The sequence below is a fragment of the Vidua macroura genome, chromosome 12 (assembly GCF_024509145.1).
Source record: "Vidua macroura isolate BioBank_ID:100142 chromosome 12, ASM2450914v1, whole genome shotgun sequence".
NCBI classification, from domain to species: domain Eukaryota; kingdom Metazoa; phylum Chordata; class Aves; order Passeriformes; family Viduidae; genus Vidua; species Vidua macroura.
Genome location: NC_071582.1, coordinates 21,578,199 through 21,647,524, shown reverse-complemented (window position 1 = coordinate 21,647,524; position 69,326 = coordinate 21,578,199). Strand labels below are relative to the sequence as shown.

The window sequence follows — 69,326 nt, the reverse complement described above, 5'->3', positions numbered from 1 at the left end:
ATCCCTGGAGAGTGCCCAGGTATCCCTGGAGAGTGGCCAGGTATCCCTGGAGGTGAGAATTGCTTGGGGTTAGGCTGACCCACTAAGCCTTGAGAGCTTTAATGGAGCTGCTTCGCACCACGAAACCAAGAGCTGCAAATGCTGTGAGCGAAGTTTCTGGAACCTGTGCAGGGCTCAGGTACCCTGGCAGCACAGGGGGAGCTTCCTGGGCCCTGGTGCCACGGCAGCATTCCCTTGGCCAGCCAGGCTGGGGGCTCAGCTGCCTTTTCAGCTCTAGCTAACGTATTGGGAATGTTTGTTTTTCTTTCCTCATTTTTGTTTCAAAGTCACCCCGTGCTCCACTTCCTGGGATGTTCCGAACCCTCCCTGCACTGAGGGGCAGCAGAGCATCCCCTGGAGGATTTCTCCCTCACCCCTGCTTGCTGCCCCCTCCCCACCTTGCCCTCCCGGGTGGGCAGGGAGAGCTGCCCTGCCCCCCTGACCCTTCCCACAGGAATGTCCGGGCTGGAAGGGCAGGACCAAGCCCTGGCCAGTCCCACCCCCGGTGCCCTTTCCCGATGAGAAAGAAGAGGAGAAGGGCCTGTTGTTGTTGCTGCTGCTTGACTTTGTTCTCCTCCAGCTCCAGCCAGCAGGGCAAGGTCCAGCACCGAGATTCAGGCCGGCTGGGTGGGGAAAAGGCTGGGAAGGAGGGAAAAGAGCATCCCTTGTGTGGCAGCCTGGAGGATCACCCCTCGCTGCCAGGCAGCGGCAGCCTCCAGTGCTCGGCGCAGCAGAGGAGCTGCTGACGTTCCCAGCGGCTGCGTTTATTTGGATTTTGGAAATCGCTGTCAAATGAGTCACCTGGCAGAGCAGCACGAGCCCCCCGCGAGGAGAGCGGCGCTGCCAGGGAGCTGCTGCCAGCAGAGCACTCGTGCTTTGTGCCAGCCTCCTGTGCTGGGCCCTGCAGAGCCAGCTGGGCAGCGAGGCTGCTGCCAGCGCTGACCCTGCGTTGTGCCAGCCCTGACCCCTGCTTTGTGCCAGCCCTGACCCCTGCTTTGTGCCAGCACTGACCCCTGCGTTGTGCCAGCCCTGACCTCTGTGTTGTGCCAGCCCTGACCTCACCATAGTGCCAGCCCTGACCTCACCATAGTGCCAGCCCTGACCTCACCATAGTGCCAGCCCTGACCCCTGCGTTGTGCCAGTGCTGACCCCTGCTTTGTGCCAGCCCTGACCTCACCATAGTGCCAGCCCTGACCCCTGCTTTGTGCCAGCCCTGACCCCTGTGTTGTGCCAGTGCTGACCCCTGTGTTGTGCCAGTGCTGACCCCTGCGTTGTGCCAGTGCTGACCCCTGCTTTGTGCCAGCCCTGACCCCTGCTTTGTGCCAGTGCTGACCCCTGCATTGTGCCAGCACTGACCCCTGCTTTGTGCCAGTGCTGACCCCTGTGTTGTGCCAGCCCTGACCTCACCATAGTGCCAGCCCTGACCTCACCATAGTGCCAGCCCTGACCCCTGTGTTGTGCCAGCCCTGACCCCTGCGTTGTGCCAGCACTGACCCCTGCTTTGTGCCAGCCCTGACCCCTGTGTTGTGCCAGCCCTGACCTCACCATAGTGCCAGCCCTGACCTCTGCATTGTGCCAGCCCTGACCCCTGTGTTGTGCCAGCCCTGACCCCTGCGTTGTGCCAGCCCTGACCTCTGTGTTGTGCCAGCCCTGACCTCACCATAGTGCCAGCAATGACCCCTGCTTTGTGCCAGCCCTGACCCCTGCTTTGTGCCAGCCCTGACCCCTGTGTTGTGCCAGCCCTGACCCCTGCTTTGTGCCAGCCCTGACCCCTGCATTGTGCCAGCCCTGACCCCTGTGTTGTGCCAGCCCTGACCCCTGCGTTGTGCCAGCACTGACCCCTGCATTGTGCCAGGGCTGATGCCTCCATTGGTCCTCCCTGTCCATCTGGGTGTCCTTGTGTCCACCTGAGTGTCCCTGTGTCTATCTGAGTGTCCCTGTGTCCATCTGAGTACCCTGTGTCCATCTGTGTGTCCCTGTGTCCATCCAGATGCCCCTGTGCCCATCCAGGTGTCCCTGTGTCCATCCGGGTGTCCCTGTGTCCATCCGGATGCCCCTGTGCCCATCTGAGTGTCCCTGTGTCCCTCTGGGTGTCCCTGTGTCCATCTGTGTGCCCCTGTGTCCATCCAGATGCCCCTGTGCCCATCTGGGTGCCCCTGTGTCCATCCGGGTGTCCCTGTGTCCCTCTGGGTGTCCCTGTGTCCATCCAGGTGTCCCTGTGTCCATCCGGGTGTCCCTATGTCCATCTGGATGCCCCTGTGTCCATCTGATTACCTTGTTTCCATCTGAATACCCTATGTCCATCTGAGTGTTGCTGTGTCCATCTGGGTGTCCCTGTGTCCATCTGAGTGTCCCTGTGTCCATCTGGGTGTCCCTGTGTCCATCCGGATGCCCCTGTGCCCATCCAGGTGTCCCTGTGTCCATCTGGGTGTCCCTGTGTCCATCCAGGTGTCCCTGTGTCCATCCGGGTGTCCCTGTGTCCATCCAGATGTCCCTGTGTCCATCTGAGTGTTGCTGTGTCCATCCGGGTGTCCCTGTGTCCATCCGGGTGTCCCTGTGTCCATCCAGATGTCCCTGTGTCCATCCAGGTGTCCCTCTGAGCCCAGCCCAGCCTTTTCCTTGGCTCCCGCTGCCCTGGCAGGGGTTAAAGAGCCGGAGGGGGCGCAGGGCTCTGGAGCTGCAGACAATAAAACTTCCCTGAAATTTGGGAGCCCCTGGCACAGACCCATCCCTGTACTTAAGCAGAAAATCACCAGAGAAGTGCTATAATCTGACAGATTTTTCACAGGCTTAAATATTCATGAATTAGAAGAATTGGCAGAATTTTCTACATTATTAGCTTTCATCATGGCTCCAGGAGCAGTTGGTGCACTGGCTGCTCTTCAAAAGCTATTAATCGAGTCTGTCATCACAGCAGCCATTTTTTAATTAGCTGCTTTACGGAGCGATCTGGTGCAGGAGGGGGACCGCAACATTTAAATGGTATTAAAGTTTTAAAGGTGCCCCTTTCCATTTTTAATCCCGGTTCTGGAAGGCCACGATAGGGAACGGAACGATGGTTAACTCCCCGCTCTCCTCTGGGAGAAAAGCGACGCTTGGAAAACCGAGCCGCTTCCACCCGGAGGAGAAACTGCAGGGGGAAAAAAAGAAATGGTTCTGGAAGCCTGCAGCATTCCTGGCCGATGAAATCAAGGCGGGATTGGTGCTGCAGCACGGAGCCCTCGGGGCTGGGAGGGCAGGGGCAGCACGTGGCCGCGCTGGGGATTTGGGAACACTCCTGGAAATGTTCTCCCGCATCCCTGCGCGGCTCCAGCGTGTGCCGGGAGCGTCTCCTGGGCGGGCAGAGCCGGGGGAGCCCCAGCACAGGCGGGTGCCACCCCCAGCACCCGGAGCTGCCTGGGGATCCTGTGGGATGGGACCCGCAGCTTGGGCAGCTTGGAAAGAGCTCCAAAACCACGGGGGCCTGTGAACCCCAGGTGTGGGATGCTCCTGCATCTGTGGGGTTTGTTCCTGCATCTGTGGGGTTTGTTCCTGCATCTGTGGGGTTTGTTCCTGCATCCATTGGGTTGTTCCTGCATCCGTGGGGCTGTTCCTGCATCCATGGGGCTGTTCCTGCATCCGTGGGGCTGTTCCTGGATCCGTGGGGCTGTTCCTGGATCTGTGGGGCTGTTCCTGGATCCGTGGGGCTGTTCCTGCATCCGTGGGGCTGTTCCTGCGTCCGTGGGGCTGTTCCTGGATCCGTGGGGCTGTTCCTGGATCCGTGGGGCTGTTCCTGGATCTGTGGGGCTGTTCCTGCATCCGTAGGGCTGTTCCTGCATCCATTGGGTTGTTCCTGCATCCGTAGGGCTGTTCCTGTATCTGTGGGGGCTCAGATCCATGGGAGGCTCAGATCCATGGGAAGCTCAGATCCATGGGAAGCTCAGATCCATGGGAATTTCAGGTCCATGGGAGGGTTGGATCCATGGGATTTTGAGGCTCAGATCCATGGGAGGCTCAGATCCATGGGAATTTCAGGTCCATGGGAGGGTTGGATCCATGGGATTTTGAGGCTCGGATCCATGGGAATTTCAGATCCATGGGAGGATCAGATCCATGGGAGGATCAGATCCATGGGAATTTCAGGTCCATGGGAGGGTTGGATCCATGGGAGGATCAGATCCATGGGAGGCTCAGATCCATGGGAAGCTCAGATCCATGGGAATTTCAGGTCCATGGGAGGGCTGGATCCATGGGATTTTGAGGCTCAGATCCATGGGAGGATCAGATCCATGGGAGGCTCAGATCCATGGGAGGATCAGATCCATGGGAGGCTCAGATCCATGGGAATTTCAGGTCCATGGGAGGGTTGGATCCATGGGATTTTGAGGCTCAGATCCATGGGAATTTCAGGTCCATGGGAGGATCAGATCCATGGGAAGCTCAGATCCATGGGAATTTCAGGTCCATGGGAGGGCTGGATCCATGGGATTTTGAGGCTCAGATCCATGGGAGGATCAGATCCATGGGAGGATCAGATCCATGGGAATTTCAGGTCCATGGGAGGGTTGGATCCATGGGATTTTGAGGCTCGGATCCATGGGAATTTCAGGTCCATGGGAGGCTCAGATCCATGGGAAGCTCAGATCCATGGGAAGCTCAGATCCATGGGAATTTCAGGTCCATGGGAGGGTTGGATCCATGGGATTTTGAGGCTCAGATCCATGGGAGGCTCAGATCCATGGGAATTTCAGGTCCATGGGAGGATCAGATCCATGGGAAGCTCAGATCCATGGGAATTTCAGGTCCATGGGAGGGTTGGATCCATGGGATTTTGAGGCTCAGATCCATGGGAATTTCAGGTCCATGGGAGGGTTGGATCCATGGGATTTTGAGGCTCGGATCCATGGGATTACCCCGATGCCAAACATGCTGTCCGAGCTTTCCCCTAACCTCCATCAGCCCTGCCCTTGGCTCTGCTCCCCGAGCCAGAGGTGCCGCTGCTCTCCTGCCTGATTATTTGCATGGGAAACACAGCAAAATTCTGCCTTTGTGGTGCCTTGAAATGGGAATTTTTTGGCATCAATGTCGCCTCTCCAGCTCTGGCTGCTCCTCCTGCCAGCGCTGTAATTTGTGTATTGTGGGGCCGGTGTCCCGCTGACCGGGACGGGAATTGCTGTCTGGGGAAGATTTCCCTCAATTGTCATGTAAAACATGGAAAGCAAAGAAATTGGCAGCTAAAATCTCTAAAATGCCAGTGCTGCCTCTACAACCCTTGAGAAGTCGCTCTTTGTAATTCCCTCTGGGGAGCAGAGGATGGGGGGTTGGGGATTTTTGGTGATGTGGAACAGGGAAAGTCTCAACCTCGGGCTTCAGGTGGATTTTAATCCTCTGTGGGAAACCAGCCTTTTATTGAAGTGTAAATATTTGTGTTTTGGTAATAAACGCGACCCCCTGTGAGACTCAAACTCTGCCCAAAGATCCTCAAGAAAAGGGGGAACAAATTCTGCTCTACTCCACAGCTTCAGTGGAGGAGGGATGGGAAAACATTCCCAGGAAAAAAAACCTTTTGCTCGCGTTGAGTGATTTTTTTTCCTGGGTTTCCTTGCCTGCTTTGGGCTTGTGGGGTTTGTTTCTCCCGTCGTGAGCGGGCCGGGCTTGGAACACCCCGGGGTAGTGGGAGGTTCCCTGCCCATGGAAGGAGAGGAGCTGGGAGGTGCCTTCCCACCCAAACCATTCCATGACTCCGTGGTGCTGATGGGTTTGAAACCTGCTGTCTACAGAGACTTCCCCAGAGCTCAGAGCCCCCCTGGAGAACCCAGGCCGGGAGCAGGGTGGGATGTGGGATGTGGGGAGGGCAGGAATTGCTGCGTCACAGCCACTCGCCCTCACTCGCTCAAAAACCCCGCGGGTTTGTTGCTTTTTTGTACCTCTGCTCCATCATTTTTCATGTTTAGTCACTCCAGTGAGGCACACGCCCTCCTTGGCAATTAATTGTGGTTGCTCCCTGTGAGTTCTTGAACAAAACTCTCTTTATTAGGACTCCAAAAGCTTTGCAGAACTGCTGGGATCCTGCAGCACACGCTGGCCTTTAATTACATCCCCCAGACAGGAGAATTTATTAGCAGAATATCCTCAGTAAGTTCTTTAAAGTGTGCAGCACACGGCTCTGCTTTGCCATTTACGTTTGGGGGTAAAAATGAGGATTTACATTGAAATTCAAATGGAACCTGAGCAAAATGAGGAGGTTTGTGGAGGGCCCCCCCTGCAATCTCTCAGTCCTGCCCTGCATGGGGCTTAATGGGGCTGGGAAGGAGGAAAACGCTGCTGGGGGATGTGGAAGGGGTGGGGAATGGCAGGAGGGTGGGCTGGGACTGGGATTGGGATTGGGATTGGGATTGGGATTGGGATCAGGACTGGGATTGGGACTGGGATTGGGATTGGGATTGGGATTGGGATCAGGACTGGGATTGGGATTGGGACTGGGATTGGGATCAGGACTGGGATTGGGACTGGGATTGGGATTGGGATCAGGACTGGGATCGGGATTGGGATTGGGATTGGGATTGAGATCAGGACTGGGATTGGGATTGGGACTGGGATCGGGACTGGGATTGGGATTGGGATCGGGACTGGGATTGGGATTGGGATTGGGACTGGGATTGGGATTGGGATCAGGACTGGGATTGGGATTGGGATCGGGATTGGGATTGGGATCAGGACTGGGATTGGGATTGGGATCAGGATTGGGATTGGGATTGGGATTGGGATTGGGATTGGAACTGGGATTGGGATCGGGACTGGGATTGGGACAGGGATGGGAGCAGCTCTGCAGCCAGGCTGGGATTTCCACAGCGCTGTCCCTGTGCTCCAGAGCCCCTCGGAATGCGGGGCTGGGAGGGAACTCGCACACCCGCTGGAGAAAGCCCCAAAATCAGCTTTATTTCCCCGCTTGAACAACGCAGCCATATGGGCTTCTCCTCGTTAAAGGCCTTTTCTCCGTGAGGAAAGCGCGGCAGAACGAGCGTGGAAGCCGACATCATTAAAAGCTTTTCTTTTTCCCCAGCCGTGGCGCTCCGGCCTTTGAAGAGCTCGGGGATCCCGGAGGAACGCTCTGAGCTCGGCAATATTTTGATAGCTGCAATAACAAAATCAAAAGATGCTTTCATGAGGAGGGCACCTTGTATGCATCGTGGCCACCCCGCTCCCCTCCAACGGGGTCCAGAGCCCGTGAGCACAGGGGGAGCTGCCTTTGCTGCCAGGGTCTGTGTGGATAGTCTCAGTTCAGCCAGAGAAAAAAAAAAAAAGAGAGAGAATTCTCCCAGGTCTAGCCTGGGGAAGTTAAAAAAAGGACTGAAAACAATGATTATCTCTCTGTTCCTGTTGTTTATGGAGATGTTCTACCACCGTGTGCTACTCACAGCGCACCAATGCTGTGAAAGGTTTCCACTTCGAGACCAGTCATATTTCACCTCAGAGATCCTGGCTATAAAAGAGGAAGGCTACTTGTTGATAAAGCTCATTCTTTGCCTTCTGAAGATAGAATCCCTTCTTTCCCGTCCCTGCCTCAACAGCCACAGGGCTGCCAGGAACAGGAGTGATTCCCTGCTCCCTGTGCCCCCTGCCCCAGCCGTGGGGTGACCCAGCACGGGCTGGGGGTGACCGGGGGAGGGGGGACTGCAGCCCCAGCCGGGGCTCAGGGCTCTCCAGATGGCTGCACACAGCGATTCTGTGCTGCCTGAGAGGCGGCCGGGTCCTTTCTCATCCTGAGATCCTCATTAAGGAGCTTGAATGTCTCCCTGCTCAGCTGCGGGGCAGGAATCCGGGATCCTCCTCCCACGGAAATGCCCGGCGTGGTTTGTTCCCTGTGCCCCAGGCCGTGTCCATCCACCTGAGTCCTGGCACGCTGCCCTGCCTGGAACCAGGAAATTGGGGCAGTTCCTTAACCATTCAGCTGGAATCATTAAGCTTTCATCAGGCCAAATTAGGGGTTTGGATCCCGCTGCCTCGCACCGGGCGCTGATTGTGGGAATTCCTGAAGCAGAGCTGGCCCGGGGCTCTGGGGCTCTGTGGGCACAGGGCCACCACTGTCCCCTGCTCCGGGACCCTGTGGCTCTCTGGGGGCAGATCCCAGAATGGTTTGGGTGGGAAAGGACCTTAAATCCCAGCCAGTGCCACCCCTGCCATGGCAGGGACACTTCCCACTGCCCCAGGCTGCTCCCAGTCCCGTCCAGCCTGGCCTTGGGCACTGCCAGAGATCCAGGGGCAGCCCCAGCTGCTCTGGGAATTCCAGCCCAGCCAGGAATTCCTAATTCCCAGTATCCCATCCATCCCTGCCCTCTGGCAGTGGGAGCCATTCCCTGTGTCCTGTCCCTCCATCCCTTGTCCCCAGTCCCTCTCCAGCTCCCCTGGAGCCCCTTCAGGCTCTGAGCTCTCCCTGGATCCTTCCCTTCTCCAGGGGAACATTCCCAGCTCTCCCAGCCTGGCTCCAGAGGGGCTCCAGCCCTGGAGCAGCTCCGTGGGTTTCTCTGGACTCTCCCCAGCGGTTCCAGGCCCTGCTGGTGCTGCTTGCAGCACTTCAGGCCCCATCTTTGTGTGCTGATCCTCCCTGGCGGGGTTTGGGGTTGGCACCCCGGGAGTTCCCCGCCCGCATCCCCCAGCAACCGCCAGGTCGGGGACCCCCATGGGCAGAGGTGCCCGGCACAGGGAAACACCAGCAGCACTTTTGCCCCCACCCAGGCTCCCCAGGCAGGTCTGATGGACTCTCGTGGATCTCTTTGGCTCCAGGCTGGCTTGGTACCACCGGGATTGTGTTCCTTGCATCCCAAACCCGCCGCTCCCGTTATCCTTTCTCACCCCTCTCCCTGCCTCGACCACATGGCAGCCACACCACATAATGCAACCTCTGTGCCGAGATTATTGCTTTTTTTGTTTTGTTTTGTTTTGCCTTCCCCCCCCCCCCCCCTTCCCTTCCCTATTGTTGCTTTGCCAAGATTCTCTTCTCATTCCCAAAAAGAGCAGCAGCTCCTCCGGAGCGAGGCCGGGCTCCGGAGGCAGCGCGAGCAAATCAACTCGACAAGCGCCTTCACGGGAGTCAGGGCGGGGGCAGCTGGGCAGCAGCCAAACAAAAGCCCCTCCAAATGTCTGCTTGGATTTGAGCTGCTTTCCCTGGAATGCCTCCTCGCAGGCAGGAACAATGCAGCCGGCGCAGGAGGCTGCTCCGGGAAAGGGCAGCCCAGGGAAGGGAGGCTCTGGGAGAAGGTTTGAGCCCGGCACGGCCGGAGGAGCAGCACAAAAAGGCTCTGGGGCATCTCTGGGCTTTGCAGCCGGGATGGGAGCGGGGCCCGCTGGCCCCGTTCCCTGTGGACACGGGAATGGGGTCTGCAAGAGGGGCTGGGCTGTGGGCAGCACCTCCAGCTCCTGCTGCCCAGGGAGCTGCTCCAGAGGGCTGGGAACGCCACCAAAGGGGGAAGATGGAAAAGAAATGGGGTTGTTTAGTCTGGGAATGGGAAAACAGCAGGAGAGGGGGGAGTTTTTGGGGTCTGGGGTACGAGAAAGGGGCTGAAGTGGTTCCTGTTCCCCGGCACCAGGAGCTGCCGTGGCCAGGCCCCAGCCTGGGCACTGGGAAACTGCCCCATTCCAGTCCCTGGGATGCTGGAAAATGCCCAAACCCCTGAATTTCTGCCCCAAACTCCCCAGCTGTGGCAGCCACCACAGCACTGCCACTTTTTTGACGTCATTTCTGGGGTCATTTCTCCCAGAGGGCAAAACCCAGGCAGGATTTTTGCCCCGCTCCTGCTGCAGGTCAGCCTTTACCCTTTGGAGCGAGGGAGTGGCCCCGGGGCAGAGGCAGGGAGGGCACAGCCGGTGGTTTTGGGAAGGATTTCAGTCTCAGGTTTGCTTAGAACTGGTATTTATCAATTGTGGGCCAGCACTGGCTGTCCCCAAAGGTCCTGAGCTCGGCATCCTGCCCGGAGCTGTTCCCATGGGAGATGTTGGCCAGGAGAGCATCGAGGACGGAGCATCGTTCCCAAAACACCTTCACACCCAAACTCCCTTTTCATTCCCATTTCCTTTCCTTTCCAGCTGCTGGAAGATGGTTTTGTTTAGGGCCAGGAATTTCCGCTTTGCCTCTTTTTCCCTCCAAGCCCACCCCTACCTTCATTTCCCCCTCATTTCTGCATCTTGTTAATGCTCGACTCCTCAGCCGTACTGGCCACTTTAGCATAAGAAATGAAATTAATTCTCATGCTCAGGCTCCGAATGTAAATTCCTTTATTAATAATTGAAATGGATTTATTTATGCAGTTTGATATTTCTCAGGTTCAGGGAAGCAATTCATTTCTCTCGCGTTGATGATCCACAGACACCGTCATTAAGCTCCTTCCCCCCGCCCCATCCCCTTCTCCCATCTCATCCTGGTAAACAGATAAAAGCTGGGAGCCCGCTGGTCCTGCCAGGCTCCAGGGAAGATTTCCATGAGCTCATGGAAGTAAATAATTCATTGGACTTTATCTTCCATCGACTTCGGACAGTTCCTCCCCAGGAAAGGGATGGATTCTCCTCCCGGCTGCTTCCTGTGCCCACCATTTCCAGTCCCCAGATGTTTGCAGTCCCCAGGAGTTTCTGCCTGGAGCCTCTGAGAGAGCAGCAGCATCCCTGGGCCCCGCGGAGAGGCTGGAGCATCCTGTGGGAACAGGGATGTGTTCCTGCAGCCACAACACCCCAGGCCGGGAGAAGCCGGGGTGCGCGGGGATATTTTTAGCAAGAATCACATGGATTTCCTTGGAATGAGATGTCCCAGCCCCAGCCCACCTCGGCCAGCTCCTGGCACCTGGTTTTCATTGGCCTGAGGGCTCCTCCCAGCCCTCGGGGCAGGGATACCACAAGAATGCGGGAATGGTTGGAATTCCCAGCTCTTTCCTTGCGGTTTGGAGCCCTGGGAGAGGCGCTGAGCTTCGGGTCAGCGTGGGTTTGCTTTTCCCCGGGTCAGTGTGGGTTTGCTTTCCCCTGGATCAGTGTGGGTTTGGTTTTCCCCGGGTCAGCGTGGGTTTGCTTTTCCCCCAATCAGTGTGGGTTTGCTTTTCCCCCAATCAGCGTGGGTTTGCTTTTCCCCGGGTCAGTGTGGGTTTGCTTTTCCCTGGATCAGTGTGGGTCTGCTTTTCCCCAGATCAGCGTGGGTTTGCTTTTCCCCCAATCAGTGTAGGTTTGCTTTTCCCTGGATCAGTGTGGGTTTGCTTTTCCCTGGGTCAGTGCTTTTCCCCCCATCAGTGTGGGTTTGCTTTTCCCCCCATCAGTGTGGGTTTGCTTTTCCCCCCATCAGTGTGGGTTTGCTTTTCCCGGGATCAGCGTGGGTCTGCTTTTCCCTGGATCAGTGTGGGTTTGCTTTTCCCTGGATCAGCGTGGGTTTGCTTTTCCCCAGATCAGCGTGGGTTTGCTTTTCCCCCCATCAGTGTGGGTTTGCTTTTCCCCCAATCAGTGTGGGTTTGCTTTTCCCCCAATCAGTGTGGGTTTGCTTTTCCCTGGATCACCGTGGGTTTGCTTTTCCCTGGATCAGCGTGGGTTTGCTTTTCCCCAGATCAGCGTGGGTTTGCTTTTCCCCCCATCAGTGTGGGTTTGCTTTTCCCCCAATCAGTGTGGGTTTGCTTTTCCCTGGATCACCGTGGGTTTGCTTTTCCCTGGATCAGCGTGGGTTTGCTTTTCCCCAGATCAGTGTGGGTTTGGTTTTCCCCAGATCAGTGTGGGTTTGGTTTTCCCCAGGTCAGTGTGGGTTTGCTTTTCCCTGGATCAGTGTGGGTTTGCTTTTCCCTGGATCAGTGTGGGTTTCCTTTTCCCCAGATCAGCGTGGGTTTGCTTTCCCCTGGATCACCGTGGGTTTGCTTTTCCCCGGGTCAGCGTGGGTTTGCTTTTCCCTGGATCACCGTGGGTTTGCTTTCCCCTGGATCACCGTGGGTTTGCTTTTCCCCAGATCAGCGTGGGTTTGCTTTTCCCTGGATCACCGTGGGTTTGCTTTTCCCCCTGCAGGGATGAGGCCCCGCGCCATCCATCGGCTGCCCGCGGTGTCACACAACCAAAAGCGGCACTTTTGGCCCCAAACTGAGCCACAAGCCCGATGGCGTCGATGCGAGGAGGGAGGAGCTCGTGGGGTTCCCTCGCTGGAGCACGGGGGATGAGCTGGAGGCTTCCCTTTCACCCCAGCTGTGTCCGAGGCAGAAGGATCCGAGCTGTGCCGTGCGCGGCCCTTCCCCGGATCCCCTCCCGCTCGCTCTGGAGAAGCTTTAACATTTCTCTTTTATCTCACTCTTGTGAGCTTCAAAGAGGCTGGGGAGCCGAGTCCTACCTTCCTGCAGCTGGGGAATTATCCAGCCCCTGCTCTGGGCCTGCCAGGTGCTCTCTGCAGCGGGTTCCTTTGGGCTTGGGCAGCTCCTGCGTGGATGCACAACCAGGAGGCTCCGGGGCTTTTCGGCAGCCTGGCACCACGGAGGGCAGGAGGTTGGGCAAAACCTCTCCCCTCTCTGCCTGCACAGCCCGCTCCTGCAGGCAGGAATTCCACAGGGGAGGGATGGAGCGGCCAGGGGGAATGGCTTCCCACTGCCAGAGGGCAGGCATGGATGGGGAATTGGGAAGGAATTGTTTTGGGAAGGTGATGAGGCCCTGGCACAGGTGCCCAGAGCAGCTGTGGCTGCCCCTGGATCCCTGGCAGTGCCCAAGGCCAGGCCTGGATGAGGCTTGGAACACCTGGGACAGTGGGAGGTGTCCCTGCCCACGGCAGGCCTGGGACAAGATGAGCCTTAAGGTCCTTTCCAAGCCCAACCATTCCATGATTCCACGGAGATCTGCAGGATTTCTGCACGGCTGGAAAAGCAGGAACCTCTTCTGGGGCTGCTGCCCCTTCCTCAGGGAAGGAGCTGGCCCACATCAATCCCTCCAGCGCGTCCCAGTCCGTGTCACCCCCATCCTGTGTCACCCCCATCCTGTGTCACCCCCATCCTGTGTCACCCCCATCCTGTGTCACCCCCTCCGTGTCACCCCCCGTGTCACCCCCATCCTGTGTCACCCCCCGTGTCACCCCCTCCGTGTCACCCCCATCCTGTGTCACCCCCATCCTGTGTCACCCCCTCCGTGTCACCCCCATCCCGTGTAACCCCCATCCTGTGTCACCCCCATCCTGTGTCACCCCCCCGTGTCACCCCCCGTGTCACCCCCCGTGTCACCCCCTCCGTGTCACCCCCATCCTGTGTCACCCCCTCCGTGTCACCCCCATCCTGTGTCACCCCATCCTGTGTCACCCCCATCCTGTGTCACCCCCTCCGTGTCACCCCCATCCTGTGTCACCCCCATCCTGTGTCACCCCCTCCGTGTCACCCCCCCGTGTCACCCCCATCCTGTGTCACCCCCATCCTGTGTCACCCCCTCCATGTCACCCCCATCCTGTGTCACCCCCATCCTGTGTCACCCCCTCCGTGTCACCCCCATCCTGTGTCACCCCCTCCGTGTCACCCCCATCCTGTGTCACCCCCATCCTGTGTCACCCCCTCCGTGTCACCCCCCCGTGTCACCCCCATCCTGTGTCACCCCCCCGTGTCACCCCCATCCTGTGTCACCCCCATCCTGTGTCACCCCCCCGTGTCACCCCCATCCTGTGTCACCCCCCCGTGTCACCCCCATCCTGTGTCACCCCCATCCCGTGTCACCCCCATCCTGTGTCACCCCCTCCGTGTCACCCCCATCCTGTGTCACCCCCATCCTGTGTCACCCCCTCCGTGTCACCCCCATCCTGTGTCACCCCCTCCGTGTCACCCCCATCCTGTGTCACCCCTATCCTGTGTCACCCCCATCCTGTGTCACCCCCTCCGTGTCACCCCCCCGTGTCACCCCCCCGTGTCACCCCCCCGTGTCACCCCCATCCTGTGTCACCCCCATCCCGTGTCACCCCCCCCGTGTCACCCCCATCCTGTGTCACCCCCTCCGTGTCACCCCCATCCTGTGTCACCCCCTCCGTGTCACCCCCCGTGTCACCCCCATCCCGTGTCACCCCCATCCTGTGTCACCCCCTCCGTGTCACCCCCTCCGTGTCACCCCCCGTGTCACCCCCATCCTGTGTCACCCCCCGTGTCACCCCCCGTGTCACCCCCTCCGTGTCACCCCCATCCTGTGTCACCCCCATCCTGTGTCACCCCCATCCTGTGTCACCCCCCTCCGTGTCACCCCCCGTGTCACCCCCATCCTGTGTCACCCCCATCCCGTGTCACCCCCATCCTGTGTCACCCCCTCCGTGTCACCCCCCGTGTCACCCCCATCCTGTGTCACCCCCATCCTGTGTCACCCCCCCGTGTCACCCCCCGTGTCACCCCCATCCTGTGTCACCCCCCGTGTCACCCCCATCCTGTGTCACCCCCATCCTGTGTCACCCCCATCCCGTGTCACCCCCCCGTGTCACCCCCATCCTGTGTCACCCCCATCCTGTGTCACCCCCCCGTGTCACCCCCATCCTGTGTCACCCCCATCCTGTGTCACCCCCCCGTGTCACCCCCCGTGTCACCCCCCCGTGTCACCCCCATCCTGTGTCACCCCCCGTGTCACCCCCATCCTGTGTCACCCCCCGTGTCACCCCCATCCTGTGTCACCCCTATCCTGTGTCACCCCCATCCTGTGTCACCCCCTCCGTGTCACCCCCATCCTGTGTCACCCCCATCCTGTGTCACCCCCATCCTGTGTCACCCCCTCCGTGTCACCCCCTCCGTGTCACCCCCATCCTGTGTCACCCCCTCCGTGTCACCCCCCGTGTCACCCCCATCCTGTGTCACCCCCCCGTGTCACCCCCATCCCGTGTCACCCCCATCCTGTGTCACCCCCTCCGTGTCACCCCCATCCTGTGTCACCCCCTCCGTGTCACCCCCCGTGTCACCCCCATCCTGTGTCACCCCCTCCGTGTCACCCCCCGTGTCACCCCCATCCTGTGTCACCCCCATCCTGTGTCACCCCCTCCGTGTCACCCCCCGTGTCACCCCCATCCTGTGTCACCCCCATCCTGTGTCACCCCCTCCGTGTCACCCCCCGTGTCACCCCCATCCCGTGTTACCCCCCATCCTGTGTCACCCCTCTGTGTCACCCCCATCCTGTGTCACCCCCCTCCGTGTCACCCCCTCCGTGTCACCCCCCGTGTCACCCCCATCCCGTGTCACCCCCATCCCGTGTCACCCCCATCCTGTGTCACCCCCTCCGTGTCACCCCCCGTGTCACCCCCATCCTGTGTCACCCCCTCCGTGTCACCCCCCCGTGTCACCCCCTCCGTGTCACCCCCCGTGTCACCCCCATCCTGTGTCACCCCCTCCGTGTCACCCCCTCCGTGTCACCCCCTCCGTGTCACCCCCCGTGTCACCCCCCATCCTGTGTCACCCCCCTCCGTGTCACCCCCTCCGTGTCACCCCCCATCCTGTGTCACCCCCATCCTGTGTCACCCCCATCCCGTGTCACCCCCCGTGTCACCCCCTCCGTGTCACCCCCTCCGTGTCACCCCCATCCTGTGTCACCCCCCGTGTCACCCCCATCCCGTGTCACCCCCATCCTGTGTCACCCCCTCCGTGTCACCCCCATCCTGTGTCACCCCCTCCGTGTCACCCCCCGTGTCACCCCCATCCTGTGTCACCCCCCCGTGTCACCCCCATCCTGTGTCACCCCCATCCTGTGTCACCCCCCCGTGTCACCCCCCCCGTGTCACCAAACCCCCCCGAGCACCTCTCCAGGCCCAGCTCCTTCTGTGCACAATTCCAGCTACGTCTGGGCATCCATTGCCAAGTGCAGGATCCCACACAGCGGAGGCAATTGACCGAAAACATGGAAATTCAGGGGGAGAAATGCTTTAAAATGTGATTTTTTTTTTTTTTTTTTTGCAGCAGCAGAGAGACCTCCCTGTGAGGGGTTCCAGGAGACACTGGGATGGAAACCACGTCCTGATGGAGATGGAGTTCCCAGCCGGGCTCTGGGCTCTGCTCACACACTTCCATGTTTCCCTGCTCCATTTGCCTCTTGCTCGGATGCTTTCCTGGGCTTCCACAGGTTGATTTGCACTTTTTTTTTTTTTTTTCCAGGGAACAAGTATTTTGTGGGTTGTTCTGAGGTAAATGATTCTCCTGGGAGGCCCGCAGGTGTTGCTCTGGTTTGTCCCATTTTTGTGGGAAGGGCTGTGCTGGCCTGAGCCTCCCCGAGCTCCCGCTGGGATATTTTCATGTGGGAAAATGAAAGGTTGGTTTTTGTGCAATCACAGAATCCCAGAAAAGTCTGGGTCGGAAAGGACTGTGAGGATTATCCTGTTCCATCCCTCTGGGATGGACCCACAACGGCTTCCAGTGGTATTTCCTACTTTAAATGTGTGTTTGGAGGGAAATCCAGGCAGGGATCCCTGGCAGGGAGGGATGAGGGGACCTGGGGGTGCTGGGGACCCCCATCCACCCCGGGCTCGCCCTCCACGGAGTTTTTTTGGAAAACTCCTTCCCTAATTTGTTGGTTTTTCTCTGTGGCAGGTGGGGAAATGCAGGGCAGCCCTGCCTGCAGCCCGGCTTCCCGGGAAAGCGGCGACGGACATTGATTTATGATCAAAAGGGAAAAAAAGCAAAGCAGAATAAAAAGAATACTTAAGACTTAAAACCAGGGAAATCTCGTTTCTTCGCTGTGTAGGTGCTACCTGGGAATCTTTCATGTTAAACTTAAATGGAATTAAGAATGAGGGGGAAAATCACCCTGGGAGCTGCGTGATCCTTGTAGCCCTCGATTAAAATGAACCCTGGCATTGATCTGAACAATTTATTAACAGCCTGGCACGGGAGAGGAGCCGCTGCCACAAACAGCCCGGCCTCACCTCAGCCCTGGCTCTGAGAATCGATCCTGCCGGGCCCCCAGGAGCAATTAAGCAGCACCCCAGAAGCAATTAAGCAGCGCCCCCCGAGCCGGGCTCCGCCCGCTGGGCAGAGGGGACGCACGGCGGGCTTGAAAGGCAGAAAGCAAGAGCAGAGCCCTAAATCTTTTTGGCTGCCTGATTAATAATCCTGTCAGGCCTATCACAGGCACTAAACAGCAATGCTGGTCGCAGCTGAATTTTTTATACTTCCTATTAATCTTTAATGATAGCTTGGTCACCTAGTCTCTTTTATCTTGTCAGATAAATGTATGGTTAACAGGATAATGAGATTTCGGAGGCTCTGCTCCTGCTCCCAGCCGTGCAGCACGCGGGGTGACCCCTGCCCTGCCGGGGAGCCGCTGCAGGGCACGGTAATTGCTGCATGCGCTGGGAATGGGCTGGGAGCTGATGGATGCTTCCAGCTTTGATTTGGGGTCAGCAGGTCCCGCGGCTCTGGAAGGCAACTGGGGTTTGATGGCTCGCAGGATCTGATGGGGATGGAATTAGATTGAGCTATTGCTTTATTAATAAGTAATTGTTCCTAGCACGGCTTTGGGCTGGCACAGCTATTCTGCTGATCACTCGGGGCACGGCAGGGTTAATTTATTGATCAGTGATTGGAGTTCTGCCTGGCATTCCGGGCACGGCAGGGTTAATTTATCAATCAGTGATTGGGGCTCTGCCTGTGCCAGGGGAATGGCAGGGTTAATTTATTGATCAGTGATCAGGGTTCTGCCTGTGCCAGGGGCATGGCAGGGTTAATTTAACAATCAGTGATCGGGAGTTCTGCCTGTGCCAGGGGCAGCCTGCACTCCGGGCATGGCAGGGTTAATTTATCGATCAGTGATTGGGGCTCTGCCTGTGCCAGGGGAATGGCGGGGTTAATTTATTGATCAGTGATTGGGGTTCTGCCTGGCACTCCGGGCATGGCAGGGGTAATTTATTGATCGGTGATTGGAGGTTCTGCCTGGCATTCCGGGCACGGCAGGGTTAATTTATTGATCAGTGATCAGGGTTCTGCCTGGCACTCTGGGCATGGCAGGGTTAATTTATTGATCAGTGATTGGGGGCTCTGCCTGGCACTCCGGGCATGGCAGGGTTAATTTATCGATCAGTGATTGGGGTTCTGCCTGGCACTCCGGGCATGGCAGGGGTAATTTATTGATCAGTGATCGATTGGGGTTCTGCCTGGCACTCCGGGCACGGCAGGGGTAATTTATTGATCAGTGATCGATCGGGGTTCTGCCTGTGCCAGGGGCTGCCCAGAGCCCGGGCTGGCCGCTGCTCCTGGAGCCGGGATCGGCTCCTCCTTAACGCCCCAATTACCCCAGGGCTGGCACAGCTGGCACAGCCTGCGTGTGCCAGGGGGCAGCCAGTGCCTCTGGGAGCCCGAGGTGCCACAGGGGCTGCGGATGTGCCAGGATGTGCCAGGATGTGCCAGGATGTCTCGGGATGTACCAGGATGTGCCAGGATGCCTCAGGATGTGCCAGGATGCCTCAGGATGTGCCAGGATGTCTCGGGATGTGCTGGGATGTCTCAGGATATACCAGGATGTCTCAGGATGTGCCAGGATGTTCCAGGATGTGCCAGGATGTGCCAGGATGTGCCAGGATGTGCCGGGATGTGCCAGGATGCCTCAGGATGTTCCAGGATGTCTCGGGATGCCTCAGGATGTTCCAGGATGTGCCAGGATGTACCAGGATGTCTCAGGATGTGCCAGGATGTTCCAGGACGTCTCGGGATATGCCAGGATGTGCCAGGATGTTCCAGGATGTCTCGGGCTGTGCCAGGATGCCCTGGCACGGCAGCAGCGCTGGCAGCACCCGTGTTTGGGGTCAGCTCGGGGCCTTTGTTGCCCTCTGCTCCTGCTGCCTTTCCCCCCGCCCTGCCCGGGCCTCGCCCCCTCCGGACCCCCCCATCACCCCCGAGCAGGGAGGGACCCCGGGCACGGCCCGTGCCAGCGCTGTGCCCGCCCTGGCTGCCTCGGGCGGCTCCCTCTGCCCTCCGCCGTGCCCCGGGCTCTGCGCAGCCGGGCTGTGTTTTGGTGTTTTGGTGCCTTTTTGTTGCTCTGCTGCTCGGAGGAAGCTCCTTGCATTAATTATGTTGCCATGTCGAAAGCTCTGGCCTGTCATATATTTTTTTTTCTTCTTTTCTTTTCTTTTTTTTTTTTTTTTTTTTTTTAAGCTCTGTTTTTCATAAAGTGGTCCTAAAATGACACGGAAAGCAGCTGCTTAAGCAATTGTGCCAATTAATGGGTCTCTGAAATTAAAACGCCTACACAGTCTAGATGAGATTTCTCCAGGAGGGAATTCAGCAATTGTCTTCATGATAATCAGGCTTGACTTGTCTTAGCACACATTAATAAAAAAGCAAATGCATTCAAAGAGATGCCCTTTAGTGGAGAATATCCACAATATAGTAATGAGTCTCCAAAAAAAAAAAAAAAAAAAAAAAGAAAAAAAAAAAAGAAGAAGAAGGAGGGGGGAGAGAGGAGGGATGCTGAGCTGGCTCCAGCCTTTCCTGGAGGGAGGGAGACTTGGAATTCATGTCATGGACTCGCTGGATTCTCCTGCTGCAGCTGCAGGATGCAAATCTCCTCTCCGTGCCCGAGCAGAGCCCGGGCTCAGCGGCGGCTCCAGAATTCCCGTCGGGAGCGGCAGCACCGGCGGCTGTGGGGACCCCCCCGGGCCACCAGGGACGGTGCCAGGGGCTGGGCTGGGGCTGCCGGGGGTGGCCCCGTGCCCGCGGGCATCCCCCCGCTCCTGTCCTCGCCCTGCCGCAGGGACGGGGCAGGAATTGCCGCTGGAATTCCCGCTCCAGAGGGACAGAGGGCCAGGGGGACAGAGGGACAGAGGGCCAGGGGGACAGAGGGACAGAGGGCCAGGGGGACAGAGGGACAGAGGGCCAGGGGGACAGAGGGACAGAGGGCCAGGGGGGTGGCAGCAGGGCTGTGGATGCCTCGGGAGCCACCCGAGCTCCCCGGCGGGCAGCGAGGGCAGGGCTGGAGCCCCGATCCTGCCGGGATCCTCCCGGTGCGTGGGGCGCTTCGGGAATTCACGGCGGCCCCGGGGGCACGGCCGGGCTCCGCGGCCCCCGAGGGCTTCTCCAGCCGGGGCAATCCCGGGAGTGGTGCCGCGATTCCCCGAGCCCGCCCCCCGGGATGCTCAGCTCCCCCCCAGCCATGGCAGCTGAGGCTGTTTCTGCTCGGAGCTTCAGCAGAGGGACCTGAATTCGCCCTGGGAAATGAGGAATTCCCCCCCCCGCCGCTTTTGGAAACAGGGATGTGCATCAGTGTCAAGCGGCCCCATCTCCTCAGCAGAGGTTTGGGAGCAGCAGTCGAACCACTCAGGGTGGTTTTGTCCAGGAGCACCATCCCAACGCCCAGGAAAACACAGAAATCCACTCTGGGACACCCCATTCCCAGCAGGGACACCCCAGGTGCTGCAGCCTGGCCCATCCCTGTTCCCAGCGGGGCCCAGGCTCAGCTATCCCTGCATTTGGCACCCCCTTCCCTTCCCTTCCCTTCCCTTCCCTTCCCTTCCCTTCCCTTCCCTTCCCTTCCCTTCCCTTCCCTTCCCTTCCCTTCCCTTCCCTTCCCTTCCCTTCCCTTCCCTTCCCTTCCCTTCCCTTCCCTTCCCTTCCCTTCCCTTCCCTTCCCTTCCCTTCCCTTCCCTTCCCTTCCCTTCCCTTCCCTTCCCTTCCCTTCCCTTCCCTTCCCTTCCCTTCCCTTCCCTTCCCTTCCCTTCCCTTCCCTTCCCTCCCCCCCTAATTAAGCCCAGCTCTGTCTGTGTTTGCTGGCGGCTGCAGCCTCCTGACAGTTTGTCTGGAAAAGTCTTTTCTCTTTTCTCCCCCTTGTTATTTTCATTTCAAAAATTTAGGAGCCTTTAAAAACAAAAGTATTTAGAGCAAACACGATCTTCCCCTATGCAAAATTGATGAAAGAAAAAGACTTACAGCTCGAAACCCCGGCACTGCTGCTGCTGCTGGAGCAACCAACGCCTTGGGTTCATGGAATTATGGGATGGGCCGGCTTGGGGGGACCTTGGAGATCCTGCAGCTCCCGTAAAATTAATTAAAGAGGGACCAGCAGCAGTGGCTGTGGGATGGAGCCTCTCCAGGTCCCTCTGGCCGTGTTCCCGGGGCCATCCCCATCCTCTCCATCCTCAACCCAACTCCCACGGGACCCCTCGGGCCCCCCAGGCCGGGCAGGAGCTGCCAGCCCGGCCCGGGAGCACAGGGAATCCTGCAAACCATTCCTTATTTTTCCTTTAGTCCTCGGTGGCGTTTGGGATTTTCAGCTCCATCCTGGTTTGAGCAAATATTTTGATTGCACCCAAGTGCGAACATAACAAACACTGTTTAGACAAAAGCAGCACAGCCCTCGATTAGTTTTAGACAATTTGTCCTAATATTGTTTTGGATCACGCATTTATTCCCCCATAAAGATTTGATTGCTTTGCTTGTTTCATTAATCTTTATTTGTTTAATCATCTGCTAAATCTGTTTAATCACTGGTTTAAGTGGAAAGATTACATGAAGATATTTACTGCTCGGTGCCAGAGCTGCCCTGACATCTAATCCAGCTCTGCTCCCTCCCGGGATTGCCCCGGCTCCTGCTTTTTCTGCACCCGCCGGGCTTTTCCCGACTTCTCCATCATTTCCCGGCGCTGGGGGAGAAAACCCAAGGAGGGAAGCCCGGGCCTGCCTCTGCTGCAGCACAAACCCTTCCTGGCTGCCGGGGCTGCTGCGATGGATGCGGCCAGCCCGGGAGGGGAGAGTCCCGGCCCCGACTGTCCCTGTCCCCCCCAGCGGCTCGGGTGACAGAGGGACCCAAATCCGCCTGGATTTTCGGTCCTTTTCCCCCGTTTTTGGTCCTTTCCCCCTGTTTTTTGGTCCTTTCCCCCTGTTTTTGGTCCTTTCCCCCCCGTTTTTGGTCCTTTCCCCCCCGTTTTTTTTGTCCTTTCCCCCTGTATTTGGTCCTTTCCCCCCGTTTTTGGTCCTTTCCCCCTGTTTTTGGTCCTTTCCCCCCGTTTTTTGGTCATTTCCCGCCGTTTTTGGTCGTTTCCCCCCCATTTTTGGTCATTCCCCCCTGTTTTTGGTGCTTTCCCCCCTGGTTTTGGTCCTTTCCCCCTGTTTTTGGTCCTTTCCCCCTGTTTTTTGGTCCTTTCCCCCTGTTTTTTGATCCTTTCCCCCCGTTTTTGTTCCTTTCCCCCCCGTTTTTTGGTCCTTTCCCCCTGTTTTTGGTCATTTCCCCCCGTTTTTTGGTCCTTTCCCCCTGTTTTGGTCCTTTCCCCCTGTTTTTGGTTCTTTCCCCCCGTTTTTGGTCCTTTGCCCCCGTTTTTTGATCCTTTCCCCCTGTATTTGGTCCTTTCCCCCCGTTTTTTGGTCCTTTCCCCCCGTTTTTTGGTCCTTTCCCCCTGTTTTTTTTGTCCTTTCCCCCCGTTTTTGGTCCTTTCCCCCCGTTTTTGGTCCTTTGCCCCCGTTTTTTGATCCTTTCCCCCTGTATTTGGTCCTTTCCCCTGGTTTTGGTCCTTTCCCTCTGGTTTTGGTCCTTTCCCCCCGTTTTTGGTCCTTTTCCCCCGTTTTTGGTCCTTTCCCTCTGTTTTTTGGTCCTTTCCCCCCGTTTTCTGGTCATTTCCCCTGGTTTCGGTCCTTTCCCCCTGATTTTGGTCATTTCCCCCCGTTTTTTGGTCCTTTCCCCCTGTTTTTTGGTCCTTTTCCCCCGTTTTTGGTCCTTTCCCTCTGTTTTTTGGTCCTTCCCCCCCCTTTTCTGGTCATTTCCCCTGGTTTCGGTCCTTTCCCCCTGATTTTGGACCTTTCCCCCTGTTTTGGTCCTTTCCCCCTGTTTTTGGTCCTTCCCCCCTGTTTTTGGTCCTTTCCCCCCGTTTTTGGTCCTTTCCCCCTGTTTTTGGTCCTTTCCCCCCGTTTTTGGTCCTTTCCCCCTGATTTTGGTCCTTTCCCCCCCGTTTTCTGGTTCTTTCCCCCTGGTTTTGGTCCTTTCCCCCCCGTTTTATTGGTCCTTTCCCCCTGTTTTTGGTCCTTTTCCCCCGTTTTTTTGGTTCTTTCCCTCTGATTTTGGTCCTTTCCCCCCGTTTTCTGGTTCTTTCTCCCTGATTTTGGTCCTTTCCCCCCGTTTTTTGGTCCTTTCCCCCCCGTTTTCTGGTTCTTTCCCCCCTGGTTTTGGTCCTTTCCCCCCGTTTTTTGGCCCCTCGCCCTGGGGGCGTGATGCAGACCCCCGGGCAGGGCTTGCCGCCCACCCAGCCAGCCGGGCCGGCTCCGATTGTGCCGAAAATCCGGCGATTTGTGTCGAGCACCGGGCGGGCTCTGGCGGATCCTCGCCGGCAGATCTTGTCCTCATTACTGAATAATTCATCGCCGCATTAATGGCTTCAGATCCCAGCGCGCTCCCGCTCTCTCCTCCTCTCCTGCCTCACTCTGCCCACTTGGGAAAACTTTATTATGCCTCGCTCTGACGACAGAGTACACAGATAAAAGATAATTGCTTGGCTTGACTCCCCCATTGATATGAAAATAAGATTTAAATTATTCACTTCAGTTTAAAGGTTAGTTGAAGGTTATTACAGGGGATAAAAAAAATCACTCTTCATAACATTTCTGTTGGAGATGAGACAGGTTTGAAAGGCCTAATTTGCACGGCAGGCCGAGGAGGCTTGTTGTGAATAAACCCGGAGCCCCTCCAGAGATTTTAATCGCCAAGAAGTCAATTATTTATAAGCAAATTACGCCGAGCTGCTCGGGTATAGACAACCCGGCTGGGCGTGAATAGGGACAAGATGGAACCTCTATAACTTAATACAGCTCCCATTGAAGAGCAGCGAGAGCCTCACCCGGCGCTTTCCGCCTCTAATCCCGGCTGGAATTTAATGAGCGGCTGAATTTCAGAGCGGGGTGGGGGGGGCTGATCCCGGCTCCCTTGGACTCCTGTTTATTTTATTCCTCCCCTTCAGTCTCCCGGCTTCCAGCCTCCATCTCCGGCTCCCTTTTGTGTTGCCGCCTTGTAAATGGAATTAAAGGATTGTAAATTTTCCTGCCGAGCAATAGGGCCTTGAAAGCGGGGACGTCACTTCGCTGAGCGATCGGCTTTAGCCCGGCTTTCACTTAATGCTCCTTTATGTGGGGAGCTATTGCAGCGCCTGGTGCTGGGAGAGAGGAAAATCTCCTGGTTGGAGTTAATAATTAATGCCCGGGCCTGGCAGCGGGGCCGTGGTTCAGCGCGGGCTCGCCCCGACCGCAGCGCTCCCCGTCCATCACCGGCAGCGCTGCTGCAGGAGAAATGTCCAGGGGAAAGCAGCCTCGGGAAAGGGAAATATCCACGGGAAATGTCCAGGGGAAAGCAGCCTCGGGAAAGGGAAATATCCACGGGAAATATCCAGGGGAAAGCAGCCACGGGAAAGGGAAATATCCACGGGAAATATCCAGGGGAAAGCAGCCACGGGAAAGGGAAATATCCAGGGGAAAGCAGCCTCGGGAAAGGGAAATATCCACGGGAAATGTCCAGGGGAAAGCAGCCACGGGAAAGGGAAATATCCACGGGAAATATCCAGGGGAAAGCAGCCACGGGAAAGGGAAATATCCAGGGGAAAGCAGCCTCGGGAAAGGGAAATATCCACGGGAAATGTCCAGGGGAAAGCAGCCACGGGAAAGGGAAATATCCAGGGGAAAGCAGCCTCGGGAAAGGGAAATATCCACGGGAAATGTCCAGGGGAAAGCAGCCACGGGAAAGGGAAATATCCAGGGGAAAGCAGCCTCGGGAAAGGGAAATTTCCACGGGAAATGTCCAGGGGAAAGCAGCCATGGGAAAGGGAAATATCCAGGGGAAATGTCCAGGGGAAAGCAGCCTCGGGAAAGGGAAATATCCACGGGAAATATCCAGGGGAAAGCAGCCATGGGAAAGGGAAATATCCACGGGAAATGTCCAGGGGAAAGCAGCCTCGGGAAATATCCACAGGAAATATCCAGGGGAAAGCAGCCACAGGAAATATCCACAGGAAATATCCAGGGGAAAGCAGCCTCGGGAAAGGGAAATATCCACGGGAAATGTCCAGGGGAAAGCAGCCTCGGGAAAGGGAAATATCCACGGGAAATATCCAGGGGAAAGCAGCCTCGGGAAAGGGAAATATCCACGGGAAATGTCCAGGGGAAAGCAGCCACGGGAAAGGGAAATATCCAGGGGAAATGTCCAGGGGAAAGCAGCCTCGGGAAATATCCACAGGAAATATCCAGGGGAAAGCAGCCACAGGAAATATCCACAGGAAATATCCAGGGGAAAGCAGCCACAGGAAATATCCAGGGGAAATATCCAGGGGAAAGCAGCAACAGGAAACATCCAGGGGAAAGCAGCCACGGGAAAGGGAAATATCCACGGGAAATATCCACAGGAAACCAGCCATGGGAAATATCCAGGGGAAAGCAGCCTCGGGAAAGGGAAATATCCACGGGAAAGCAGCCACAGGAAATATCCACGGGAAATATCCAGGGGAAAGCAGCCTCGGGAAAGGGAAATATCCAGGGGAAATATCCAGGGGAAAGCAGCCACGGGAAAGGGAAATATCCACGGGAAATATCCAGGGGAAAGCAGCCATGGGAAAGGGAAATATCCAGGGGAAATGTCCAGGGGAAAGCAGCCACAGGAAATATCCACAGGAAATATCCAGGGGAAAGCAGCCACAGGAAATATCCACAGGAAATACCCAGGGGAAAGCAGCCACAGGAAATATCCATGGGAAACATCCAGGGGAAAGCAGCCTCGGGGTCCCAGAGCCGTGCAGGTGTGACCCAGGCCATAAAGCCTGGCCCTGCCGCTGTGCCCGTGGGATGGGCTGGCACTGGGTGGTGTCCAAGGTCCCTTCCCACCCACCCCAAGCCCTCTCCCGTCTCCCAGTGCAGCGGGAAGAGCTGGAATGGCCAATCCCCCCCAGAGCCAGCCCAGGCAGCAGCCGTGGGCAGAGCTGTTCTCCGTGTGTGCTTGGCTTGGGGGCTCGCTGGAAGCAGAGCCCAGCGGTGGCCCCGAAGCCCTGGGCCGCAGGAGAAGGGGAGGGAAGAGCAGGGAACGTGTCTGGCCCGTGCCTGCTGCGGATCCGGCCCTGGCACATCCCTGGGAAGCAGAGCTGAGCTGTGCCCGAGCGCTCCGAGGGGTCGTGTTCCCGTTGGACCCTTTTGCCTTTTATTTCAAATTCACCGAGCCTGACGGGTGATCCCGGGAGCCGGCGCGTCACGGCAGCCGCGGCTGAGCCGTGGAAATCCCGGGATTTCCTCTTCTCCTTCCACGGTCTGTGCCCCTTTCCCTGCCACTCACCGCGGGTGGGCAGAGCCGCTGGTGCTGCCTGGATCCAGCCCTTGCTGTGGGCACAGCCAACCTTCCCAATATCCTGGGAGAGATCAGATATCGATAGGCTGGGAGAGATAGCAGATCCCACACATGGGACAGAGAGCAGAAATTGATCTATTGGGAGAGGGAAGATGCCAGACCCTGGGTAAGGCCTGATTTAACCCAAAAATCCCACTGGATGTACCAGGCCTCAGCAGGTTTCCTGTGGAACCCTTCTGGGGGCAATTAATGGGCTGCAGGTGGTAATAATACTAAAAATAATAATGTTAAATGACAATAAAAAGAATTAAAATAAAAAATAAAATAAAAATAAAAAAAAAAAATAAAATAAAATAAAATAAAATAAAATAAAATAAAATAAAATAAAATAAAATAAAATAAAATAAAATAAAATAAAATAAAATAAAATAAAGTAAAATAAAATAAAATAAAATAAAGTAAAATAAAATAAATAAAATAAAATAAAATAATAAAAAGAAAAGAAAAGGAAAGAAAAGAAAAGAAAAGAAAAGAAAAGAAAAGAAAAGAAAAGAAAAGAAAAGAAAAGAAAAGAAAAGAAAAGAAAAGAAAAGAAAAGAAAAGAAAAGAAAAGAAAAGAAAAGAAAAGAAAAGATAAAATAAAAAAATAAAAATAAAAATAAAATAAAATAAAAGTAATAATAACAATATATAATAATATACTAATATAGAATATAGACTATAGAATATAGACTATAGAATATAGACTAGAATATAATAATAATAATGATAATGATAATGATAATGATAATAATAATAATAATAATAATAATAACAACTACGCTGCCTGGCTTCCCTGCTGCCCCATCCCTGTCCCAGCTCCGCTCTGGCTTTCCCCCAGCCCTGCCCGCTGCCTGGGTGGGGACAGATTAATTTGCTAATTGGCCGGACTCGGCGGAGCTGCAGTGCCAGGGGGCTGCCAGAGCCGCGGAGCTTTGATCTCCCGATCTCGTTATCCAGGGCCTCGGGAGCATCCCCGAAACAGCCCCGGCCATGCCCCGGGAGCCGGGAGGGGAGGAGGGAGCTGCGGGCCGGGGTGTTGGGGCTCCCGGAGCAGCGCCGGCCGCAGCAGGAACGGGTGAGGCTGGGCATCCACTGCCGCCGTGCCAGGGCCGGGCTGGCACCCGCAGGGAACGCTCTGCTCCAGCGGGAACCGCGCTTCCCAGGCTTTTCCCCGTGCTCCGCAGCCTCCGGCACCGCCTCTCCGCTTTCCCGGTGCTCCGTGCCCTTGGAACGGGCAGTCCTGGGGGGAAAACGGCCTGGGAGAGCCGGGCTGGAGAGCCCCGGGGGAGGCAGCATTCCCGGGAGTTCTGAGGGGTGAGGAGGGGCCAGCAGCGCTTTCCCCACCCGAAATGCCGGGATGCCGCTGCCTCGGGGGAGCCCGGAGCAGAAAGCACGGCCCCGTCTTTTCCTCTGGGAGCGGCCAGGCTGGGCCCCTCCTGCTCTCCCGCGTTCGCCTTTCCTGCCTGCTCAGGGGGAGAAAAATCCCTCTTAAATCATTCAGTGCCTCTCTAATGTATTCACAGCGTGGCCGACGGAACAAGATCTGAAACACTCCTTTTTCCAGTCAGACTATTAACCGGTGACACTTTGACACCGGCAAGAAGTATGGCAGATTAAAAAGTAAAAACTGCACAGAAATCTAAGTGCCTCCACATAGCGCTGGAATAAAAAAAATTGCTGTTAGGAGCATTAAAATAGAGCCCTTGTCAGGAGCGATGGATTCCAGGGACGTGCCTGCTGCTTCCCGGGGAAAAGGAGAGCAGGGAGCGCCCGGGGGATGCGCTCCCAGCTCGGGCAGGGCGCGGAGGCTCGCACGGAGGGCTCCGGCCTCTCCTCCCGGGGGATTGGCACCCGCTGGGGTCTCGGGGGGCCCCTTTCATCTGCCCGTGACATTTGGAGTCCCCCGGAGGCGGCTGGGGGATGAAAGCAGGAGATGAAGGAGCCGGCTTTTCTTGGCACCATTAATCATTTATCAGCTAATCAAGAGCGCTCGCAGGAGATGAGGGGAGAGAGCAGCTCGTTCCTAATAGGAATTAGTTCGCTTACGGTTATTTTTTCCCCCCTCCCCTCCCTCCTCGCTCTGATTTCCCAAGGGAATGAGGCTTGGGGAGGGCTGCACTTACCCCTCCCTGCTTCCCAGCACCCCGGACCTCCCGGCAGCCGGGATGGGATGGCCCAGAAAAAACCCCTCGGGGCCTGAAATTCCCAGCACGGGCAGCAGGAATCCAGCCAGGAGGGAGCGGCCAGGTGGAGGTCGGGCTGGAACGGGGACAGGATGAGGACCCCGGCTTAAGCTGCACCAGGGGAGGCTCAGGTTGGGCCTTCATCAGGAGGAATTTCTGAGGAATCAGGAGGAATTTCTGCCTGGAGAAGGGGCGGTCGGGCCTCGAAACTGCCCAGGGAGCTTTGGAGCCCCCATCCCTGGAGGGGTCCCTGCTCTGGGTGAAAATCTCCCCTTCCTTAGGAGAGAGGCAGATTTCAACCCCCCGGCTTGAAAACGTGGACTCGGCTCTCTCGACCTAGATAGAGATAAGGGCAAATCAATGCCACTTCAGAATCCCGTGCCATTTCCGTGGCTGAGGGGCGATTTTGGCGTGTCTGGAGCCGGCGCTGCCCCGCTCAGCCCTGCTGCCTCCTCGGGCGGTGCTCGCAGGGAGGGTTTAATTCTCCTATAAATACTGCAGCCTTACAGCAGCAGCCCCGCTCAGATATGCAATAATACCCAGTTCTGCATTTCAGGTAAGGCTTTAAACGAAATTAAATCTCCTCAGCGTGGCTAATCAGAGATTAGCTTTGATCACAGGGTGTTAGCCCAGGCCAATCCCACTGAAATCCTCGGGCAGCCCCAGCGCCGGGAATGCTTGGAACGCCGAGCCCCGGCCCCAGGGCAGGGCAGAGGGGATTTTTCCTCTCCTACTTTTGGATATTTTTTTTTTTTTTCTCCATGCAGGGAAAGGTCTCTGTGGTGCACGGGGCATCTCCTGCTGCCCTGTGCCCGTGGCTGGAGGGCTCTGGGGGGAGATCCGAGCTCTCCCAGCCTTCCCCCTGGGCCTTCCCGCATCTCCTGCATCCAAGGAAAGGGTGAAGATCCATCCTGGAAATGGGAGGAAGGGACGGGGCTGCTGAGGGGGGTTTGCTAGAGCTCCTTGTGGAGCACCGAGGTGCTCGAGTTCACATTCGGCAGCTGCTCTTGGAATCCTGGGCTGGTTTGGGCTGGAAGAGACCTCAGAACTCATCTCCTTCCACCAGGGACACCTTCCACAGGCCGGTCTTGGACAGCCCCAGGGATGGGGCACTCGTACGGGGCTCTCCCAACCCTTTCCCTGCTTGGGAACGCCCCCCGTGGTTGTTCCCCTGGATTTTCCACGGCCCAGTGAATGTCTGAGATCCCGAGCGCTGACCCGGGGCTGCCTTGGCAACAATTTCCTGCCGCTATCGATTTTGGGGGTTGTGCGGTGGGCAGGAGCATTAACCCAGCCTTCCTCCAGCGGCTCCGCAGCTCCCCCGGCACGGCCCGGCCCTAATGGGCTGCAATTACTCAGCGCTAATTGATTGGGCACGGCGGGGGGAGCAGCTCCCTTCACGGCCGGGGGTTTTATGGCCGGGCTCAGGGCGGAGGGGATTTGCTCCCGTCCCGAACCATCCTCTGGGATCCCTGCTGGGCTTCCACCCGCAAACCGGGCTCTGGGGTGGCTTTGGAGGTCCCCAGGGACTGCCGTGGGGCAGAGGATCTTCCTGCTCCGGGTGGTGCTGAGGAGCTCGGGAATGGCAGGGAGAGATCCGCTCTGGGTGTGCCAGGGAGTCCCAGAGATGCAGGATCTGTGCTCTGCTTCCCAGCCCCGGGAAGGCTTTGGAATAGCTCTGGTTGTCCACAGAATCCTGGGATGGGTTGGAAGGGACCTCAAAGCCCAGCCAGTGCCACCCCTGCCATGGCAGGGACACCTTCCCCTGTCCCAGGCTGCTCCCAGCCCTGCCCAGCCTGGCCTTGGGCACTGCCAGGGATCCAGGGGCAGCCCCAGCTGCTCTGGGCACCCTGTGCCAGGGCCTCACACCCTCCCAGGGAACAATTCCTCCCCCAAATCCCATCCCTCCTTCTGCTTTGGGGCAGGATGTTTATTCCTGCAGCAGCCAGAGGGAGTTTCACCCCCAAACCCTTTGTGCGTCTCCTGTGCGCAAATCCACAGGGACGTGGGAATCAAAGCAAACCCTCCTCCTCCTCCTCTTCCTCCCTTGTTAAACGTGGAAGCTGAGCAGCCCCGGGAAGGCGGGTAAAGCCTGGATTTGTGTTCTCATCCCAAAGGCAGCCCCTTGGAAAGTGCGGCTCTCTCCCGCGTCCCTGCCCAGTGGCAGGGCTCTGATGGGATGGGCAGTGCTCCTCCCCAGCAGCAAGATGCTCCCGGGCACTGGGGGAGATTTTCCATCAAAAAGTTATGCCTTTGAAGTCATCAGCTGCCTCCCTGAAACATCCAACCCCGAGCTTAGAGCGGCTTGGAATATCGGCCGATCTGGGAGAGCCGGCAGAGCCTGGGCCTCCTTCTCTCGCTGGGCCCGGCGGGTTTGTGAAGCTGCCGGGGGGAGCTCGGTGTGTGGAACGGCACGGAGCGCCCGGCAGGGCTGGGACTGCGGGAATTCACCCGCAGCCGGAGGAGAGCCGGGCGGTCCTGCGGGGAAAACCAGCCCGAGCCCCGTCCTGGGCTCTGCTGAGCCAGAGCAGCGCAATTCCGAGGGGTTTGGGGGAGTTCTGGGGGAACCGGGAAACTCTGGGCTGCCCCTGGTGGAGACTGAGATGGGGAGGAAAATGCCGAGGTGTCCCAGAGAGGAAATGGCCTCGAGATGCACCAGGGAGACTTTGGGTGTTTTCCCAATGCCCAACCATTTCTTCATGGGAAGGGCGGGAGTGCCCGTCCCCGGAGGGATTTAAAGCCATGTGGATGTGGCACCTGGGGGCAGGAGCGGCTCCGTGGCCTCCTCTGGACCGGCTGCAGCAGCTGCACATCCCACTGATGCTGTTCCTGGGGCTGGAGCAGCCCTGCAGGCCGGGACAAAGGGGCCGATCCCCTCCGTGCCCGCTCTGTGCATTCCAGGATTCCCTGCTGCCTCTCCAGGTGTTTGTTTGTTCCCCCGGGGATATTTGCATGCTGTCCTGGGATATCTCGGTCCTGTTTGCTCTGCTGTGACCTTTGGATCTGTGGGAGAGCCTGGGGACAAGGTCAGCCCCAGTAAGAGCAGCGCTGCCTTGCCCCAGCGATGCGGGCACGGCCCAGCCCCGCTCCCTCTGTCACGGCCCCGCCGTGTGACACCGCGTGTGGCACCGCGTGTGGCACCGCGTGTGGCACCCAGGCTCCAGCAGTGGGTGGCAGCGCCACTGCTGCCAGCCCGGGAATTTCCCTGACCTGTCGCTCTGTTCCAAAGCGATCCTTCCCTCAAACTGGGCAAAGCTCTGGCTGCGCCGTGACTCAGCAGGGAAATATTTCAGGGATCGATGTCCCGATATCCCTGAGGCTAACAGGGCCGTGCAGGGCCCTTGGGTCTGGGATGAACTGGGTGGTTCTGGTGCCCTCTGCCCTGCTCGCAGCGGCTTGGCTGCTTGCACAAAATCAATTTTTCTCAATGGAGATTTCCAAGACAAAAACCAGCTCCAGGGGGAAGAATGAAAAGTACCCTGGTCTGGTGGAAGGAGAGGAGCTTTGAGGCTCCTTCCAGGCCAAACCAGAGCTGCAGCTCTGCCCAAAATCCCCTCAGCACCAGACCCGTGTTCCTCTGGCATGGAGGGGACCTGGCCACGGGTGTTGTCCCAACTTTCCTCACATCCTGAAAACATCCCAGAGCTTTTCCCTCCATCTGCTCCCCCCTGGCCCTGAGCTCCCCTTGGCCAGGCTGCTGAGGTTGCTTCTGCTGTTGGATCCTGGAGGAGAAAAAAAAAAAAATCCAAATATATTGATGTGTGAGCTTGCTTTAACTGGAAAACAAAAGCCATGGGCAGTGTGGTTCCAAAATATCACTTTCCATTTCCTGGAGCAAGTGCTGGAGCTTTCCAACGACTGCAGGGCCCCAGAAGCCGAGGAGGGCAGGGCTGTAAAGAGCTTTTTAGTGCAAGCTGTGCTCCAGGTTGTGGGGATGGCTGGAGATCCCCTCGGAGCCGTGTGCTAAGAGGTTATTTTGGATCCGGCTCAGGCGCTGCCGCAGCCCGGCCCATTAAAAAGTAAATTTTTCATGTGGAGAGCTGAAGCAATCTCTGGCAGCTGGAGCTCAGCTGTGGGAAGGGAAACACAACCACGGGGTAAAGCTGGGACTGCTTTTTCCACCCAGGGCTGCTGGAGTTTGTGTTCTGGCTGACACCGGCCAAGAGTCGCTGTCGCCAGCAGCAAAGCTCACCAACCAGCCCCTGAAAAGGTGCCATTTTGGATGTACTTTCTATTTTTAAAGTTCAAATTATTGACTTTATTGTGCTCCAAAAGTTTTCCTTTGGGAAAACTCTTCAGAGAGAGAGGGAGGGACTTGTGCCAAGGGCCATGGCACTGCCCACAGCTCCTGCAGCCCCATGGAAGGGCCTCACCTCGCCCTCAATCTCCATCTTTTCCAAGCTTCTCACGGTGAAATATCCTGTGTGCATTTTGCACTCGTAATTGCGGGGCAGGAGCTGGTGATAAAATAGCTTAAATTAATGAGGTTATGAAGTAACCTCTGCTGCTGGTAATCCCTCACTCCGGCAGGCTCTGTGCAGTTCTCCAGATGAGTTTTCTGCTCCGCTGGAGCAGCTTTGGAGGAGCTGGGAGGGATTTGGGGGAGAGGGGCTGGAGAGCCGAGCCCAGAGCTCCTCCGTGGAAGGTGACAGGCAGGGAAAGGCCCCTCGGCTGGGGCTGGGCGTGGTGACAGCAGCGAGGGGACGGCTCTGGGTCACTGCCTGCTGTGCCCTGCGTTGTCCAGACCCTCTGGAGAGGCTGCTGGGTCCCTCTGCTCGCAGCTCCAGCACGTCAGGGACTGCCCCGTTCTGCCACAGGATCGCTGCCCCTTCCGCGGGGGAAGGGCGGTGCCACAGGAGAGGGAATCCTTAGGGTTATCCCAGAGGAGACAGAAATAACGAGGCAACGCCAGCAGCCTGGATCTGTGGAGATCAGCAGTGTCCTTGCGGCCAAATCCTCTCGTCTGGGCCGTAAAACACGGTCCTTGTGCAAGGGCAGAGGGTGAACACGCATCTGGCTCCTGGTTTCCACAAGGGCAAGGCACCTCCGCGGATTTCCCATTATTTTTTTTTTATGAATTCCACGCTCGGGGATGCCGGGCGGAGCAGCGCCAGGGCAGCTCCCGAGCGGGCACAGCCCCCTCTGCCCCAAACGCAGCGGGCATCCCGCAGTGCCAGGGGTTTGGGGAGCTGCAGGCAGACAGCTGCGGCTGCACTGCAGGAAAACCTCCCCGCTCCCTCTGTCAACAATTTCATTTTTCAAACTGCGCCAAACGAGAGGTGCATCCTCTCTCTGCCGTGCGGCGGCCGCGTGTGTAACACCAGCACATAATTAACAGTCAAGATCATTTACATTGTCGCTTAGCTAATTTTCATAATGTTTTCTTTATTATCAGAGGAAGAAATTAACCCAAGAATTTATTTACATACTAGTCTCAAACAGTAACAGCTTGCTAATTGCCTGTTAGGTGATTAATAAGCTTACAGCAGATGCTAATGAATCGAGAGCTCACTGTTTCAAAGGTGCTCTTGCAGCATGCTTGTGTTTTGGCAGCTTAATTAGTGCAATAATTATGTACTTGTTGCTTCTTCTTTCAAGCAAATACTGTCAAATGCTTAAAAGATTAAAGAGAATTATATCGCTGAGAACTCGCTGTGCTCGAGGATTCTGCCTCTGCCGCTTCCCCGCTGGAGCCAAAGCGGGAATAAACACGGTGAGGGACTTTTGGGGTGGGGTTGGGGCGCTGCAGGAGCGAGCAGAGCCCAGCCAGCCCTGGGAGCAGCTCCACAGGGGCTTTGGTTGGGATGGAGATGGAAAAGCTGGGAAAACGCGCAGATGTGGCCCCTGGGGACACGGGGCAGTGCTGGGAGAACGGTTGGGCTCCGTGATCTCAGAGGGCTTTTCCAGCCTCAGCGCTCCATCATCCTGTGGGATCCCCGAGGCCTCTGCAGGTGTTTCCCCGCGCAGCTTTTCCAGCCGCTCTGGCAGAAGAGGTTTTCCCCATCACCAGGGCGGATCCTGGGGAATGGTCTGTGTCCCCAGCAGGAGCTGGCCCTGGTGGCGCCGGCGGTGCTCAGGGACACTGAAGCTGCCCCAGGAGCTGCGAGGAGCCGGGCCGAGGCTCGGTGTCCCGGCTGCTCCTTGTCCACGAGGGGATTGTCCCCTGGCCCCACCTGCAGAGGTGCCCCAGGGGGACGTGGAGCTGCCACAGAGGCCACGGGCATGATGCCACTGAACGGCCTCCAAGGTCCCTTCCGAGCCAGACCTTTCCATGGTTCCGTGGCGAGGCTCTGTGGAGGAGAGCGCTGCAGGGCTGCTGTGAGGTTCCACCTGCAGGACAAGGAACCACAGTTAACCCTTTCAGGACGAGGGGGAGAGATGTCCCTGCCAGCTTCCCCTGCCACCTCCATGCATGCAGAGCTTCGGAGACTCCTTCACACCCCCCTGTCACCTCCTTTGCAGGCTGGGAATTCATTCCTGGCCCATCCCACTGATCCTCCCAACCAGCCCCTGGGGCTCTCTGTCCCCTCCTGCCCTGCAGGCCGGGCAGGGAAGCTGCCACACCATTGTCACCTGTCCCTGCACCTCTCCCAGTTCCCTGGGACACGGGACTCCGGGTGTGACCAGCTCCGGGTGTGACCAGCTCCGGGTGTGACCCCAGGCCCGCACCGCGGCACCGCGGTGTCCCTGCCCCTCTCCGGTGTCAATCCCCGGGCACAGGGCCCTGCCCGGCGGCCCCTGGAGCTCCGTGAGCGCCGAGAGCTCCTCCAGAGCCCTCGCTGTGCGTGCGGGGCCAAGCGCTGAAGCGCCGGGGCCGCAGGAGACGGAAAAGCGCCGTCCCCCCGCGGCTGGAGCGGTGTCCCCGTCTCAAGGAGAGCCCTGGAGAGGCACTCCAAGCTCATCCCCGGCCCCGCCGGAGCGGCAGCAGCCGGGCTGGCAATCGCTGCGGCAATCTCCGGTTTCCTTGGCGACCGCCGCGCTCTCCCGGCTGCGTGCGGAGCAGCTGCGGGCTGGAGGCGGCCCCGCAGCTCTGGCTGGGCTCGGCTTCCAAAGGTCCGCATGGCCGGGGCTGAGCCCCGGGGGCGGCCACCGCGGGCTGCCGGCTCCGCTCCCGGCGGCTCCCGGCCTCTCCTTCCCTCCCCGGTGTCCCCTTCCCTCCCCATTGTCCCCTTCCTTCCCCAGTGTTCCCTTCCCTCTTCATTGTCCCCTTCCCTCCCCAGTGTCCCCTTCCCTCCCCAGTGTCCCTTTCCCTCCCCGGTGTCCCCTCCCCGGCCTTTCCTTCCCTCCCCGGTCTCTGCTTCCCTCCTCGGCTTTTCCTTCTCTCCCCGGCCTCTCCTTCCCTCCCCATTGTCCCCTTCCCTCCCCAGTGTCCCTTTCCCTCCCCGGTGTCCCCTCCCCGGCCTTTTCTTCCCTCCCCGGCCTCTCCTTCCCTCCCCGGTGTCCGCTTCCCTCCTCGGCTTTTCCTTCCCTCCCCAGTGTCTCCTTCCCTCCCCGGCCTCTCCTTCCCTCCCCAGTGTCCACTTCCCTCCCCGGTGGCCCCTTCCCTTCCCTTCCCTTCCCTTCCCTTCCCTTCCCTTCCCTTCCCTTCCCTTCCCTTCCCTTCCCTTCCCTTCCCTTCCCTTCCCTTCCCTTCCCTTCCCTTCCCTTCCCTTCCCTTCCCTTCCCTTCCCTTCCCTCCCCTCCCCTCCCCGGTGTCCCTTTCCCTCCCCGGTGGCGTTGCCGCGGTGCTCTCTCCCTTATCTGATTGTCACGGCGCGTTTCTCTCGGTTGGGCACGCAGCCAGCTCGTTACTTAACCTGTAATTGCGCTTTAATGGGAGCTATCTCCGAAATGCCTTTTCGGAGCCACAGGCTCGCACATCCCCCCCGCAGGACTCCCGGGAGCGGCTCCCGGCAGGGTTTGGCACCGGCCCCGTCGCTTCTCGTGGCCGGTGCTTTACCGGGGCTGACACGCCGCCCTCAGGGGCACAGCCCGCAGGAGCTCGCCGGATTTACACCGGGACCTCTTCCCGGGAATTCCCTCAACTCCATTCCTCGCTGATTTGTTGACTTGAACCTTGCATTTCCACGGGTTTCCCGACGCCAGCTGAAATCTCCTTGTTTCGGCTGAAATGTGGGGATTTTGTCCCACATTTTTGGGTTTTCAGCGGGAAATGTGGGGTTTTTTTTTCCTTAGGGATGTAGGAATAGCAGCGGTGTTAAACCCGGCTGCCAGTGGGTTCCCTTTTTAATAACCCAAATTCCCCCAGCTGAATGCTGATAACGCGTTTTCCTCTCATCCCGTGCTCCCTCCCCGCTGCACGTGTAGGGGAGGGAAGGTGTTCAATCTCCATCTCAACACATTAATTTCAAAAAGTTGGCCAGTATTTGCAAAGTGTTAAGCATATAAAAATTAATGTTGACAAATCTTCGAGGAATAGAATGAAACAAAAGAAATCAATTAAGGAAACAGCCCGCGGATATATTTTATAATCTAAATTGTGCTCAGCATCGCAGTGGAAGTTACCTGCAAACCCTGGTGCCGGATGGAAAACCTAGGAGGGGAAGTTTGGGCTCAGGATGGAAGGAGATGCTGGCCAGAACTGCCTAAAATTCAGAAATGTCGGCGTGAGACTCCTCCAGGTCTGGTCACAGCCTGGGCAATGTCCCGAGGGGCCCTGGAGAGCACCAGGAAAAGCCTCGGTGCACTCTGAGGGTTTGCGTGGAGTCTGCTACAAGGGGGAATGGCTCCCAGTGCCAGAGGGCAGGGAGGGATGGGATACTGGGAATTAGGAATTGTTCCCTGGGCTGGGCTGGAATTGCCAGAGCAGCTGGGGCTGCCCCTGGATCCCTGGCAGTGCCCAAGGCCAGGCTGGACACTGGGGCTGGAGCAGCCTGGGACAGTGGGGGGTGTCCCTGCCAGGGCAGGGGTGGCACCAGTTGAAGTGGCACCTTTGAGCTGGTGCTGACCCGGAGCAGCAGAGACCCCAGAGCAGCTGAAGGGTGCCAAGGACTGGGCACAGGGACCGTGCTCGGCATGGGAACCACGAGTGCTCCCATCCCCATCATCCCATCATCCCATCATCCCATCATCCCCACCATCCCCATCATCCCCATCATCCCCATCATCCCCATCCCCATCATCCCATCATCCCCATCATCCCCATCATCCCCACCATCCCCATCATCCCATCATCCCCATCATCCCATCATCCCCACCATCCCCATCATCCCATCATCCCCATCATCCCCATCATCCCCATCCCCACCATCCCCATCATCCCCATCATCCTCATCATCCCCATCATCCCCATCATCCCATCATCCCCATCATCCCATCATCCCCATCATCCCCATCATCCCATCATCCCATCATCCCCACCATCCCCATCATCCTCATCATCCCCATCATCCCCATCATCCCCATCATGCCCATCATCCCATCATCCCCATCATCCCTATCATCCCCATCCCCACCATCCCCATCATCCCCATCCCCATCATCATCATCATCCCCATCCCCACCATCCCCATCATCCCCATCCCCATCATCATCATCATCCCCATCATCCCTATCATCCCCATCATCCCCATCATCCCCATCATCCCCATCATTCCCATCATCCCCATCATTCCCATCCCCATCATCCCCATCCCCATCATCCTCATCATCCCCATCATCCCCATCATCCCCATCATCCCCATCATCCCATCATCCCCATCCCCATCATCATCATCATCCCCATCATCCCTATCATCCCCATCATCCCCATCATCCCCATCATCCCCATCATCCCCATCATCCCCATCATCCCCATCATCCCCACCATCCCCACCATCCCCATCCCCATCATCCCCATCCCCATCATCCCCATCATCCCCATCATCCCCATCATCCCCATCCCCATCATCCCCATCCCCATCATCCCATCATCCCCATCATCCCCACCATCCCCATCATCCCCACCATCCCCACCATCCCCATCCCGGAGTGCTCCCAAGCCTGGCACAGCCAGGGCAGGACCTCAGCACGTGCCTCCATCATTTCCCTTCCCACTGCAGGCCCAAGCCAGGGCCTGGGGCTGGTGAGAATCAATTCACACCGAGCTGTGACTGTGACCCTGGCACGGGATCCCTGTGGGCACCAGCTCACCCCAATCTGTGACCCTGGCAGGGGATCCCTGTGAGCCCCAGCTCACCCCAATCTGTGACCCTGGCACGGGATCCCTGTGGGCACCAGCTCACCCCAATCTGTGACCCTGGCACGGGATCCCTGTGGGCACCAGCTCACCCCAATCTGTGACCCTGGCAGGGGATCCCTGTGAGCCCCAGCTCACCCCAATCTGTGACCCTGGCAGGGGATCCCTGTGAGCCCCAGCTCACCCCAATCTGTGACCCTGGCACGGGATCCCTGTGGGCACCAGCTCACCCCAATCTGTGACCCTGGCAATGGATCCCTGTGAGCACCAGCTCACCCCAATCCCTGAGCCTAACCCTGGCAGGGGATCCCTGTGGGCACCAGCTCACCCCAATCTGTGACCCTGGCAGGAGATCCCTGTGAACCCCAGCTCACCCCAATCTGTGACCCTGGCAGGGGATCCCTGTGGGCACCAGCTCACCCCAGTCCCTGAGCCTGGCAGGGGATCCCTGTGGGCACCAGCTCACCCCAGTCCCTGAGCCTGACGCTGGCAGGGGATCCCTGTGGGCACCAGCTCACCCCAGTCCCTGAGCCTGACGCTGGCACGATGCCCCGGGAGCAGCGTGGGGACGGCGCTGCCCGCGCTGCCCGCGTCACTCCTGCTCAGGCCAGCGGGACAAATGAGTCTGGATGTCTGTGTGATCCTATCAGCGTTATCTCAGCCGCTGGATTTTAAGGCTTCTGTGGCCTTCAGAGTAAATAAGTGTTTTCCCGGGGTGACACGGGGACCTGGGCAGGAGGGGACTCGTCTGGGCTGGCTCGGGCGCCGTGGGAGAAACCCCGCAGGGATTTCAGCACCCGTTGTCTGACTGGACTGCTGGCTCCTTCCAGGCAGGGCAGTGGTGAAGGGAGCCCCCAGAGCAGCGCCCGCGGGGGGATCCCCTTTGTCCTTTGCCACCCACGCTCTGCTCCCGGCAGGATTCCCAGCTGGATGAGCCGGGCCTGACCTTGTGTGAGCAAACAGCTCCAGCCGGGAGCTCACTCACGGCCCCCTCTCCTCCTTCTCCAAAGAAAAATCGTTCCATTGACCATTTCTTCTTAGGGGTTTTCATTCCATGGAGATCTGGACATCTTCATGGAATCTGGACATTTCGTGGACGTTCCCATTCATGGAATTTGGACATTTGACCATAAAAATTCCAGAGATCTGGATGGAAAATCCCAGCAGAGGAACGAAGATCTCCATCCCGGGAAAGGGCAAAGGAAAGGTCCATCCGAGGATTATCTCTGGCATTCACTTAATTTTATTACTTTGAGTGACTTTATTGCCTTCATTCTGCTTTCTGTTGCATTCCAGCACTTATTTAATAAACCTCTCTCTGGTTTAAATAGCAGTTTAGTTTTTATGGTAATGCTAAACTTAATCAGATGCTCAAATTAGCTTGAAATTAATTATATTGACAGCAATAACCCTGTGTTCCCTCTCCACGTCCTGTGCACAGATCTCCTTCAGGCCTGCATTAAATTCCATTTAGAATCAGTTCCCTGCTGATGAGGGCAGCGCTGCCAGATGGGAAATTTGGGATATGAGCAGCACCTTCCCCTTCAGCTGAGCTTCCCCTGCCATTCCCTCCAAGGATTTTTGGGCACCACCTTGTCAGGGAGGAAAACAAAGCCTGGAGGGGCAGCTGGAGCTCATGGAATCATGGAATGGTTTGGGTTGGAAGGGAGCTTAAATCCCACCCCTGCCACGGCAGGGACACCTCCCTCTGTCCCAGGCTGCTCCCAGCCCTGCCCAGCCTGGCCTGGGGCACTGCCAGGGATCCAGGGGCAGCCACAGCTGCTCTGGGCACCTGTGCCAGGGCCTCCTCACCCTCCCAGGGAACAATTCCCAGTTCCCAATGTCCCATCCATCCCTGCCCTCTGGCAGTGGGAGCCATTCCCTGGGTCCTGTCCCTCCAAACCTGTAAAAAGGCCGCAGATGCCTTTCCTTTGCCCTCCGGGTTTTCCCAGAGCTGCCAGGCGCCGTCACCTCGCGCTGCCCTTGGTTATTGATGCCACTCTCCAGGGCTGATGAGCTTCCCACGCCTGGCTGCTCCAAAATCCCGCATTCCCACCTTAACCCGGGCCGGGAGCGCGGGGCCCCGGGCCCGCCGGAGCCTGGGAGCTCTGCCCGAGCTGTCCCACCTGTCCCGGAGCAGGGGAGGTGTGAAAGGAGAGGGATGGGATGATGGGATCCGCCCCCGGCTGTCACCAGATGACACAAACAAAAACGACCCACCACAGCCTTGGTCACGATGAAGAGACTCATTTATTTTTTTCTGGCTCCGATCATTTATAGTTCTCAAAAGGTGCCAGTGGGTTGGAGGGTGAACGTGCCACCTCTCCAAGGACACTGCACAAACTACCTGTACATCAAATTTCTCCGCCTCTGTGAAAGAATGCAAAACAACAGGTTGTTTACAGAAAGTTGTGTGGGAAAGTTCTCTACAAGAATGTCACCTCAGAAGGCTTTAGAAAACTCTTGATAACCAGGGCGACACCCGGCCGCGGGGAATCCGCAGGGAATTCCGCGTTTCCAGCCAGGAGCGTTTGGGATGTTAACACTGGGATCCCTGCCGGCGGAATTCCGGCTGGGTGGGAGCGAGGACAGCCTGCTCCACCTGCCCGAGCTCCCGGGGAGCTGGAAAACGCATGGCGGAGCTCAGCAGCACCTTCTGCAGAGCCCGGAGCAGCCCCAGCCCCTCGTCGCTTGTGCTCTGGCTGGATGGGAGCAAAGTCACCAAATCTGGGAGAAAACCCCCAAAAGACCCGAGCCGGGCGGTGGCCCCGGCCTGGCCACACACGGCCCGTGTCATTGCCATCTTCAGGCTGCGTTTGCTCCTGACTGGCTCCGAGGCGGAATCTATGGGGGCTGTCATGGAAGTTGTTTTTCCTTTTGGAATGAATAACTCTTGCGGTGAAGCTGACACGAAGCATAAATTTGTTAAATTACATAAACATTATTGCGACCCATAAAATTCAATGAATCCTCGTCGCCTGTTTACTCATGGCTGGCTTTGCTGTTTGCACAATGTAATTTAACGTGTCAATTTGCTCTCAAATAAAAAACATCTGGCCTTTTGACATGCCAAAAACACTGCGGAGAGGATCTGAGAAGGGAGCTGAAAGCCCAGGCTTTACATAGCAGTTAGCGAGGGGCTCTTAAAAGGGAGCCAATATCATCCAGATCAATTGATGGCTTCTTGGCAAACCTCCTCCTGCAAACCCGGCAAGATTAGTAAATTTTATCCTAATTAAAATTAAGAAAAGCCACGGACGGCTGGCACGTGCTTTGCAATTACATCTCCTGCCAATATTGACATCAACTCTATTGGATTTTTAAACAATCTTATTATTTTGTAATCACGAATAACAAGGAGAAAATTATACTTTTATCAGAGGTTTTTTTTTCTTTTTCTTTTTTTATTCCGGACGAGCCGCGGCATCCCAGGAAATTAATTCCCCTCCCTAAGCCCCTTAGCTTGAGATTCTCCCGAAAATCTCAGACTTTGGGAGTCGGGCTCGCCGGAGCGGCCCCGGCCCCGCAGCCCCACGCTAAGAAAGGCCCTTAAATCCCGGTTTAATCCCTAATAAACCGTAATTCCTGTGGCTCCCGCGGACACACGCGGGCAGCGCTGACCTAAATAAGGGCAGCGAGCGCGGCTGCGAGCCCCGCGTGTAGGGACGGAGCCGCTCCCGCTTGGCACGGGGGACACCCGGAGCGATGATGGATTTGGGGATGAGGGCGGCGGCCGCGGAGGTGCCGGAGCTGCTCCCTGGCTCAGCCCCGCTCCGCGGACGAGGAGCAGCCGTCGGCTCGTGGGGTAATTACAAGCCCTGTGGGGAAAAAAAAAAAAAAAAAAAAAAAAAAAAAAATCCGAGCAGATCCCCGCCACGAAACCAGGAGGTTACAGCGAGTTCAGGCCTTGCTTTAATTAAGGGAGAGACATCTCTTCCTTTAGGGAACGCTGAACTCACGTTCCAGCCGATAGGAACGATTTCCCATGTTGTCAGCGAGGCTTGGACGCGTCTGTGCGTAAATAAATTGGGATTTCTCTTCCCCCTGCCAGGAGAAGTCGCAGTGTTTGCTTTGAAAGTCTGTGGGACTGGCGGTGGTTTTGCTCTAATCAAGTTCTTGGCATTTTCTAGGGGCTCATAATGGGACTCAAGTAGTTGCACATTTTCTGTAATTGGACTCAAGTAATTGCACATTTCTCTAAATGATTAATGAACGGGATTAAAAAGTTTGAAAAAAAAAAAAAAAGTCGCCTGTGACACTGGAGAAATGGGAACGGCGTCGGGGCTGGGGGAGAGAGGCTCTTACACAAATATTTATGGGGAGAGGAGCAATCCCAGCGGGACGGAGGGGCTGCTCCAGCCGGGCCCCGAGGGGTGTCAGGCACAAAAGCTGCGCGGGGATTATCGGCTCGGGATATCAGAGAGATAACACATGGCAGAGGTGGCTCCTGCCAAGCCCCAGCTGATGGTTTCTCGCTGCAGATAAAAGGGAATAAATAATTTCCAGGACGTGGATTGGTGGGGGGTTTTCACCGAGTTGTTCCCCCGTGATGATCCCGGGGTTTTTCCCACCCAGCGAGCAGCGACTCCTGGTATTTCCAGTAAAGGATGGGTTTGATGGGAGCGCTGGGAACACGCGGTGCAGATCACTGGGTCTGGAAATCCTCTGAGGGGGAAGGGAAAAGGAGCCATGGACAGCCCTGAGTGAAACCTGCCTGCAAACACAGCCGGGAGCTGGATCTGCCCGCTCCAGCGTCCAGCTGGGGGCTACTCACCCATCCAGTGGTGTTATCTGTGCCCCATGGAGAGACCCCCAGGGACTGCCAGGGGAGGGGGCTGAGGCACAGAGGGGTTCAAAGGGGAAAAGAGCATCCCTCTGCACCCAGAGCCTGGATCCCTCTGCACCCAGAACCTGGATCCTGCACCCAGAGCCTGGATCCTGCACCCAGAGCCTGGATCCTGCACCCAGAGCCTGGATCCTGCATCCCTCTGCACCCAGAGCCTGGATCCCTCTGCACCCAGAGCCTGGATCCTGCACCCAGAGCCTGCATCCTGCATCCCTCTGCACCCAGAGCCTGCATCCTGCATCCCTCTGCACCCAGAGCCTGGATCCCTCTGCACCCAGAACCTGGATCCTGCACCCAGAGCCTGCATCCTGCATCCATCCGCACCCAGAGCCTGGATCCTGCACCCAGAGCCTGGATCCTGCATCCATCTGCACCCAGAGCCTGGATCCTGCACCCAGAGCCTGGATCCTGCACCCAGAGCCTGGATCCTGCACCCAGAGCCTGGATCCTGCATCCATCTGCACCCAGAGCCTGGATCCTGCACCCAGAGCTTGGATCCTGCATCCATCTGCACCCAGAGCCTGCATCCTGAACCCAGAGCCTGCATCCTGCATCCCTCTGCACCCAGAGCCTGGATCCTGCACCCAGAGCCTGGATCCTGCATCCATTGGAACCCAGAGCCTGCATCCTGCACCCAGAGCCTGCATCCTGCATCCATCTGCACCCAGAGCCTGCATCCTGAACCCAGAGCCTGCATCCTGCATCCCTCTGCACCCAGAGCCTGGATCCTGCACCCAGAGCCTGGATCCTGCATCCATTGGAACCCAGAGCCTGGATCCTGCACCCAGAGCCTGGATCCTGCATCCATCTGCACCCAGAGCCTGGATCCTGCACCCAGAGCCTGGATCCTGCATCCATTGGAACCCAGAGCCTGGATCCTGCACCCAGAGCCTGGATCCTGCATCCCTCTGCACCCAGAGCCTGGATCCTGCACCCAGAGCCTGCATCCTGCATCCCTCTGCATCCAGCATTTGGCTCCTGCACCTCCTCAGCTCCTGCCAGGCCAGCACCAGCCTGCTCTGCACCCTCCCCATCTGTCACCCTGCTGTCACTTTGCTTTCACCCCGTTGTCACCTTGTCACCACCTCTGGTCACAGCAGGGAGGGGACAGGGCCACCCCAACAGCAGGAGAGGTGCTAAAACTCCTCCTGCCCCGGGCAGCTGTGTGCAGATCAAACCGCTGCAGGAGCGCACGGGCCCAGCACGGGAAAGACATGGGAGCTGCTGGAGCAATTCCAGAGGCCACGGAGCCCCCCGAGGGCTGGAGCCCCTCTGGAGCCAGGCTGGGAACGCCGAGGGTGCTCAGCTGGAGGAGGGAAAGCTCCAGGGTGGCGGAGCAGGGCTGCCCTTGCCCAGGCTCCCGTTAACGCCAGGCCCTGCAGGCTCCTGCTCACCCCACACCCTGCTCCCTGCTGGATGGGCTGCTGCAGGCCAGGGAGAGCCCGGGGAGATTGCAGGAGGTGCCTGGGGAGCAGGAGCCCGAGGCCAGGCCTTGCTGAGCTGGCGCTGAGCCCTGAGCCCAGCCTAAAGCCGGGGGGCTGGCGGGCAGATCCCGCGGGGTGTCCTGGCCGAGCTCCCTGCGCGTCCCAGAATGTTGGCACGGACTGGGCACACCTGCCTGGCCGGTGCAGAACACCCCAAACTGCATCCTGGGCACCCCAGCACCCCAAACTGCCCTCGGGGGTGATGCTCCTGTCCCCGCACGGTGATGCCACCCTGCTGGCAATGATGTCATTGCCACGCTGGCCTTGGCACCGGCTGCTGGCCCAGGGACAGAGGAAGGATGGTCTGGGCACACGGGGATGGCCAGATGGGATCACAGGGAGGCTGCAGGATTTGAGGCCTTTTTGTTGCCCTTTTCTGCCACAAATCCGCACCCCGCCGCATCCCCCGGTGCTGGAATGGCACCGGGACAGCAAAAGAATTGTCCCAGCCCTGGGAGGCCCTGGCACGTGGCAAATCGTCACAGAGGCATGGAATCATGGATTGCTTTGGGTGGGAAGGGACACCCTGCACTGTCCCAGGCTGCTGCAAACCCCATCCAGCCCGGCCTTGCTCCTTGGTCCCTCTTCATCACTCCGTGGGAAAGGTGGGAGTAGCCCCCAGCCCCGTATCTGCCCCCCTGGCCCCAGAAGTTGGTGTCCTCCAGAAGCCCAGGCCAGGAGAAGACATTCCCAGAGCCCTCTGCTCCCACCACATCCCACCCAGGCAGCGGGGAGCAGAGCACCAGGGAGGGAAAACCAGCCTGGAATATCTGTCCTGGTCTGAGCCAGCAAAACCAAATCACAGCGCAGCAGCAGCAGCAGCAAAATAGGATTTATAATACCCTCAGCCTTCCTCTCCAATTTCAGCTGGGAAGATGAATGTTTGCTGCGCTCTTATTCATTTATCCATTATTTTTCCTGTCTCCTGAGGGACACTGCTCTTCCCAGCGCACAGAGACTGCGTTTACTTCTCTTCCTAAAATCCCACCAGCTCTGCCTTGAAAGAACGTGCCCCGGAACGTTCCTGTGTCCTGCTGTAGTGGTCCAGCCCTGGGCAGTGGGAAGGGACAGGTGAGACCTGCTCAGGTGAGACCCCACCTGCAGAGCTGCTCCAGCCCTGGCGTCAGAGGGACCTGGAGCTGCTGTGAGAGTCCAGAGGAGGCCACGGAGGTGTTCCAAGGGCTGGAGCCAGGCTGGGAGAGCTGGGAATGTTCCCCTGGGGAGGAGAAGGATCCTGGGAGAGCTCAGAGCCCCTGGAAGGGCCCGAAGGGGCTCCAGGAGAGCTGGAGAGGGACTGGGACAAGGGATGGAGGGACAGGACCCAGGGAATGGCTTCAGAGTGACACAGGGAATGTTGGGAAGGAATTCCTGGTTGGGAGGGTGGGCAGCCCTGGCACAGGTGCCCAGAGCAGCTGTGGCTGCCCCTGGATCCCTGGCAGTGCCCAAGGCCAGGTTGGACAGGGCTTGGAGCAGCCTGGGACAGAGGGAGGTGTCCCTGTCCCTGTCCCTGCCCGCGGCAGAGGGTGGCACTGGCTGGGCTTTGAGGCCCTTCCCACCCAAACAATTCCCTGATTCATCCCGGGATCCCTGGGGGCGCAGTCCCGGCCGTGCAGGTTCCTGCCAGGTGAGTAATTGCTCCGGAGTCCACAAAGCCACGGAGTTATTGGGGAATTTCGCACGGCTCTCCTGCTCAGGGCGTTGTGGCTCCCCGGGCGAAGGGCTGCCGGTCCCGTGGGCACGGGGAGGGGGACAGGGCCCCCGGGGACAGCCGTGGCACGGCACGGGCACCCCGCTCCACACGGATCCCCTGGGAGGGAGCCGCCGGCTGCCGGGGCCATAAAGCGTGGGTAATGTTGTGTTGCAAGAGGAACAATGAATGTAAATGAGTTGGAGAGGGTTTATTATTAAAGGCAAGATTGATGGTTCAGCTCTCTGGTGTGGGAAAAGCTGCTGTCCTTATTAAATGTAATTATCTGCAGCGCTAATAAAAGCCTGCGCGTTTCCCCGGGTCAGGCTGCTCCCGCTCTCCCAAACGCTAATCAGCAGCAGCTGGAAGAGCCTGGAGAGGAGCTCGGAGGAGATGCCCATCACACCAGCGCTCGCTAATTGCTGCTCAAGGACGAGCGCGGGGCCCCGGGGCGGCTGCTGCGCTGGCCGGGCGGGGAAAGGTCCCGGAGAGCGGCCGGGACCCAGGCACGGAGGAAGGAGAGGCTTTTCCCAAAGCGGCGACGGGAGCCGTCACCCCCCCCCCCCCCACCCCGTGGCCTTGGGAAGGGCTCCCTGAGCCGCATGGAGACAGCCGGGCCGCGCCCGTGCCCCGCTCCTCCCGGGACGCTGCCGGGGCAGTAACGAGCTGCTGACCTCAAAGGGATGAGAACAAAAGCCGGGATGCGGAGGGGAGGAGGCTCCGTCCCGAAGGAGATGCTTCGCAGCGCTTTGATCTGCTATTGTTTTAATTAATGCCTCTAATAAGAGTGGGAGATGCTGGGTAGAGGATCCCCGGATCATCAATTTAATGAGCTTTCCCTTCGGAGGAGGCGTGAGCGCGGCTGCTGGCCCGGCCCAAACTTCCCGGGAAAGCTGCGGGAGCAGGGACACAGGCTGGGAAAACAAACATCCCCAACAACCTTCTCCGGCTTCCACCGCCTTCAGCCTGAGCTCCCGGAGCTCCCAGAGCTGCAGGAAAACCTCTGGGAGAACCAAAAGGACGCTTTTTTGGAGGGCAGGACCGTCCCAGCTCCGGATGTTGGAGGCTGAGCAGGGTCCCCTTCCCGTGTCCAGGGCCTGGAGCTTCCCCGGGAGCTGGAGCCAGAGCGGGGATCGCTGGCTGCGTCCCCATGGATGCTCCAGGGTTTAAATAGGGAATTCCCCGGGCCGAGGCGTGTCTGTCCATCAACCCCGAAGGATCTGAGCCGGGGTGACGGGCTGAGCTGAGCAGCAGCTCCAACAGAAGGGATTTTCTTGCATCAGACTCAGAGAGAGCGTCCTTTGAGGCCAAACCCTTTGGAATTCTGGATTTTGCCCCCCGCATGGTGCAAGCCCCGCGCTGAGGATGCGGGGTGGGATCTGCGGGGATCCCCCCCGAGGGACGGGCCCGGCTCGCTCTGCTCAGCCCAGCGCAGGCAGAACGGCAGTGCCGCCGCCGCTGAGGGCAGGGAAAGCTCCCGATGGGACCCCGCTCTCCGGGGAGCAGTGACCGCCTCCCCCCGCAGCCATCCCGGCCGCGCAGCCCCGCCCCAGCGCCGCTCTCCCGCACCTTTCCTGCAGGTGCAGTGGGACGGCGTGGCTGAGCCTGGCGAGGCGCCGGGAAGCTGTAAATCCAGGGAGAAACCTTGCGAATTCCGGCAAATCCTTGGAAACCGCACCCACCCAAAGCAGGGGCGGCACCAGGACGGGCAGAGCTCCGCACAAGCTGAGCGGCCACCCCGTGCTCGCCTCCTCTTTGTCATTCCTGGGGCTTCTCCCGGCTGAAATGGGAGCATCTGGAGATATCCCAGTGCCCCCAGCCAGGTGCTGGGGAGAGGGGAGCAGCGAGCACCCTGAGGGGCACCAGGAGCCCCCGGCCCACCCTGATCAACTCCCCCAGTGGAATAATTCCCATTAGAAGTCTCCTGACTGCGCAGCTGCTGGCCCTGGGATGGACAGACGGACACACGGCCCCCAGCTCACCCCGATCCCATTCCTGCTGCTCCAGCGAGTGCCAGGGCTGCCAGCAGTGGGATGGAACACACATCCCAGGCTCCAGCTGACCCCACAGACCCCCCCCCCGCACCTCCAGGCAGCGTTTCCCGAGCTGATTTCCCTGGCTGGGAGCTCCCAGAGCAGCAGGGCAGGGTGGGGGTCCCAGGGCAGGGGGGGGGTCCCAGGGTAGGGGGGGTCCCAGGGCAGGGGGGGGTCCCAGGGCAGGGTGGGGGGTCCCAGGGCAGGGTGGGGGTCCCAGGGCAGGGTGGGGGTCCCAGGGTAGGGGGGGTCCCAGGGCAGGGTGGGGGTCCCAGGGCAGGGGGGGGTCCCAGGGCAGGGTGGGGGTCCCAGGGTAGGGGGGGTCCCAGGGCAGGGTGGGGGTCCCAGGGCAGGGGGGGGTCCCAGGGCAGGGTGGGGGTCCCAGGGCAGGGGGGGGTCCCAGGGCAGGGGGGGGTCCCAGGGCAGGGTGGGGGTCCCAGGGCAGGGGGGGTCCCAGGGCCAGGGTGGGGGGTCCCAGGGCAGGGGGGGGTCCCAGGACAGGATGGGGGTCCCAGGGCAGGGTGGGGATCCCAGGGCAGGGTGGGGATCCCAGGGCAGGGGGGGGTCCCAGGACAGGGTGGGGGTCCCAGGGCAGGGTGGGGGGGTCCCAGCCAGGGGAGCTTTGCTTTCTGTTCTGCCCGACCAAGGAGTGAACGGAGGGAATTGTCCCCGCTGTGTCTGGGTGTAATTCCGGGGTGGGAAGTTTTCATTTCCCTGCTGGCAGCGTGGGCTCCCAGGGATGGCAGCGGAGCCGCAGGAGCGGGGCCAGCTCCCAGCAGAGCCGGTGGAAATGGATTTGTGCCTCCTCCCACGGCCCCCACCGGGGCTGGATGGGGCCGGTGTGCTGCTGCTCCAAACCCCGGGGCAATCCAGGGTGCTCCAGAAATCGTTGTCACCGGCAGCAAGGCCTGGGCTCCTCCCTGAGCCTGCCCTGGATCTCCAGCACCACTCCAGGGTGGAACACGAGGCACCCGAGGGATGCCAGAGGTGGCCACGTGTCCCACGGAGCTGGCGCTGGCCACGGGATGTGCCCACGGACCAGGAGCCTTTCTGCCCCAGAAATGGAGATTCTCATCCCTCAGGGCCTGGTGCCTTCTCCAAAACCTCTCTTCCCAGAAACACCCCAATCCCCGCCTGGACACCCCTCTGGCCATCGGGCCCGGTGGCTCTTGGGGACATCAATCTCTCTCTAAGGGTGACAAAGGTCTTGCTTTGCCCCCAGCAGGGGTTTTTTGTGTCGGCAGGGATGGAACACTGAGGGGTGGGAGCTTCCCCCGTGCCCTGCTGGGGGTTTTGGGGGCTGGAATTGCTGCAGACCACGGGAGCAGAGGCTGCTGAGCTGCCTCCATCCCCCGGCAGCTCCCGGCCTTGGCAGGGAGTGCCGGGCTGAGCTAATGGTTATAAAAAACCCAATTCCTTCTGGCACCTTCCTCCCCTGCAGACCAGGCAGGAAAGCTGATTTCTTTTGCAGTTTCATTTACTCAGAGCTGAAAGATTCCTGTCCAGGGCTGGCTCCCCTGTCCTCCAGCCAGTTAGAGCACAATCCTGCCTAAATTGTCTTTTTGATAACTGTTCTGGCTGCGAGAACAGAGCTTCCTGTGGGGAATTCACACAGGGCTGCCTCCCGCTCCCCCCATCCCTCATATTGCAATATTGCTCTTTACCCAGCAGAAGAGATTCCTAATCGGCTCCACGGAAAGCAATAAAGCCTTTGCAACACTTCATTGGCTCTGACATTTAAGGCAGGCGGCAGCAGAGCCGCAGCAGGAAGGGGCTTCCCGGCCAGGGCTGGGGCTGGGTGCTGCCTGCTGTGGGCACGTGGGGGCTGGGACCTTCTGGGGCATCCCTCGGGCTTGTGGGGCCTCACTCGGGTTCATGGGGCACTGCTGTGTCTGGCTTGTAGGGCAGCATTCCAGTCTGGGCTGTAATTCCACCTCATGGGGCATCGCTCTGCCTTGAGGGGTGTTGCTCTGTCTTTTTTTTTGGGGGGATATCACTGCAACTTATGGGGCATCCCTCCATCCCTCCCTCCATCCATCCCTCCATCCATCATCCATCCATCCCTCCATCCATCATCCATCCATCCCTCCATCCATCATCCATCTATCCATCCATCATCCATCCATCCATCCCTCCATCCATCCATCCATCCATCCATCCATCCATCCATCCATCCATCCATCCCTCTTTTGGGGCATTCCTCCATCATATGGGGCATCATGTTATCCATCCATTTTTAGGGAATTGCTCCAAATCATGGAGCATCATCCATCCATCCATCCATCATCCATCCCTCCATCCATCCATTTTTAGGCCATCATTCCGAGCTTTGGGCCATCCCTGCACCCTCTCATCCCGGGACCATCCCTCCCCCAGGAGCTGTCCCCCTGGGCTGGCCGTGCTTCCTCTCCTCTCCTCTCCTCTCCTCTCCTCTCCTCTCCTCTCCTCTCCTCTCCTCTCCTCTCCTCTCCTCTCCTCTCCTCTCCTCTCCTCTCCTCTCCTCTCCTCTCCTCTCCTCTCCTCTCCTCTCCTCTCCTCTCCTCTCCTCTCCTCTCCTCTCCTCTCCTCTCCTCTCCTCTCCTCTCCTCTCCTCTCCTCTCCTCTCCTCTCCTCTCCTCTCCTCTCCTCTCCTCTCCTCTCCTCTCCTCTCCTCTCCTCTCCTCTCCTCTCCTCTCCTCGCGGTGTTTCCCCGTGGTTTCTCCCTCCGTGAGCTCCGGTTCCTCCCTCGCAGCCCCGGGAGGGCTCCGTGGGCTGCAGGCGCTGCCCCAGCTGCAGCGGCTCGGTTTTACGAGGCTCTGAGCGCAGGCGGAACCGTTCCCTGCAAGCCCTGGGAGGGTTTCAGCTGGAGCAGGAGCAGCGTGCTGAGCATCCTGGCACGCTGCCGCTGCTCCTCTAAAGCGTCGTGTTCCAAATGGGTAATTACTGCACTGGGATTTATGCAGTACTTCCTCTAAGTGGTTGTGTGGGCTGCCATTCCTCGATGAATTAAAAAGAAAAAAAAAAAAAATAAAGGAAGGAAGGAAAAAAAAAAATAGAGGAGAGAAAAAGCAGGATAAAAAAAATCCCCGGAGCCTGGCGCAGCGGCGGTGGCGAGGCGAGGGCAGCAATGAGCTCGGCGTGCTCTGCCCTTACCTGGCAATAATGGGAAAGTGCTCCCTCAATTGAGCTGTTCCATTCTTTTGCCCTGAGCTATGAGGAGTAGATTGGATGAAAATTATCAGGCTCCCTGTCTAGAATAAATATTCTCGCAATGGAGCAAGTCATAAATAAGCGAGCGGCAATATCCTGGGTTATGAAGATGTAATTTCTGTCTTTAATAGCTGAGCAGGCCCCGGGGAGCGGCTGCCAGCGCCCTGCCTGGCCCCGCTATTGATGAGGGGGGAAATACAAACAAGCAGAGAGGAGCTTTTGTTTCCTTAACCCCGGAATTACGGATACTCCGAGGGAAAGAACGAGGAGGAACCTGCGGCTCCGCGGCCACGGAGGGCGAGCAGCAGCCCCGGCGGGATTAGCCGGGCTCAGGCCTGGCTTTGTCCCTGGGGAAGGCTGCCGAGCATTCCCGGGAGCATTCCCGGCACTGGGAATGCGCAATCCGGGAGGGGCCGGGGACCTGGAGCAGCATCCGGGACGTTCCCCAGCTTGGAGCGAGAATCCCCCCCCTCCCAGGGAGAACTCAGCAAAACCCCGGTATTTATTCCCGGCGAGAATTCCCCAAAATCCGCGCGTTTATTTACAGAGCCGCCGCCAGCCCCGCCTCTGGAAGCCGCAAGGTGGGCCGATAATTAATAAGAGTTGCCGGGATGAAGCTCCAATTTTGATGGGATTAGTCTTAATGGTTTTATTTTTAAAAAGCCATTTAATTACTAATCAGCTCTCCCTCGCAGGCTGAGACGTGCCCGGGCTGCTCGGAGCAGTCTGGGAGGGGGCTTTGCTGGGACGGCTCCGCTGAGCTCCTTAAAAACGTCCCGCTTTTCCCCATCCCCCCCCGAGCCATCTGCGCCCACCGCGGCCTGGGGGTGTCCACGCCACCTCCAACACCCCTGGAAGTGTCCGGGCTTGGCTTGGACGAGGCTTGGAATGTCCTGGGATAGCGGAAGGGTCTCCCTGCCCACCGCGGGCGGGGGGGGTTGGAATGGGATGAGCTTTAAGCTTCCAGTCTGGGATTCTGTGATCCCATTATGGGCCGGGGGGGGGGGTCAGATGGATCAGACTGGTGTTCCCAACCCTGCTGCTCCCGCCACCCCCCGCCCCTTCATTTATAACCCGACAGAAGCCATGCCTTAATCTTTTAATTACGCGGAGTGGCGGCGGGGGGAAATAACTCCTCCGGCACGGTCAGGAACCAAAGGCTGCAGCCTGGGGAAGAAAAGGGTGTCAATCGCCCATCAGGTGAGACCTGGATCACCTTCCCCCGGGCGGGAGAGCTCGGAATCCATCGGGGAAGATGCCCCCATTATTAAATTAGGTGTTTTTGAAAAGCCCCGCCACGCCGCGGTTTCGTCCCGGTAAATCTGTGATTTACATTTAATTCTGAGTAACCTTTCCGCAGGCACCGAGCTGTGAAGGAATTTAATGACACAAAGCCACGTTTATGAAGAGCCCATTCATATTCATTAGCCCGGGCAGTAACAGCCCTGCCCTGCCATCTCCCTAGGCCTCCTCTGCTGCGGCTCCTGGGCACCAAACCCTCCAAACCGCATCCCAAAAAAGAGAGGAGTGACAGCAGGGCTGGGAACGGGACCTGGGAGCATCCCTGTGGTTTAGGGAGATTTGGGGTGAGCATGGGGTCCTGCAGAGGAACAGATTCCTTCCCAGCCCTGCTGAGCAGCCCGGCCTTGGGGCAGGGCTCCTGTGGGGCGATGTCCCACGCCGGCTGCAGGCTCCTTCGCGCACCTGAGGCGGCACTTCGGGGACATCCAAACGCGGCTGGCACTGGGATGCGTCCCACAAGCCCTGCCCCAAGGAGCCGCAGGTGTCTGCGCTGAGGGATAGCTGCGTGCCAAGAGCGAGGCTGGGCACACGCCCGAGGGGACAAGGACAGGGACACGGCAGCGGGGAGGGGCCCGGGGTAAGGGGGGATCTCCGCAGAGCTCAGCGTGCCCCTGCCGAGGTGCTCGGCCTCCTCCGGAGCACAGGTTTTGCCTCCCTCCCTCCCTCCCCGAGGCAGCGGGGATCGCTCGGGAGGCGGAGAGGGAAGCGCCGAGCGCCGACCTTGGCAGGGCAGTTTGTTTTTCCAGCTCCTTATCTCCACCCGCAGGGAGTCACGCGCTGCCCTTCCCTGTCCCGGCCGTGGGAAACCCAAACGGAGATGCCAAAGGATCCCCGGTCCAGCCCAGGGACACTTCTGTCCCCACTGCCCCAGCAGCGGGTTCATCCCGCGGGCTCCAGCCCCGGGTGCTGTGAGGGGAAGGGGTGAGGGGCTGTGCCCACCCTGGGCAGCCCCAACGCCTCCCACACCATCCCAGCCCCATCCCAGCCCCATCCCTGTTCCCATCCCAGCCCCATCCCTGTTCCCATTCCAGTCCCATCCCTGTTCCCATCCCTGCTCTCATCCTTGTTCCCATCCCAGCCCCATCCCTGTTCCCATCCCAGCCCCATCCCTGCTCTCATCCTTGTTCCCATCCCAGCCTCATCCCAGCCCCATCCCTGTTCCCATCCCAGCCCCATCCTTGCTCTCATCCTTGTTCCCATCTCAGTCCCATCCCAGTCCCATCCCAGCCTCATCCCAGCCCCATCCCGGCCTCCCTCACCCATCCCAGCAGCTCCAAGGAGGCTCCTGCCTCTGGCTGTGCTCCTCCTTCCCTCAGAGCCTCGGGCTTTCTGTGGCCCTGTGATGAGATAATAATTCCCTCTGCCCTCCATCCATCTCCTGGAAGGTGTTTATGGAAGTTTCCCTTCCTCCTGAGCACTCCTGGCTGCTCCCATCCCTTCCCTGCATGTTCCCCAGAACCATCCCAGCAACAGGAATGGGATTTTCCCACTGAACATGGCTCAAAATCCAGGAGAAAGAGTCAAAATGTCCCTTGGCACTGCAGGAACACCCCCAGATGCAGCAGCAGCTGCAGCCGGGATGGTGAGGGCACCAGCAGTGCAGAGGGATCCTTTTTTCCCAGGGCTGCTCCCAGGAAAGGCAGTGACATTGTGACATGCCGACCTCCAGAGCGGGGAGAAGCGTCTGAGGGGCCGCCTGTGCTGCAAATTAAACATTAATTAATTTCCCAGCAGGAAGGATATAAATAACGAGATCAGATGGTGCCACTTATTCATGAGGGCTGATGGCAGCAATTGTTGTTCCCGGCTGCTGCTGCTGCTCCATCTCCTCTCCCGGCAGCGCTTCCCAAAAACACAAAGGGGCCGGGCCCATCCCCCATCCCGGTGTCCCACGGCTCCGGGCTGGTCCCAGCACTTGGATCCCTCGGAGGGGACCTGCCTGGGGCTGTGGGTGGCGATTTGGGGGCAGGAAGGAGGAAAGTGCAGGAAGGGAAGGGGAGATGCTGCCCAACAGCCAGGAATTCAACCTGGATGGGATCCAGGGAACCCTGGAGTCACTGAATCATGGAATGGGTTGGGATGAGCTTAAAGCCCAGCCAGTGCCACCCCTGCCATGGCAGGGACACCTCCCACTGCCCCAGGCTGCTCCCAGCCCTGTCCAGCCTGGCCTGGGACATTCCAGGGATCCAGGGGCAGCCACAGCTGCTCTGGGAATTCCTAATTCCCAATCTCCCATCCATCCCTGCCCTCTGGCAATGGGAGCCATTCCCTGTGCCCCATCCCTCCATCCCTTGTCCCAGTCTCTCTCCAGCTCTCCTGGAGCCCCTTCAGGCCCTGGAAGGGCTCTGAGCTCTCCCCGGATCCTTCCCTTCTCCAGGGGAACATTCCCAGCTCTCCCAGCCTGGCTCCAGAGCAGGGATTTCCCTCACAGGCCAAGGACATTATTTAGGATTTCGGTTTTGGCTTTATGGTGTCCCTGGTTTCTCACGGAGCTGGGGACCAGCCCTGGGGCTGGGAACATCCATCCCAAACTCCGGCAGCTCGGGGATGGCTCTGGCTGTGCTCAGCGAGGTGCAAACAGGGCCTGGGTAAATCCCGGCTGTCCCTGTGCCAGGGGAGGGCATCGAGGCGCCGTGCTGCTCCCTGCCCTGGCAGCGGGTCCCTGGGAAGCAGGAGCTCCCAGCCTGGCTCTGGCAGACCCTGCCCTGCTTCCCCGGAGCTGAGATTTTCCGCACCGTGTTGCCTTTTCATTTGCTGGTGCTTAAAAGGATTGGGAAGATTAGGAGATTTCAATTTAGCAGCAGGCAGGCGGGATGGCAGGCGGCTTCCTGCTCCTCGACAACGTGCCCTCATCAATAACAGCCCTCAGCCACCAAAACGCTCGGAGCTGAAAGCAAGATTGAGCGTTCTAAAAAATGGGGAACCAAAGAAAAACAAAACAGGCGAGCCCCACCCCCCTCTGCTTTCGGTTTCTGCGGGTGTGAGGTGAAAATTGTTCAGCTTGAGGCAGATGCTCAGCCCGTGCTCCCTGAGCTCACCAAAATCCTGGCTTTGTTTGCCCAGCTCCAGGAGCTGCTCATGGAGAAGCGGAAAAGAGGGGAACTCAGGGTGGGGGGATCCATTTGGGAGCGGCCTCAGGCGGAGAGACATCAGTGGTCAGATCCCTGGGGCTGGGGGAGCATCCCTGGGGCTGGAGGAGTGTACCTGGGGCTGGGGGAGCATCCCTGGGGCTGGGGGAGCATCCCTGGGGCTGGAGGAGTGTACCTGGGGCTGGGGGAGCATCCCTGGGGCTGGGGGAGCATCCCTGGGGCTGGAGGAGTGTACCTGAGGCTGGAGAGCATCCCTGGGGCTGGAGGAGTGTACCTGGGGCTGGGGGAGCATCCCTGGGGCTGGGGGAGTGTACCTGGGGCTGCGGGAGTGTACCTGGGGCTGGGGGAGCATCCCTGGGGCTGGGGGAGTGTACCTGGGGCTGGGGGAGGGTACCTGGGGCTGGGAGATGTATTCCCATCCTCGGGAAGTGGCTGTGGTTGTACCCCAGCATCCCCCAGCCTGAGAGAGGCACCTGAGCATCCCCAAACCTGGGAGCAGCACCTGAGCATCCCTCAGGAGCCCGGGAGCATCCCCAGCCCTGGGCAGTGTCCCCATCCTGGGCAGTGTCCCCACACTGGGGCAGTGTCCCCACACTGGAGCAGTGTCCCCATCCTGGGGCAGTGTCCCCATCCTGGGCAGTGTCCCCACACTGGAGCAGTGTCCCCATCCTTGGGCAGTGTCCCCATCCCTGGGCAGTGTCCCCACACTGGAGCAGTGTCCCCAGCCCTGGGCAGTGTCCCCATCCTGGGCAGTGTCCCCATCCTGGGGCAGTGTCCCCATCCCTGGGCAGTGTCCCCATCCTGGGCAGTGTCCCCATCCTGGGCAGTGTCCCCACACTGGAGCAGTGTCCCCATCCTGGGCAGTGTCCCCAGCCCTGGAGCAGTGTCCCCATCCCTGGGCAGTGTCCCCATCCTTGGGCAGTGTCCCCATCCTGGGCAGTGTCCCCATCCTGGGCAGTGTCCCCACACTGGAGCAGTGTCCCCATCCTGGGGCAGTGTCCCCATCCTGGGCAGTGTCCCCACACTGGGCAGTGTCCCCATCCTTGGGCAGTGTCCCCATCCCTGGGCAGTGTCCCCACACTGGAGCAGTGTCCCCAGCCCTGGGCAGTGTCCCCATCCTGGGCAGTGTCCCCACACTGGAGCAGTGTCCCCATCCCTGGGCAGTGTCCCCATCCTTGGGCAGTGTCCCCATCCTGGGCAGTGTCCCCATCCTGGGCAGTGTCCCCACACTGGAGCAGTGTCCCCATCCTGGGGCAGTGTCCCCATCCCTGGGCAGTGTCCCCAGCCCTGGGCAGTGTCCCCATCCTGGGGCAGTGTCCCCATCCCTGGGCAGTGTCCCCATCCCTGGGCAGTGTCCCCAGCCCTGGGCAGTGTCCCCATCCTGGGGCAGTGTCCCCACACTGGGGCAGTGTCCCCACACTGGAGCAGTGTCCCCATCCTGGGCAGTGTCCCCATCCTGGGGCAGTGTCCCCATCCTGGGCAGTGTCCCCAGCCCTGGGCAGTGTCCCCATCCTGGGGCAGTGTCCCCACACTGGAGCAGTGTCCCCATCCTGGGCAGTGTCCCCATCCTGGGGCAGTGTCCCCATCCTGGGCAGTGTCCCCAGCCCTGGGCAGTGTCCCCATCCTGGGGCAGTGTCCCCACACTGGAGCAGTGTCCCCAACCCTGGGCAGTGTCCCCATCCCTGGGCAGTGTCCCCATCCTGGGCAGTGTCCCCATCCTGGGGCAGTGTCCCCATCCCTGGGCAGTGTCCCCATTCCTGGGCAGTGTCCCCATCCTGGGCCAGTGTCCCCATCCTGGGGCAGTGTCCCCATCCTGGGCAGTGTCCCCAGCCCTGGGCAGTGTCCCCATCCCTGGGCAGTGTCCCCATCCTGGGGCAGTGTCCCCATCCTGGGCAGTGTCCCCATCCCTGGGCAGTGTCCCCATCCTGGGCAGTGTCCCCATCCTGGGGCAGTGTCCCCATCCTGGGCAGTGTCCCCACACTGGAGCAGTGTCCCCATCCTGGGCAGTGTCCCCATCCCTGGGCAGTGTCCCCATCCCTGGGCAGTGTCCCCATCCTGGGCAGTGTCCCCATCCTGGGGCAGTGTCCCCACACTGGAGCAGTGTCCCCATCCCTGGGCAGTGTCCCCACACTGGGCAGTGTCCCCATCCTGGGCAGTGTCCCCATCCTGAGCAGTGTCCCCATCCTGGGCAGTGTCCCCATCCTGGGCAGTGTCCCCACACTGGAGCAGTGTCCCCATCCTGGGCAGTGTCCCCACACTGGAGCAGTGTCCCCATCCTGGGGCAGTGTCCCCATCCCTGGGCAGTGTCCCCAGCCCTGGGCCAGTGTCCCCATCCTGGGGCAGTGTCCCCATCCTGGGCAGTGTCCCCAGCCCTGGGCAGTGTCCCCATCCCTGGGCAGTGTCCCCATCCTGGGCAGTGTCCCCATCCTGGGGCAGTGTCCCCATCCTGGGCAGTGTCCCCACACTGGAGCAGTGTCCCCATCCTGGGCAGTGTCCCCATCCCTGGGCAGTGTCCCCAGCCCTGAGCAGTGTCCCCATCCTGGGCAGTGTCCCCAGCCCTGGGTAGTGTCCCCATCCCTGGGCAGTGTCCCCATCCTGGGCAGTGTCCCCAGCCCTGGGCAGTGTCCCCATCCTTGGGCAGTGTCCCCACACTGGGCAGTGTCCCCATCCTGGGCAGTGTCCCCATCCTGGGCAGTGTCCCCCAGCCCTGGAGCAGTGTCCCCACACTGGAGCAGTGTCCCCATCCTGGGCAGTGTCCCCATCCTGGGCAGTGTCCCCATCCTGGCCAGTGTCCCCATCCTGGGCAGTGTCCCCATCCTGGGCAGTGTCCCCACACTGGAGCAGTGTCCCCATCCCTGGGCAGTGTCCCCACACTGGAGCAGTGTCCCCATCCTGGGGCAGTGTCCCCATCCCTGGGCAGTGTCCCCACACTGGAGCAGTGTCCCCATCCTGGGGCAGTGTCCCCATCCCTGGGCAGTGTCCCCATCCTGGGCAGTGTCCCCATCCTGGGCAGTGTCCCCAGCCCTGGGCAGTGTCCCCATCCCTGGGCAGTGTCCCCATCCCTGGGCAGTGTCCCCATCCTGGGGCAGTGTCCCCATCCCTGGGCAGTGTCCCCATCCTGGGGCAGTGTCCCCACACTGGAGCAGTGTCCCCATCCCTGGGCAGTGTCCCCACACTGGAGCAGTGTCCCCATCCTGGGGCAGTGTCCCCATCCCTGGGCAGTGTCCCCATCCTGAGCAGTGTCCCCATCCTGGGGCAGTGTCCCCATCCTAGGCAGTGTCCCCATCCTGGGGCAGTGTCCCCACACTGGGCAGTGTCCCCATCCTGGGCAGTGTCCCCATCCTGAGCAGTGTCCCCATCCCTGGGCAGTGTCCCCATCCTTGGGCAGTGTCCCCACACTGGAGCAGTGTCCCCATCCTGGGCAGTGTCCCCACACTGGAGCAGTGTCCCCATCCTTGGGCAGTGTCCCCATCCTGGGGCAGTGTCCCCATCCTGGGCAGTGTCCCCATCCTGGGGCAGTGTCCCCATCCTGAGCAGTGTCCCCATCCTGGGCAGTGTCCCCATCCTGGGCAGTGTCCCCACACTGGAGCAGTGTCCCCATCCTGGGGCAGTGTCCCCATCCTGGGCAGTGTCCCCATCCTGGGGCAGTGTCCCCATCCCTGGGCAGTGTCCCCATCCTGGGCAGTGTCCCCATCCTGGGGCAGTGTCCCCATCCCTGGGCAGTGTCCCCATCCTGGGCAGTGTCCCGTGCCATGTGCTGCCTGTTTTAACCCTTCAGCTCCCAGCCCCGAGCTCCCAGCAGCCGCCATGGAGGGGCTTCCTTCCCTCCCCTCTGCTCCCTGCGATTGGCACGGAGCCTCCTGGGAGACGTGAACTCATCGCAAACGGCTTCCCAGGGATGGGAGCAAATGAAATGTAACAAATCTCCATTTGCAATTTTGGGGGCACGTGACTGGAATGGGAATGGGGCTGCCTGAGCTCTGCGTTCCTGAGCGCTCCGTGCCTGCTGCTGCTGCTGCTGCTGAAATAAACCCTTTATCACCTTCATCCTTCATCCCCAGCACGGGGAAATGGCCCAGCCCGCCCTGTGAGCCCGGGGATTCTGCTTCCCACCAGGGCAGGAGGGAGATTTCATCCCGGCTTTTTTGTGAGCCCTGTTCTGAGTGAGGATTCCGGGGGGTTGCGGTCGGTGCTGTGGAAAAGCTTTCCTGGGGCTGCAGAGCTGCCATGCCCGGCCAGCCCTGGGCATGCACTGTGCCATGTGGTGCCATGCCATGCCATACCATTCCCTGCCATCCCTGCCATCTCTGCCACTCCCTGATATCCCTGCCATTCCCTGATATCCCTGCCATTCCCTGCCATCCCTGCCATTCCCTGATATCCCTGCCATTCCCTGATATCCCTGCCATCCCTGATATCCCTGCCATTCCCTGATATCCCTGCCATTCCCTACCATCCCTGCCATTCCCTGATATCCCTGCCATTCCCTACCATCCCTGCCATTCCCTGCCATTCCTCCCATTTCCTTCCATCTCTGCCATTCCCTGCCATTCCCTGATATCCCTGCCATTCCCTGCCATCTCTGCCATTCCCTGATATCCCTGCCATTCCCTGCCATCCCTGCCATTCCCTGCCATCCCTGCCATCAATGCCATCCCTGATATCCCTGCCATTCCCTGATATCCCTGCCATCCCTGCCATCCCTGCCATTCCCTGCCATTCCCTGCCATCTCTGCCATTCCCTGATATCCCTGCCATTCCCTGCCATCCCTGCCATCAATGCCATCCCTGATATCCCTGCCATTCCCTGATATCCCTGCCATTCCCTGCCATCCCTGCCATCCCTGCCATCCCTGCCATTCCCTGCCATCCCTGCCATGCCATGCTGTGCCAGCCACTTCCAAAGTGCCCTCGTTTTCAGCCCTGCCTGTTGCAGCTCCCTGTGGTTTCTCTGGGAACCACCAGCCTCTCCCTCTCCCACATTCCAGCATTTCTCCCACCCCGGGCTGTGGCTGCCCCTGGATCCCTGGCAGTGCCCAAGGGACAGGGCTTGGAGCAGCCTGGGGTGGTGGAAGGTGTCCCTGCCCATGGCAGGGGGTGGAATGGGATGAATTTTAGGGTCTCTTCCAACCCAAACCATTCCATTTTTCCGTGAAAAAAAAAAATCCTTGCTGGCCCCTGCCCTTCAGAAGAGCATCCCTGGGCATGCCTGGATCTGGATCCCATCCCACCCCCACAGGGATCCAGCCCAGGGTGGGCACCTGCTGGGCACGGAGCTCTGGGCTCATCCCAGGGGTGATTTGTTAGGGATTTTCCCGTGCGTGCTGAGGATTGGGACCATTTGTGTCCTTCCCACGGAGCTCACTGGGCACAGAGATCACCCTGGAATCCCAGGCAGCCCCTCCTCGCCCTGTGTGGATCACCTCGTGGCTGTGTTTTCGGGTCAGGCTTTGGGTTCTTTGCTGCCAGCCCTGGGTGAGGGCGATGCCAGCCCTGGGTCAGTCCCCGTGACTGGCGGCCGTGCTCCGTGTGGGCCCTGGGCTGCCTCTGCCTCAGTTTACAAACACTCAGGTGGCTCTGGCAGCCAGGGAGGTGCCGAGCCTGGCGAGGAGCAGATGTCACTTCACAGGAGCCTTCAGGCTCCGCGGGGCTGAGGACATGTGAGCACAAACACGAAATTCCCTGGTGGGTGCTGCTGGGCGCCGCGCTCGGGAAAGCCCCGTCCCACCCCAGCTCCTGTCCCTGCCCTGCACGCCCACAGCGGTGCCACCTCTGCCCCAGGGGACACGGGGTCACCCTGGAAGCCAGCCCAGCCCAGGTGGGGTCCAGGTGAGCCGTGGGCAGGAGGAGCAGGCAGGTCCCAGCCAGGGATGCTCCCGAGCATCTCCCTGGGAATGGGGGAAGGTGGAAATGTCCTGGCACGAGGGGACAGGGACAGGGACAGGGAGGGAGGCAGGGAGGAGACTCGGTGACATTTGGGGGAGCCTGTGGAGGAAATGAAGGGTGGCAGAGAGGAAATGCCTCATTCCGGGGCATTTCTGCCCCTTGGGATGCAGCCCCACCCGCAGATCTGCTCCCAGCCCTGACGGAACGGGAGGGAGAAGGGAGCAGCTGGTGGGAGCAGCCCTGGGCTTGGTGCCTCGCACCCATCCCGAGCCCTGGGATGTGGGACGGGCCGTGCCAGGCCGTGCCAGGCAGGGAGGGCAGCTCTCCCTGTCCCCGTTCGCAGGAGCAGAGCTCATCTGAGCAGAGCCGGCAGGGAGGGGAGGGGAGGGGAGGGGAGGGAAGGGGAGGCTGTGCTAATGAGACGCAGATGAATCTCTCGGGCTCCCGGGCTGCCCGGGGAGCTCTTTCTGCAGCGCTAATCACCCAGCCTGCCGCAGCCGGGCAGCTGATGCTGCTTGTTGTTGCTACCGGAGGCCGGGAGAATTTCCTCCAGCTCCGAGAGCTGCAGGCTGGCGCTGCCTGCACCCCGAACGCTGTCGGGGGCTCCCAGCCCAAGGATGGGCGCTGTCCCTCAGAGGGGAAGGGAGCCTGGGGAGGACCTGGGGCTCTCTCCCAGGGGTTATCCCTGCTCCAGGGGGCTGCGGAGGGCAGGGGCGGAGGGACCCTTCCATGGTGAGGGCGGTGAGCGCAGGGGGAGCTGCTGGAGCTCCTGCCATCCTCAGAGCAGGGAAGCCCTCGCTCCCGGGAAGCTCCTGCTGGGAATGGGAATGGGAATGCTGGGTCAGCCGCTGCTCCCAGGCAGGGATCGCCAGCAGGCTCAGGGTGGCCCCACGGAAAAGGCGGTGGCCACGGAGGGAGTGGGAGGAGGCCGAGGCGAGGTGATGGGCCCAGCATGTGAGGAGTGCCAGAAACTCCCCTGAAAACCCTCCAAGGCTCAGGAGGGGTGAAATGCCAGCGTTCCGGGCAGGGCTCCGGGCTCTCTGCTTGATCGAGCAGCCGGGGGGCTCTGCTGGGCCCGGGAATGTTTCCCTGGGGGATTTCAGCAGCGGAACACCCACACCACTGCCTCGGAACCCTTTTCTCCTGCCAGGCCCTGCCCTGATTTGTTAAAGAAATCATGTCAAAAGCAGAAGCCACAGCGGGGGCAGCTGGTTCCGACCAGCCCCTCACCCTCCACCAGGCGCGGGGGTTTTGCTGCTTTGGGCTCCGACCTGCCCCTGCTGTGGGTCCTGCTGGGGGTCTGGCCCCGGCCAGAGCCGTGACCCCCCCGGCGGGGACAGAGCCAGCAGCAGCCACAGCCCCGGCTTCGCACTCGAGGGCTGAGCAGAAACTGCTGAGAGGAAAGCGAGAAAAAGAGCCGAGAGGCGCAAACGCAGTGGAAAAAGTGACTGTGAGCGGGGCAGCCCTGCCTCCTGCAGCGGGGCACTTTGCACCCCGGCGTTTGTGTCTCGCTTCTCCCCCCCAGCCTGGCAGAGGAGCCATTTCACCTCCCTGCGGTTCCCAAGGGCCTGGAAGTCGCTGGCTCGCAGGCAGGGAAGCGCTAGCAGGAAAACAAAGCCGCGGGAACGAGGAGGAGATGTGTTTTCCTGCAGAGAGAGGCGCGGGGAGGTTCGGCTCGCAGCGCTGGAATCGCCTCCCGATGGGTCTGGGCTGGAGGGGGGGAGTGTTTAGCTGAATCACAGTTAAGTACAGGAGACACCAAACACAGCCTTAAATCCAGGCTTATTCAGGAAAGATCTTTAAGCGTGTAATTATCTTTAAGCACACGCTTAGGTGCCTTCTAAGTGGGGATGCTTGGCTGAATTAGGGCCGTAATTACCGCGCTGCTCCCGTGTTTACCCCAAGCCGCGCCGTGGGCGCTGCCCTGGGACAACCCCAGCGGGGCGAACCGGGCACCCTGGCCCCGGGCAGGGCCTCGGTGGCCCCTCTGCAGCCAGCAGGTCCTGCAGGGGCTCGGGAGCTCCGGGAACGAGCGACGCCGGAGCCCTTGGAGGTCCTGCCCCGCCGCGGCCTGGGATCAGCCGGGCGCTGCAGAACCTCGCCTTCCTGTTGTGTGCAAAGAGCCAGCGCAGCTGTACCGGCCGCGATAAACATCTGCAAGCCCTGATAAACATCTGCAAGCCGAGCAGGGCTCCGGAGGCGCTGGGGGCCGGCCAGGGCAGGGAACAGCTCCCGGAGCCGCTGCCGCTCCCGGCCGGCCCGAGGGGAGGGCAGAGGGGCAGGAGAACGCCAGGAGGGCTCTGGAGATGGGGGCGATGCGTTCTCACCGAGCCTTCCGTGTCACACGCACAGGAGGCCAGCGGGGCACCCGAGGAAAGCAGGAAACGAGAGCGGCTCGCGGCTCGTGGCTCGCAGGAGCCTCGCGGGGGCCAGAGGGGCGCGGGGGCCGAGCAGGGGCTGTGGCAGCCCGGTGCCAGCCCTGCCCTGGCACCCGGCGCCTCCGGGTTCCGAACCCCCATCCTCACTGGTGTCCCCCGTGCTCTGGTGGTTTGAGGTTTTTGCCGAGCAAGCCCGAGCCGTGTTTGGGAACCCCGCGGCTCCGGGGGCTCTGTGGGGAGCACAGAACCCCGGGAGAGCCCAGGGTGGGGAAAGTCCTCCCGGAACATCGAGTCCGAGCTGTGCCCCACCCCCACCTTGTCACCAGCACCCTGAGTGCCACATCCAGGCGCTCCTCGGACGCCTCCAGGAATGTGACTCCAGACTCCCTGGACAGTCTGTTCCAGTGCCTGACCACCCTTTCCAGGAAGAAATTCCTTCTGAATTTCAGAGCAGGGCTCTGCCGGGCTCCCTTCCTGGAGCTGCTGGGCTGCTGCTTTGTGGGAGCCTCTCCCTGCTCTGCTCCCCTCCTCTCCTCCTGGTGGGACACCCTGGCCACGCTCCAATGCCCTCAGGGTGGGCACAACCCTCCGGGAAAGCCGCTCTGCCCAAAGTGCCCCTGCTCACGGCAACCAGGTGAACTTGAATGCCCTTTCCAAGCTGAATCAGGCCAGGATTTGATGATTTGTGGGTTGTGGGGTCTGATCGGGGTGGCTGGAGGGCCTCTCCAAGCCGAATTTGATGATTTGTGGGTTGTGGGGTCTGATCTGGGTGGCTGGAGGGCCTCTCCAAGCCGAATTTGATGATTTGTGGGTTGTGGGGTCTGATCTGGGTGGCTGAAGGGCCTTTCCAAGCCGAATTTGATGATTTATGGGTTGTGGGGTCTGATCGGGGTGGCTGTAGCAGCCACCACGTGTCTGATGTGTGGCGAGTGGGTCCGTGCCAGGGGCAGCACCCCCAGCCCTGCTGCCTCCACAGGGGTGCTGGCATCACCCGAGGGTTCAGCCCTGGATCTCTGACCTTGCAGAAACTCCGCTGGGCTGCTCTCACTTCCTCCAGCACTGCTCACCTGGGTTCAGAGGATCTTCTTCCGCGTCTGACAGGTTGCAACACCCAGCCTGGAACCAGAAGGGCGCTGATTAAAGAACAAGCGCCGCGTTTAACGTGGTGTAATGATTTCCACCGAACTTAATGGCTGCGAAACAGAAACGAGTTATCTCTGGCACATCAAAGAGCTGGAAAAATGTAGTCAACGGTACCTCTGAGCTATTCTGCATATCAAGTGGCGAGATAGCATCGTGAATAATGAAGGATTTGCAGCAGCGAGGTTGCACAAACAGCAGTGAAGCAACGCACCTCCTCCCGGGCTACATCAAAAGCCCCAAGAAGGGCAATTTCCAAAGAGCTGCACTTCCAGCGGCGCAGGGCTGATGGCCTGGAGAGGAGCCGGGGTGTGCCGCAGCTCAGCGGCCAAAGCCGGGGGTTGGCACGCAAGCCCCGCTGCTGGAGGGAGCAGCCCTGGGTGCCACCAGGGCTGGCATCGCCCAGCTGAACTCCCGGTGCTCCTGGCAGCATGGAGCCTCCCTCACCTGGCACTTGCTCCATCTTCCTTCTAAGCTTCCTTCGTCGCCAGTTGTTTTTGTTCCAAATAAAAAGCAGGGAGCTCCCCGGGGGCAGCTCCTTTGTCCCTTCCCTGTCACCCTGGCGGTGCCTGGGGAAGGCAGCTCCCCGTCTCTGGTTTGGAGTCACCAGGTGTTTTATATTCTCCATGAGAATGCCCCTCAAATAAATATCGGGAGTGTTGAACTTCCCTGAGCCAGCTCTCCCTGCCCCATCCCTGGACGTGTCCAGGTTGGACCAATCTGATCTTTTGGAAGTCAGGGGTGGAAGGAGATGGTTTTCCAGAGCCCTTCCAGCCCAAACCACTCTGTGATCCCATGATTGTGTGATTCCATGATTGTGTGATTCTGTGATTGTGTGATTGTGTGATTGTGTAATTCTGTGATCCCACAATTCTGTGATTCCGTGATTCCATGGTTCTGTGATTCTGTGATTCCATGTTTCTGTGATTGATTCTGTGATTCTGTGATCCCATGATTGTGTGATTTTGTGATTCCATGATTCTGTGATTCTGTGATTCCGTGATTCCATGGTTCTGTGATTCTGTGATTCCATGGTTCCAGGATTCCATGATTCTGTGGTTCCATGATTTTGTGATTCCATGTTTCCGTGATTCCATGGTTCCATGATTCCATGGTTCCATGATTCCAAGACTCTGTGATTCCACGGTTCCATGATTCCATGACTCTGTGATTCCATGGTTCCATTATTCCATGATTCTGTGATTCCATGGTTCCATGATTCCATGAATCCATGATTCCCAGACTCTGTGATTCCATGGTTCCATGATTCCATGAATCCATGATTCCCAGACTCTGTGATTCCATGGTTCCATGATTCCATGGTTCCTTGATTCCAAGACTCTGTGATTCCATGGTTCCATGATTCCAAGAGTCTGTGATTCCATGGTTCCATAATTCCATTGTTCCATGATTCCATGGTTCCATTATTCCATGTTTCCTTGATTCCATGACTCTGTGATTCCACGTTTCCGTGATTCCACGGTTCCTTGATTCCAAGACTCTGTGATTCCATGGTTCCATGATTCCATGGTTCCATGATTCCAAGACTCTGTGATTCTACGGTTCCTTGATTCCAAGACTCTGTGATTCCACGGTTCCATTATTCCATGATTCTGTGATTCCATGGTTCCATGATTCCATGAATCCATGATTCCCAGACTCTGTGATTCCATGTTTCCTTGATTCCAAGACTCTGTGATTCCATGGTTCCACGATTCCATGGTTCCATGATTCCCAGACTCTGTGATTCCATGTTTCCTTGATTCCCAGACTCTGTGATTCCACGGTTCTGTGATTCCAAGACTCTGTGATTCCATGGTTCCTTGATTCCCAGACTCTGTGATTCCACGGTTCCGTGATTCCAAGACTCTGTGATTCCATGGTTCCATGATTCCATGAATCCATGATTCCCAGGCTCTGTGATTCCACGTTTCCGTGATTCCCAGACTCTGTGGTCCCTGGCCAGGCTGTTCCCCCTGGGCCCCGCGGAGCAGGGCGAGCTGGAGTCCTGCTGGAGCTTTCTGTCCTGGGGACTCCGAAATGCCTTCGGATCACAGCGCCCGCCCGGTGTCCCCTCCCGAGCCCCCCGGAGGGCCGTGGGAGGGAGGGGACAGAGCAGGCCCGTGTCTGCCCGTGCCACCCCGGGCTGCTCAAGCCCGGACAAATCCCCCCCCTGCCCTGTCCGGCGGGAGGAGATGGCAGCAGATAAAGCTGCTGGGCACACCTCAGCTCCAGACGAGACATTCCCGCTGCTCCCAGTGCTCAGCGATTACAAAGCGAAGAAAGAAACGCACTTGACTTGCAAATCGGCGTTGGGCAACGAGCGAGGCTTCCCAGCCCCGGCAGTAGCCCCGGGGCTCGCTGGGCCCCGAGCCCGGCGCGGTTCAGCTCCGCGGCAGCGCCGCCGACCGAGGCGTGCGGGAGGGAACGGGCCAGCCCCGATCGATGCTTTCGCTCCGGAGCTGCAGCCCACTTTGCTAATTGCTCTGGTATTTCTGGCAGCCGAGCTCGCTGCACGCCTCCCGCCTTCCTCCCGCGCGTCCTGCGGGGCTGTCCCGCTTTGGGAAGGGATTCAACCGGCCCAACGCCCCCGGGCCGCCCGCCGGTGCCTGCGGAGCTGTGGGCGAGCAGCGGGGGCTGGCGGGGAGTGGGGACACCGGGCCGGGCTGGGAGGGTGGCACTGAGCCCCGCTCTGCAGCGGGGGGCACAGTCCCTGCCACACACATCCCAGCGATTTTTAAGTTGTTTTACCCTCACCCGGTGCCTGCTCGTCTCGTATCCCAGGACGTGTTGGGGAATTCTGCAGAGCCTGGGCTCGGGCAGGAAAACAAAGTCGTGCCTGGACAGGAGCTTTGCTTGTTGCCAGTCCTTGGTTGGTCCGGCCTTGCCGGGGACAGCGGGGCCGTCCTGAGCCTGGCAGCCGGAGTTCAGGGGTGGAAATGCAGATCTCAAGGATGGAAATGCAGATTTGTGACCTCTCTCCCATTGCCGGCTTTGCAATGGGAGGCGGATCCCGCCCTGCCCACCCTGACACGGAGCGTCAGAGGAACATCAGGGTGGGTTTAATCATCGCTCAGAACCCAGCGGGGCACTGAGGCCGGCTCTGCCATTGCTGCCTTGCTTGCAGCGGCCTTTTCCTGCTGTCCCCGTGTCCTCGGGAGCCTGATGGAGGGACCTGCTGGATGAACAAGCAGAGGATCTGGGCAAGGATCCCAAATCCCGGGGCTGAGCCGGCCTGTGCTGAGCTCGGGGAGGGGGAGCAGCCCCGCAGTGGTGCCACAAGGACTCCCCCAGCCCGGCTCTGCCATTCCCGGCTCGCAGAGCACAAAGGGCAGCAGAATAAGCCGGGCTTGTTTGTGCTCCCAGGCCGGCCATGAATAAAACATCTGCGCAGCACAGGCCGCCTTTGTCCGGCCGGGATTTTAATGGGCCCCGAAGAAATGACCGATTGTTCCTTCTGTCCCTGCCCGGCCAGGGGCTGCCTCCGGCCACAGACCCTCCGCAGGACCCCAGGCCCCGCAGGGAGGTGGCTCTGAGCTGCTCTGAGAAAAGCCTTCCTCTCCAATGAGTCAGAATCGCTGAAACTTGGGGTGTTGCAGAGGATGAAAGGTCAGAGCAGCTCACGCAGAGCTCTGCTGCACCCCGAGAG

The 69,326-nt window shown here is 59.1% G+C and overlaps 1 protein-coding gene across 1 annotated transcript; it reads right to left on the bottom strand.

Annotated features, from left to right (window-relative positions):
- Positions 1-34,375: 34,375 nt before the first annotated feature.
- Positions 34,376-35,534, bottom strand: LOC128813139 (uncharacterized). The gene is made up of 2 exons (XM_053987919.1): positions 35,136-35,534; positions 34,376-34,796 (listed from the first exon to the last, which is right to left on the bottom strand). The coding sequence occupies exons 1-2, from the start codon at positions 35,525-35,527 to the stop codon at positions 34,376-34,378; spliced, it is 813 nt and encodes a 270-aa protein (XP_053843894.1). The 5' UTR covers positions 35,528-35,534.
- Positions 35,535-69,326: the final 33,792 nt, after the last annotated feature.

Excerpts from the sequence above, each read along its gene's own strand:
- LOC128813139 (XM_053987919.1), bottom strand. The coding sequence starts at position 35,527 with ATGCGGACCTTTGGAAGCCGAGCCCAGCCAGAGCTGCGGGGCCGCCTC. Across the intron at positions 34,797-35,135 it reads AGGGACACCGCGGTGCCGCG|GTGGAACCTCACAGCAGCCC; the intron begins GTGCGGGCCTGG and ends CTTGTCCTGCAG.